General features: G+C 32.0%; 5 protein-coding genes, 1 long non-coding RNA gene and 1 pseudogene across 6 annotated transcripts in view; 3 read left to right on the plus strand and 4 right to left on the minus strand.

Moving 5' to 3' along the window:
• Nucleotides 1-2,287, plus strand: part of LOC18100187 (auxin response factor 18) — a 4,444-nt gene extending 2,157 nt beyond the window's left edge. Inside the window, exons 2-4 of the mRNA XM_006381386.3 lie at nt 1-43; nt 989-1,908; nt 2,025-2,287. The exon at nt 1-43 is cut by the window's left edge and continues 1,087 nt beyond it. Coding sequence (XP_006381448.3) covers nt 1-43; nt 989-1,908; nt 2,025-2,094 — 1,033 coding nt within the window. The 3' untranslated portion in view covers nt 2,095-2,287. The remainder of the gene's footprint in view (nt 44-988; nt 1,909-2,024) is intronic.
• A 21,202-nt stretch (nt 2,288-23,489) lies between these two features.
• Nucleotides 23,490-25,334, plus strand: LOC127905461 (uncharacterized). Its single transcript, XR_008059446.1, has 3 exons — nt 23,490-23,794; nt 24,292-24,348; nt 24,993-25,334. It is a non-coding gene; the product is annotated as an uncharacterized LOC127905461 (long non-coding RNA).
• Nucleotides 25,335-29,726: 4,392 nt separating this feature from the next.
• LOC18100190 (uncharacterized) lies at nt 29,727-33,562 on the minus strand. Its single transcript, XM_006381389.3, has 4 exons — nt 33,242-33,562; nt 32,388-32,499; nt 30,506-30,565; nt 29,727-30,070 (listed from the first exon to the last, which is right to left on the minus strand). The coding sequence occupies exons 1-4, from the start codon at nt 33,364-33,366 to the stop codon at nt 29,981-29,983; spliced, it is 387 nt and encodes a 128-aa protein (XP_006381451.2). The 5' UTR covers nt 33,367-33,562; the 3' UTR covers nt 29,727-29,980.
• A 2,956-nt stretch (nt 33,563-36,518) lies between these two features.
• On the minus strand, nt 36,519-37,855 carry LOC18100191 (uncharacterized). Its single transcript, XM_024603535.2, has 2 exons — nt 37,077-37,855; nt 36,519-36,905 (listed from the first exon to the last, which is right to left on the minus strand). Exon 1 carries the CDS (start codon nt 37,649-37,651, stop codon nt 37,127-37,129), a length of 525 nt encoding a protein of 174 aa, XP_024459303.2. The 5' UTR covers nt 37,652-37,855; the 3' UTR covers nt 36,519-36,905; nt 37,077-37,126.
• Nucleotides 37,856-41,125: 3,270 nt separating this feature from the next.
• On the minus strand, nt 41,126-42,611 carry LOC18100192 (probable aquaporin PIP2-2). The gene is made up of 4 exons (XM_006381391.3): nt 42,250-42,611; nt 41,823-42,118; nt 41,565-41,705; nt 41,126-41,464 (listed from the first exon to the last, which is right to left on the minus strand). The coding sequence occupies exons 1-4, from the start codon at nt 42,548-42,550 to the stop codon at nt 41,345-41,347; spliced, it is 858 nt and encodes a 285-aa protein (XP_006381453.1). The 5' UTR covers nt 42,551-42,611; the 3' UTR covers nt 41,126-41,344.
• A 4,519-nt stretch (nt 42,612-47,130) lies between these two features.
• On the minus strand, nt 47,131-48,687 carry LOC18100194 (aquaporin PIP2-1). The gene is made up of 4 exons (XM_006381393.3): nt 48,298-48,687; nt 47,865-48,160; nt 47,607-47,747; nt 47,131-47,506 (listed from the first exon to the last, which is right to left on the minus strand). The coding sequence occupies exons 1-4, from the start codon at nt 48,596-48,598 to the stop codon at nt 47,387-47,389; spliced, it is 858 nt and encodes a 285-aa protein (XP_006381455.1). The 5' UTR covers nt 48,599-48,687; the 3' UTR covers nt 47,131-47,386.
• Nucleotides 48,688-71,551: 22,864 nt separating this feature from the next.
• Nucleotides 71,552-72,089, plus strand: part of LOC112327884 (serine/threonine-protein kinase-like protein CCR1) — a 2,610-nt pseudogene continuing 2,072 nt past the window's right edge.

A 72,089-nucleotide genomic window follows, 5' to 3' on the forward strand; every position in this document is an offset into this window, starting at 1 on the left:
TGATTCTCTTTGGTGGCCGCATTCACCATGGAGACTTCTCCAGGTATTCTCATCTCTTAAGTAATTTTGATTGCTGAAAAGGAGTCTCGTTTATGCTAGTTTAAACTACTCTTTTTTATTACCTCTGTGGTTGATATCTTTGTCCATGTGGGTTTTCTCTTGTTCCATTTGTCTATTCTTCTGCCAATAAGACAATATCAAGTTTACAAAATAAAAGGGACTAATGGTTAGCATACTGATACTTGGATAAACCTTAAATGCTTGCATGCATACCTTTAATCTTTTGTCTCTGAGTATCTGGTATGTGTCATTATGCTCGAGTATTCTGCAATCTTTCACTATTTAGGAGAAGTATCATCCCACTTTCTGTTTGTTTCATTGCTATCAATTTAAAGTGTCAGCTACTAGTTTTATGCATCCCAACGTTATAAGATGCTAGGCTTGTTTGTGTTGTCATTTTTGAAAAAAAGGAAGCAGCAGATAAACAACAATTTGGCATACATAATTGCTGCTCGATGCTGTTGAAACAAGGGCAGAGTTCCTCTTGCAAAACAATCAGGGATAATAAATTGCTTGAGGTGAATTAAGGAAATAGTTTGTGTACATTTAGAAAACCTGTGTTAGTTTCTGATTAACTATCTTGTTTAGCTCTGTAAACCCCATATGTTGATTAGTTGGCTTAAATTAATGTTTTATGAAGTTAATATTTTTAGACTGCCGTGTTCTGGTTTGGTTTGTGTGACATTTTCAAGAATATCTCACTGAGGGTATATTAAGTCAACGTCACTGAATGGATGATTTTGATGTTATCATGCATAATTGAATTTCCATTTTGCAGATACTAATCAATAGGAACATATTTCTTGTTTTGATTTGATATGCTGGTTAAGAAAATGACTAAAAACATCATTTAGAGTATTTTTGCAGATGATTTCTGCTACTCCGATAATTTTTATTTTTCTTTGACACTTGAACTTGTATGTTGCAGGTTACATGGGATGAACCTGATTTGCTTCAAAATGTGAAACGTGTTAGCCCATGGCTAGTGGAATTGGCATCAAATATGGCTGCTATTCATTTTCCCCCCTTCTCATCACCAAGGAAGAAGTTGAGACTTCCACAACACCTGGATTTTCCCATTGACGGTCAATTTCCAATGCCGATATTTTCCGGCAACCTCCTTGGGCCAAGCAGTTCCTTTGATTTTCTACCCCACAACACTCCTGCTGGCATGCAGGGAGCCAGGCATGCTCATTATGGTCTACCACTATCAGATCCCCACCTCAATAAACTGCAAACAGGTCTGCTTCGGACTGGTTTTCCGCCACTGCTTGATCATACTGCTTCACTCACTAAAGCCTCAAATGTCCAAACCATTCCAAAGCCTAGCATGTGTGAAGATGTTTCTTGTGAGCTGACAATGGCACATTCTACCCAGACTTCAAAGAAAGCTGTTGATGTGAAGATACCTCAGCTTGTACTTTTTGGTCAACCAATACTTGCTGAGCAGCAGATATCTCTTAGCTGCCCTGGTAATGCTGCCTCACCAGTTCTTACTGGAAATAGTTCTTCTGAAGGAAATTTAGATAAGATGGCAAATTTTTCTGATGGCTCTGTGTCCACTCTTCATCGCCGAGGCCTACCAGAGTGCTCCTCGTGTGAAGAATTGCAATGGAACAAGGACAAGCACCAAAAGAGTGAGCCATCTTTAGAGACTGGTCACTGCAAAGTCTTCATGGACTCAGAAGATGTAGGTCGCACACTTGACCTTTCATTGCTTGGATCTTATGAAGAATTGTACAGAAAGCTGGCTAACATGTTTGGCCTAAGGAATTCCGAGAAATTTAGCAATGTGCTTTACCGTGACATTAATGGCATTACCAAACACATTGGTGAGGAACCATTCAGGTGTGACTCCTTTTCTTTTCAGCTTGCACTGGTTTATTTTGTTCTGAGGTTTTTTTACCGAGTGAACGCTATTGTGCTTAAGAGTGATTATTGCTGGTTCATTTCTTGCATTGCAGTGACTTCTTCAAAACAGCAAGGAGGCTGACAATTGTAACAGATTCAAGCAGTGGCAATGTAGGGATTTAGAGGAAGAAATAAGCTTTCTGGTTTCAAGTTGTACAGATGGTTTCTGTGCTGACCCTTTGCCCTCCTTCAAGTTCTGAGAGGAGCTGCTTAGCTCTGATCGAATTCTTAAGTCTTTTGATATAAAAATCCGCGACTGTTGTCCTCTTTACAGAATTCGTGACAGTTATGCAATGGATATAAAATGATTGTCATCTCTCGAGGAAACCGATAGGGTGTTGCTAAGCAGGAAAAAAAACAATAATAAAACATAGATCAAGTGTTCCGACTGTGCTCCTTGACCAGGAAGCGTATTTTGGTTGGAAATTTAGAATCACACTCCAATGCCATACCAGCAAGGAATTGAAAAAGAGGAGTTTCTTCCTCGAAGGAAATTATTTAATTCTAGAAGGGGATGGAATGGAACAAAAGCCATCTTAGAAAATCACTTGGTTGCGTGGATGAATTCAATGAAAACAGGTGGTTAAATGTCTAATCACAGCTTGATAACAAACACGAGTTGAGTTGACTTGGAGCATCCCTTGTAATCTCTCATGGGCTGTTAACATGTTATTAGTGGTTCAAATGTTTCCCACGACAACGAGATTCCCAAGAGATTATCAAAAGGATTCTCAACTAGTTACGTATTGCCACATGTTTGACAAAATTTACATATCAAACAAAAAAAAAAAACCTGAACGTGTTTGCTGCACGAGTCACTCTTTCACATGATAGTACGATCCTGATAGACCAGGCCAGCCTTCTTCCTTCCCTTGTGTGGGTTGTAAAGTGCTCTTTTTATTATATAAAAAAAAATTAATATTATTAATGTTGTCTATCTCTAGGATCACTGCATCTTTGTTGAATTTAAAATTAAAAAAAAAACCTAGTGTCATTTTATAAAGAACGGGTAGTTTATTTATAAAAAAAAGTTAAAAAGTTGTAAGGAAACAAACCAGCAGTTAAAGACTTGAGATTTATATTATATAATATTACATTTGAATTGAATGGGATTCGGAGACTGTTCGGTAATGTATAACTTTTGTTTTTTTATCAAAACATAAGAGAAGAAATTATTTGGTTAGGCAAATAGCTTTTACTTTTTGTATTAAGCTTCGCACATAATTGAGTTTCAAATCTTGATTTTGTAGAAGCTAAAATAACTTATTTTTCATTCATGAAGACTTGTTTGTTATTTACTTTGCATGTAAAACTCTATCTCGTGGTAATTTTACCATGAATATCCATTAAAGGTGCCCATTAGGTCAATTACAAGGTCAAGGATTAAGAAGATTAAAGAGGTGATTTGGGGCTTAGTTTTTATAATATACAATTTTACGCTAACAAACATAACTTTCAATCTGATTGTTGAATCTAGCTGAAATTTTACCACAAGATTTCATAGGCCTTGTTTTATATAAGGTTTAAATTTCATAGCAACTAGAGTTTGGGAAGGGTTGCGATAGAGATCAGAAGTCATTGTGCAGGTTTTGCATTGTTTTTCTAGTTGGCGTAGGATTATCTTTCTATTTAATTTATGGATTTCCTACCAGGCAGCTTCATTATTCTACATGGATACATTGGCAGCAGAATTAGAGAATTAATTGGCAAGGTATTCTTATTCTACAAGGGCAAGTATAGGTGGCAGGTTAGGTTTTTTTTATTTTGCAAGGAATCCTAATCATTCAAGGATTCCTAGTTAGCAGCCCAATAAACATAAAGTCGAAAGCTTTCTTAGGAGTTATGTTTTCCATTTTTTACAAGGGAAGTCAGCAGCAACCTTTCCAAGTCAGTAATATAACCATTTATACAAAGGTGGTGTATTTCAGCGCTCTTTTTAGAATATTCAACAACCTTTATTATACAAGATCTTGATAGCTTAGTAATTTTATTCGGACTTGAGTTTTGTTTTATTTATTTAACATGCTTTGGGTTATTTCTAATTGGGTTTTAATTTCAGTTCATTAGTCTATTATGGTTTATTTTATTTGTAAATTATAAATACTCTTTTTAGAGGGTTAGATAAAAGAGAAGACTTTGTTTATTTTAGAATAATATTATGTGTGTGCAAGGTTGCTTATATTTTAGGTTCTTCATTGAACTTTTCTTGGACTTATCAAAGATCAATTATGTTTGTAGCATTCTTTCTGTACTTTCAGTTCGTGATTCCTTATTATCATAGGGTTGGGGTCTTTTTCATTCAATAAATTTGGTTTATTGGTCATGTAATTATTGTGTTTTCTGTCAATTTAATTTATCTTTCTTGGATTGTCTTTATCTTATTTGCGGGTTTTGATATTTTAACCCTCTGGGTTTGCATTAGTTATTATAAAAGCAAAGCTCTAAAATCATGTTTTTATTTATCTATTTATCTTTAAATTTTTCGGGTTATGTGTTCATTGTTTTTCAGTCTTGATTTTTATGGAACTAATATAAAAAATGAAAAAACAAATGTTTTAAAAAGGCTACTACTGAATTAGTATAGTAGAGGAAAAAAAGAAAGTTGATATCGCAAGTTGTTTATTTTGTCACAAATTGGGTTTATAAAAAAAATGAATTTGAAACTTAAGAAAAGCACTTCAATTCATAACAAATTATGGTTATTTTTTTTTATATTGATTTTGGGTTATTTGAGCATACTTTAGGTTCAGGTTAATTGAGGAAATTATGAATTAGTGTCTATTGAATCAATGGGCATCATCAATAGATTTCATTTCTATATTGTTATTAATTTTGGATCAGTGTAATCTATTGTAGTTTTGTGTTATTAGAGTATTTCTTGCATCCTTTTTTTACTTTTATATTAGCTTTTGTGTTCGTTGGCATTCATTTTTGTTTTTGTTTTCGTTGTTGTTAATTTGTATTGATATCGTTTTTATTTTTCTTGATGGAGTCCTAAAATCTATGGTTGATCATTATGAGGCTATGATTTTTTTTATTGTTCATGATTAATTCCTTAAAGAATTGAAAATAAGAGCACGATAAGTAAAAAATAAAAAAAAAACATATTATCATGAAAAATTAGAATTGAGTGAAACGCGAGTGTAGTGATATCTTATTGATTGTAAACATGTGAGGGAGTGTGAGGATATATTTTGTTACTGCCAACATGAAATATTAGATTTTAACTATGTCTTTTAAAGACGAGTCATCACTAATGAATGAGAGGGAAAACTTGTTATTTATAATATGGGCTATGCAATAGCAACTTGAGAGGATGAATGTGAGGTTTGGTGAGGTTTTTGACAAAATAGAAAGGCAAGAGGTCGTTATTACTAGTTTACGAGAGGGGTCAGTTTGAGAGGTTCTTAATATTAGAATGCTAGAAAGACACCCCATCTTTAGATGAATTTGTTGATGAGAATGAAGATAAAAAAGTTAGAGATCTTGACCATACATCAAATGGCCAAGGTGATAGATTTCAACAACCTAGAAATCAAAGAGATGAGGGATTTTTGCAAGATAAAAACTTTAGCCATAATGGTGTAGAAAAAGATTTTGGGATATCGTGATGGCTTAAATAAAAACTTGAAAATTATTAAGATGAAAATCTCAGCATTTCAGGGGAAGAATGATCCAGAGTATATTTAGAGTGGGAGAAAAAGGCTGAGTTGATCTTCTATTATCACCACTATTCAAAGGAGAAAAAAGTAATGCTTGTTGTTATTGAATTTACCGATTATGCTATAATTTAGTGGGATCAACTTGTTTTGAGTAAGAAAAGAAACCATGAGAAGGTCATCGATATTTGGGATAAGATGAAAGCAATCATGAGGAAAATATTTATTCAATATACTATTACTAGGATTTAAATTAGAAGTTGGATAGTCTGACTTGGTGGTATAAGAGTGTAGAGGATTACCATAAATGGATGGAAGTCGCGATGATTCAGGTGAATGTAATGGAGGATAGAGAAGCTATTATGGCTAGATTTCTGAATGGGTGGAGCCGTGATATAGTAAACAAAGTGAAGTTACATCACTATATGGAGTTAAAAGACATTATGCATATGGCCATGAATGTAAAACAACAACTTAAGAGAAAGGAAAGTGTATGACAAGTTTAAAATTTCATTTTTTTTTTTATCATGTAGGCAATATTATAGGAAAGAGGGGTATGCCCAATCCAAACTGAATGTGAGTTTGAAGGTTGAACCATTTAAGACTAAAAAAGAAGTCTCTATTGATTCTAGAGGTAAATCTGATACTCAAACACGTCATAATCATAATATTAAATGTTTCTGATGTTTAGGAATAGTTCACATAGCTTCTTAATATCTAAACAAGAGAGCTATGATTTTATAAGATCATAGAGAGGTTCAAATCAAAAGTGACAACAATGATAATGAGATTTCGCCACTTGAGAATGCTAGAGATGGGGATGTAGTGTATTCGATTTAGGGAGAATCACTTATTATTCAGCATACATTGAATGTTCAGATTAAAAATGATGATTTGAAGCAATAAATAAAGAACATCTTCCATAAGAGGTGTCATATTTATAATAAGGTATGTAGTATGATTTTAAATGGAGGAAGTGCTAATGTTGTTAGTATTATACTTATTAAAAAGTTGAATCTGAATAATACAAAGCATCATAAACCTTATAGACTTTAGTGGTTGAATGAATGTGGAAAAATGAAGGATAATAAATAGGTTTTTGTTTCATTTTTTATTAAAAGATATAACGATAAATTTTTATATGATGTAATTCATATATATTCGGGTAATTTGTTATTGGGAAGGGCATGCCAGTTTAATAAGAAGGTTGTACATGATAGGTTTAGAAATTTATATTCTTTTGTAAAAGATAGAAAATCTCACTCTTACATTATTTTCACCAAAAACAAGTTTATAAGGACCAATTAAAATTGAAAAGGAAAAGCAAGGCCGAGGAGAGTGAAAATATTGTGAGCTTTTAGAAGAACAAAAATTAGATTTGGCCAAGAAAAAAAAATAACGATCTAGCTAAGAGTGGATAAAAAAATAAGGAGAGGAAAAAGGCATAGAAGAGAAGAGGGAGTGTTGAGGAAAAACAAAAAAGCATGAGAGCTTTTATGCAAGAAAAAAGTATTGTTAAAATGTTTTTCATATTAACAATCCTACGCAAATAGTATTGTTATTTCTTTATCACGGGATTACAAGGATGTATTGCCCATAGATGGTGTGCCTAGTGGTGATTGAGTTTAGGTGTATGTGAGGAAGAAAAGATTTTCAGCATAAGAGATTTAAGTCACAACCTAGGGGAGATGGTTCATTCCAAGTTCTCGAATGAATCAACAACAATGCATATAAAGTTTTTAGGTGAATATGGTGTTAGTGTTATTTTTAATGTTTCTAATCCTTTTATATTTTATGTAGGCGACGATTCTAGGTTGAATCCTTTTAAGAATAGGGGGATTGATGAGAACCAACAATCATCACGAAAGGATTCATTAGAGGTGTTGATTGGGTCAATTACAAGGAGATGATCAGTATGGCTTTACGGTAACAAGAATAACTTTCAATTCGACTGTTGGATAGGGCTAAAGTTTCACTAAAAGATTCTCAAGGCCTTATTTTATAAAGAATTAAGATTTCATAGCAATCAGAGTTTGATAAAGGCTTGCAATAAAGACTGAAAGTTATTGTACGAGAATTATATTATTTTCTTAATTGACATAGGATTATCTTCCTTTTGATTAATGAATTTCTTACAAGGAATCTTTCTTATTATACAAGGACACCCTAGTAGTGGAATTGGAGAATTAATTGGCAAGGTGTCCTTGTTTTACAAGAAAAAGTATAAGTGGCAGCAGCTTGTGTTTCTTTATTTTGTCATAAATCTTAATCATTCAAGGATTCTTAGTTGGTAACCCAATAAACATAAAGTTGATAACTTACTTGGGAGTTATTTTTCCATGTTTTTCAAGGAAAGTCAGAAGCTACCTTGCCAAGTCGGTAATATAACTATTTATACAAAACTGGTTTATTTCAACACTTTTTTAAGAATATCTGATAGCCTTTATTCTACAATATCTCAACAACATAGTAGTTTTATTTAAATATGGGTTTTGTTTTGTTTATTTTACATACTTTGAGTTATTTCTGATTGAGTTTTAATGTCAGTCAAATAATATTTAAAGGTTTATTTTATTTGTAAACAATGAATACTCTTTTTGAAGGGTTAGACAGAAGAGAAGACTTGATTTATTTCATAATAATATTGTGTGTGTACACAAGATTACTTACACTTTAGGTTTTTCATTGAACTTTTCTTGGACTTATCAAAGATCAACTGTCTTTATAGCGTTCTTCATATACTTCAAGTTCATGATTCTTTATAATCATATGGTTAAGTCTTTTTCATCCAATAACTTTTGTTGAGGTAATCATTAGGTCAGTTTTTCTATAAATCTGATTTTAGCTTTCTTGAGTTGTTTTTATTCTATTTGTAGATTCTAAGGCTTTTACTCTTCAGCATCGCATCAAGTTTTAACAAACACATATGTTTTAAAACTTAGTTTTTTTAAATCGCAATTAAAATGCTCTATTTTTTAGAAAACAATAAATATAAAAGTGATCACAATGACAAACATACACTTAAAAAGAGAGAACGAGAAGCCTTTTTTTTTTTTTCCTCAAGTTGAATCTCCTATTTTAAAAAATAAAGAAAAAAGAAGAATAAAATAAAAAAAGTAAATAAATGCCGTCCCAACCTGATGCCATTAATGGCGCCGTGAGGTTGAGATAAGCTTAAAATATTAAATAAAGCTGTTAAATATTTAAATATATCACCATAAGTTTAGAATTGGGTTTGTAGAACGAACATACACAAATGTCACAAAACATAGTCAATAAAAGTGTGTGTTTAGGAAAAGAAATAGCTGGAAAGGGGCCACACGAGAGGGGAAAAAAGGCTTTCCCTACAAGTCTATAACCTAATCTTCCGCACGTGTGAGTGCTAGGGACCACACGAGAAGGTCGCTGTTATTGTAATAATTATTGAAAAGGTTAATTAATACTCCCATGGATCCACATGTGGCCCACGTCAGCAAAGCAAGAGCATTGCATGCGTTCCCGCTTGATACTTTTTTCCGCTGGGTTTAAATTATTTTTCGATCAGCCATATTTAATTGCTCATGCATTTTATTAAATATATTAAAAAAATTATTTTTAATATCAAAACGTTTTAAAAATACCAAAAACAATTCTATAATTTAAAGCTAAGAAAAATCTTAAAATTTTTTAAATACAAGGTTATACCACGATACCAAATAAAGTTTTAATATTGTTGTGTTTTTTAAATTTTAGTCATTTTAGTTACTTTTAATCTAAAAATATTTTTTTAATTAGTACTTATTTTATTTATTTTGTTTCAAAAATAAAATTGATGTTAATGTTTTGATAAAAAACTGTTTTGCTTCTGAAATAAAGTAAAGTATCTTTAACTAAAAACACATTTATTTATTGTGAGATCAATATTTTTTAATTAAATTAAAAAAATTATTTATTTTTTAAAATTAGATATATCAAAGATATATACTAGTGTTTTACTTAACTTTATTTTAACATGTTTTTATTAATTTTATTTAAATGATGTGTTTATATATATATATATACTGTAACTAAACACTTTTCTTTTTTACTATTACGGTGCACAATTCAAATTTCATTTCATTATTCTGTAAATTTTCTACTCAGACACAATATTAAATAGTATTTCTGTTACTTACTCTCTCTTTTTTTCTTTTTTTTTTCTCCTGCTGATGCGCTCGTGTCAAATACAATTTCGTGGGGGTAGGTAACAAGCCATGAATATTGTCATGGCAGCACTCGTGCAGTATTCCACAGCCTAAAAGTCAAAAAAACGATCCATAATTTAACATAGCTTGAATAATGGTGGTACGTAGGTAAGCATGGTGCATTATAATAATTAATTTAAATAAGGAGGTGAAAACCCTAGCAAGAATTCACTAATTGTCACCTACAAACAACAAAATCGGGAACACAAGCCACTCCTGGTGACGCGATTCTTAGTTGGGATCATCGTGTGAATTTTCGATTCCGTCTCATCAACGTTTCTCTTTTGTTTCTTTCGTTGTACGTATTTTTCTTTATTTTATTTTATTTTATTTTTTCTAGGTGTTTGTTTGCACCAACATCATTTATTTTATTTTATTTTATTACTATCAGCCTAGCTCGTGTCTGCTTTCGTGAGTTAGCTTGGATGATATCTCATTATTCTCTCAGGCAATATTTTTCTGCCTTTCTCTAATTCTTCCTTGTAGGAAGTGATATTTGAGAGTAAGCTATAAAGACCGAAACGTAAATCTTGTAGACGAAGGTAAGAATTATAGCTCAGCCTTCACTTTTGCACGAGAACTTGCTCTGGTTTTCTATAATTTTAGAAGGTGTTGCTGATTTTGGTCGTATTTTCTCCTACATTATTATTCTTCTTCACAAGTTGGCGGGTACCATGTATTACCGGCCCCTGGTTTAGTCAAGCAAGATAAATGGTCAAAGCACGAAGGAAACAAAACCTTTCCCAAAGCGTTGTTTCATCAAAGCTTTAATTTCCATTGTTATCAGCACCCACTTTCCACCACATATCATGGCATGGTTTCTACCAAGAAGATGACCGAACCCCGAAGGTGTTCAAAAAGGCGTGGGGGCAGCAGCGCGCAGTATTTCTCCGAAAGCCCTACTTGGCTTTAGAACTACGTCAACAAACTGTTAGCTGTACGAAACATACAAAAATAGTTTAGGAGGTAGGTTTTGAAGGATCCAAGTCAAGGCAAATACCATTAACATTGAATGAATGTTGTGAGAGTTTCCGCACCATTTTTTCTGTTTATTTACTCTTTTTCTTCTTCAACATCACTATCATCACTCTCTCAATCTTGTGATTCCTCCACTCCTGATCGAGCACACTGTTTTGTGACAGTTTTCCTAGTTTGGTTGTGGCCTCGAAGAGAAACCACATGGTTTGATTAAAACGCATTAATCGCCCAACACAAGCAGATGTGTAGATCAATTGCATTGGTCGCTTGTATCCTCTCTTTTTCCGCCTAACAAGATTTCGCACGCTGTTTTGTGACAGTCCATCCAGACCTGAATTGATGGATTCACAGGAAAATATTCCTGTCATCTTATTTAATATGTTTTGGATGATAGCGTAGGTACCATCCAAAGCATGTTCACTTATCATCTCAGACTAAATCTCCGTAGGATTTCACTATTAATTACCCCATGAACCACGATATTACGTGTAAATTGCAAGTGTGTGTGTATATATAAAGTATAAAAAAATAACTTGTGGAGTTTGTGGCTCATAGATAGATGCTAGAGCGGAGCGCACTAATTGAAACACAGCGGAACGATGATGTTTACCTTTTTGCGATTTATTTCATGTTTTATTGTGAGGGATCGATGATTAATTAGAGACAGGCCATTTTCCCTATAAAAAAATATATTGCTATATCAAATTATGATTCTGTTTCAATGTAATTATCACTAAGATTTTAAAAACTATGCTTCTTAGATTGATTAATAATTGATTACCAAACTATTGTTATTATGGAAAAAACTGTTATATAATCATTATTTTTTACAATAATAATTTCTTATACTAATTTATTTTAAACAGAAAAATTCAAAATTGTAAAAATTAATGATTATGTTTTAAGAGGTTCTATGAAAAATAAAAAAAATTTATTGAATAAAAATTGTCACTAAGAAAATAATAAATAATGAAAAAGAAACTAAAAAAAGGCCATTTCCCTATAAATTGAGAGATAAAAAATTATTAACCATTAATTAAATACTTATTATTTAGAGCCATTTTGTTTTTAGATGTTAATCTAAGGTTAGTAGTGCTACATTTTTTAATGAAAAAAATAGTGTTATATCAATTCTATTTCAATGTTATTATCACTAGAATTTTGAAAATTTTATATCTTAGATTGATTAATCATCAATTACCAAACCCATATTATTGTAAATCTTTTTTTTATAATTAATCATTATTTTTTACATATTGATTATTTTTATACTGTTTTTCAAAAACAATTAAAATTATGGAAATATTTTTTTTGATGGTATATGAAAATTAAAAAATAATTAATTATTGAAAAAAATTGTCAGAGAAAAAACAATAAAATTGAAAAAAATAACTAGATAAAAAAAAAAGAAGAAGAAGGAAAGAAAGCTGGGCCTGTAGGCAACCAGGCCTGGGCGCCTGGGCGGACACGAGGAGGTCATGAAAGAGGAAAAAAATGCCGCGAGGATTGATGGGAGAAAAGAAGAAGGGACTTCAGATTGTTATAAGATCATTTGTCGTTAAAAAAGGTCCCCTCCAAAAAAACAACAGAGATTCTGGTTGACGTGGCAAGCTGCCATGCAACGTGTGGGTGGTTGCCATAACCCATACTTGAAAGCAGCCATGCTTGGATGACGTCACTCTTGCTTTTTATATAATTATTAAGTCTTCTGAACCTGATGCCGTAACCCATACTTGAAAGTGTCAGATGGGCCTCGTAAGTCATCACAGGCCTTTTAGCGGCCATAACTTTTAAAGTGTCCATTCTGCCCTGCAATTAAAATTTAATCCAAATCCAATCCAATCTAAATCGATGTTATATATATATATAATTTTATTTTATATTGAATAATAAATAATAATTAGATAATGAGTATTTATAATGATACTTGAAACCGATGAATATAAATATTAAATATTTTTATCCAATAAAAAAAATTACTTGTGAATATTCATTGTTATTCTTAATCCATTCTCTAAATTGAATTTAATCCCTTATTCCAGCTATATCTTTTCTTTATTATTAATTTTTTTCTTTTTATAAATCTTCTAAACTAATTATCTTTTTCAACAAAATTAGTATAGACCATATAAAATATTTTCCTCTTGTATAAATAATAAAAATAATGGTGTTTGTTTATTAATTCAATTTCTTATTAGATCACAAAATTATGTCATGGGTAAGTGTCGTTTTTTCCCCAAATGTAACAAAAAAATGTCATCCCTCTCCCTTCAAGCACTTGATTTACCTCAATAATTGACCCTCAAAACCAGTCCATGTAATCTTATGACCCTTATCATCAACGGACCATATGCAACCTTGAACCTCAAAACCACAGTTGAACATGAGTATGTTTGATATTGTGGTTGTGGTTTGAGAAAAGTGATTTTTAAAAAATTATTTTTTTTGGATGGTTGCTTTATCTAAATTATGTGTTTAGTTCAAATTGTGGTTCAAATTGATTCTTCATCAAAAGCATGTCATTAGTATTTGGTTAAAATTGTGGTTAGATATGAAATGACCAAATAGAACATTAAGTTTTTCAATACATGACATTGAACAATTAATACATATTTATGATTAAATACTTGTAAAATTAAAAATCCTATAGTTCTCTTATCAACTTTGAAGCAATTCCTTCTCAAACACAATCCATATGCAAAGTCATATCTAAAGTCATGTTGCCTCCATATGTTTGTGATCGTGGAACAATATCATGTAAAAAATCCTAAGGTATGAAATCAGGATGACGTTCAAACTCATTAAAAGCAACATCTTGTACAGATTTCCTTCTTATTTAGTTATGAAGAGTCATTGATGCAACAACAATCTGCACATGTGTCTTATACACAAACATTGACATGTTCTGCAAAATTCTCTATCTTTTTTTCCACACCCCAAAAGTTTGCTCAATTACATATTAAACTAAGGAATGAACCCGATAGAATAACTCCTCCCGACATCTCTGCTTGCCTCGATGATGAAATTCTGGAAGATGATATCTTTCACCTTTATATGGACCCAGAAATCCATATTCACTTGGATAATCGGAGTCAACAACATAATACTTTCTTGTATTCACCCAAGACATTTAACACAAAAAAATATTTTGTACTACACGACCAAAATTAAATAAATGAAATTTTTTTTAGAAGCCTTATTGTTCAAATCCAAAATACCTTATGGTAGCTTTGGAAATTTGATATTTGGATTATAGATGGTCTCATGAAAAATTCTTGTGTCATGTGCGTTACCTTCCCATTCAGCCCAAACAAAAGTAAATTGCATGTCAAAACTACATGCTGTCATAATGTTCTGTGTTGGTACTCCTTTCCATCTAATAAATGATATTTGATTTTCCCGAGACACATATGTGTTCCATCGATTGCTCTTACACAATTCTAAAAACAAAATATAAAAAAACATTAGTTGTAAATGAATTACCAAATGGATTATATAATGAAACTGGAAAGAAAAATATATTCAATCACTAATAATCTTATATGTTACCTTAAAATGTAGTATATATCTCGAGTTTATAGTGATTTCTCGTGTTGTTGAAAATTCTGGATCAACTGGTTTTATTATTTCAACTGATAACAAACTCACAGCTTTTAAAACCTTGTTGAAATACTTACTCATTATTTCACCACAATGTTAGAATCTTTCATGAGCCTCTCTATTAGAAGCAACCAACTCTAAAGTATAAAAAAACATGTCAACTTTCTATATAACATTGATTTTCCTTGATGGTTTTGATCCATCCAGTGTTTTTAAATCAAAATAAAAACTCTAAAACATCGTTATATCTATTATAAACATATTTACATAATGTATTCAATGTTCATTTAAAATTTTATTCAACCACTTCGTTCTTGTGTTATACCAAATCATATAGAGTTGCTTATAAATATAATTATTATAATACAATATGCATTTTGTGCACAATACTAATTTACAAATATCAAATTCTCTATATCAAATTCTCTATGCTAAAATGAATCGCCCACGTCATGGTCAATGAGACTACAGAAGTAAGCACTGAAATAACAGAGGTATGCCAGGAAAGTGGTGATCGGACAATTCAACAGGGGTTCCGAGCAGAGGTTACTGAGCAGTATGGTGACTGGATGGTTGCGAGGAGGACGAGTCATAAGTTTGGTAAGAGAGGGGATTCCAAGGAGGTGAATCAGGCGCAAAATCAGAAGCTGACATCACGAAATAATGGTAACATGACAAATACTCAGGAGAAGACCAAGGGAGACAGTCTGGGAATGGGATCTCGTTCAACGTCTCACAGGATTCAAGAATCTTGGAACCATGACTGACATGAGGATGGAAAGCTGAAACAAAGGAAAGGACATTGAAGTTGGAGACATGACAACTAAACAAGGAAGTTATAAAAAGGGTTAGGGTGTCGAACCAAAGGATACTGGGATTGGACCGCAGGCCCAAAGGAATAGGCAGGAGGGTCTAAAGGCAAAATTGTGGGCCGAGCTCGAGAGGAACTGTTAGCTTCAGTAAAAAAACAAAGGTGCAAGCTCACATTAGGGGTTATCTAGCAGGCCCAAGCACTTCTTCAGAGTGTGAGGTTATACCAGATTTAAATGGTGAGGCAATTACAAGTCACAGTGAGGAACTAGGGAACGAGCGAGTTGGGTTATTCAGTAACAAAAAAATTCCCAAGAGATGCCGAGACCACCAGAGTCTACGGGAGGGGAGGGGGAGGATTTCACAATGAACGAGTTGGACTTGGACAAGAGGTTAAGTGTCCAAGATTGTGAAGATACAATAATCGACAGAGAAAGGGGAAGGCACAAATGATGCGATGGCGTCAGATTGAGTTTGGGTTCTAATCCTTTATATCTTAATTATGATGGAGATGAATGCTTGCTTTTGGAATTGTAGAGGTGCAGGAAGCAACCCGTTTTGCTCTATTTTAGAGATAACCGAAGAGGACCGAATATATCGCATCATCTTTTTGTTTGCAGACGGCATGCTTCTCTTTGCAGAAGCTACAATGGAACAGATGGATACAATTTTGGAGTGTCTAAATTATTTTTGTGCCATATTAGGTCAGAAAGTTAGTGCAGCTAAAACGAAGTTGTATTTCTCTGAAGGTGTTTCTCCCACGTTAGCGAAGTCTATTAGTCACCACAGTGGTTTCTCTATCACAACAGATTTTGGGAAGTATCTAGGAGTTCCGGTAATTCATCAGCGGATAACAAAATAGTCTTATATTTATATTATTGAGAACATGCGCCGAGAATTGGCTAACTAGAAAGCCAAAAAACCTGTTACTTGCAGGTAGAATCACGGTATGAAAGTCCGTACTTACTATTATACCTTTGTATCCCATGCAATCCACCTCACTCCCCAAATCTGTTTGCTGTGAAATAGAAAAAATTTGTAGGGGTTTTATATGGACAGATTGTGAGGGGAGTCAACGACGACTTCACCTTGTCAAATGGAAAAGCCTTTATCAGACGAAATGTGAGGGTGGTCTACGATTGTGGAGTACGCAAAGCATGAACAAGGTGTTTTTAATGAAGTTAGGGTGGGGTATTTTGAACGATAAGTGTAGCTCAAGGGAATGGCTTCTGACAGGTAGAAGATCAGCAGCTGCATTCTAGGAACACGTACGGATTCCTCGGTTTGGAAGGAAATTTGCAAAGTGTGGCCTCAAGTCATTGCAGGTACGTACGTACAGGCTGGTCCATATATAGGGAATGGAAAGAAAATCATGTTTTGGAAAGATGTTTGGCTTGAAGGTTTCGGTCAATTGTTACAGCATGTGGCACATGAATCTTCTGTGAAGGAAAGCAATGTGTTAATGGAGGATATGGTCACGGTTGATAATCAATGGAGACAGGAGGAACTTGCTCACCTATTAATGGCAATTGCGAGCCATCATGCCCTTGTAAAGAAATGGAGGATGATACTTTTTCTGGAGCAATTCGGTAAGTGGAGAATTCATAATCAAGTCTGCTCACAGAGCTCAAGAACACCAGTCTTTAATTAAAGATTTCGAGAATTCACAATCAAGAACAACATGGATACATGGATAAAGATAAAGGGGTTATTATACTTTTATAAGAACTTTTATAAATAAGTTATAAATAAGTTATAGCAGAGCAATGGATTATTATACTTTTATAAGAACTTAGAATATTTCATCTTATTATAAATTCAGACTCTTCTGATAATAATAAATACGAGATTTTATAAATAAGCTAAAGTAGAGCTATAGGCTATTATCACTGGTCTTGAACTTACATGAGAGTTTAAAATACACCATTTTATTATGGATTTAGACTCTTCTGGTAATAATAAATATGAGATTTTGTAAATAAGTTACAACAGAGTTATATGCTATTATCATCGGTTTTGAACTTACATGAAAGCTTAGAATATATCTTTTTATTATGGATTTAGACTCTTCTGATAATAAATTTTCTTACAAAACATGCTGAGAAAATATATAATAACTATACTTTAATTGTTAGAACATATATAATTTTTACTAAAAATTTGGAGATTAAAGTTTAACATACTTTTTGAATGACCAACCTTAATTACAATAAATTAATTGACAAACTTTGATTTATCTCACAACCCACTTGATAAGAAAGATTGGATTGTTAATGTTTTTATGTGAATTTATATATTATTTTGTATTATGATCTAATTAGATCTGTTCTATCTATTTAATTTAGTTTTATTTATGAATTATTATCACCGATCTTAAACTTGTATGAGAATTTAAAATATATCATTTTATTATAAATTTAGACTCTTCTAATAATAAATTTTCTCATAAAACATGCTGAGAAAATATATAGTAACTATACTTTAACTATTAGAACATGTATATTTTTTACTAAAATTTTGATGATCAAAGGTTTAACATATTTTTTGAGAGACCAACTTTACAGCAGATTTGCCGAGAAACTTTGATTTATCTTACAATCCACTTGATAAAAAAAGATTAGATTGTTAGTGTTTTCTTGTGGATTTATATACTATTTTGCTCATTTAATTTAATTTTAACCGGGTATTTAATATTTGAAGAAAAAAAAAACTCTCACTCTCTTTTACTTATCAATAAAATTCTCTCTGTTTTTTTTCCCTCCACAAACCCAAGAAGTCAAAATCTTCTTTCGTCAAACAATCGAATCTTTTTTTTGGTTTTGAAGTTATGGTCTAGATAAAGAAATGATCGACTAATTAATTAGTAGTAGTAAATTAATACGAGTAGTGTGAGTAGGCCAACAGTACTGCACCAAGTGGAGGCCCCAACGTGACAGATGGCCCAGAAAATGAAGGACGTTCAAGGGATGCCTGGAATCTGTGGCAGCTTGACTAGAGTGTTTGACAGTGTGGTAGCAGTTATTTTTTAAATAATTTTTTATATTAAAATACATGTCAATGATTTTTTTTATTTTTTAAAATCATTTTTAACATCAGCACATCAAAACAATCCAAAACATACAAATCATATTAAATTTTAATAAAAAAAAATTGAATTTTTTTAAGGGTCTTGTTTCTGGCTATGTCATGGCCACCAACTCTGACTTTCGCTATGTCACTGCCAAGGGCAGATGGCTCAGGCTGGTTACAGCCACGTCAAAATTTTATTAATATTTTTTATATTAAAAATTTATTTGTTTAGTAAAAAATAAATTTTTAAAAAAATATTTTATTAGAAAAATTGATTAATAAAAAATATTTTTCAATTAAAGGAAATTTTGACTTGATTTTTATAAAAGTGTTTTCCTTTCATTTTAGGCCCTGTTTATTTATTGGAAAGTAGTTTCCTTTTGGAAAGTGAATTCCGGGAAAGTGAATTATTTTTCAATGTTTGGTAATGTGATGGAAAATAAGTTGGAAAACATTTTCCAGTGTTTGGTTATGTCATGGAAAATAAGCTGAAAAAAAACTTATTAATGTTTTATTTTCTCAAGTTTATTAAAATAATGAGAAACAAATCTTACAAATTAAAAAGTTGAATGAGGATGGAATTGAAAAAAAATATAATTTCATAAATTATCTCAAATAAAATAAATAATAATCAAAATAATAGAAATAAAATCTAAAAAATAAAATAAAAATGAAAGATGAAGAAATTAAAATAATAATAATTAACATTTCATAAATTATTTCAAATAAAATAAGTAACAATCAAAAAAACGAGGACCAAATTTGATAGATAAAAAATTTCAATAAGAAAATGATAAAGGAAAAGCAAATAACAATTATAAAAATGAGAATCAAAATTAATATAAAAATATATATAGCAATCAAAAGTTTGAGGATCAAATTTGATATAATCAGCAAATAATATGACATTTCTAAATTTTTCACAACTTCCGGAAAGTGTTTTCCGCCCAAATGTTTCAGGAAAACACTTTCCTGGAAACCAAACCAAATTTTCCTTTGACTGGAAAGTGTTTTCCGTTGACCAACTTTTCTAATGGCAAACAAACACAGGAAAGTTTGGAAAGTGGTTTTCCGGAAACCACTTTCCGGGAAACAAACATAGCCTTAGAGGGAAAACACTTTCCAAAAGTGAAAAATTTAAAAATATCATATTATTTGCTGATTATAACAAATTTGGTCCTCAAACTTTTGATTGCTATATATTTTGTTTTCAATCTTTTTTTTCAATTTCACTCCTTAGAATTTGATTTAATTTGATTTTTATATTAACTTTGATCCTCATTTTTATTATTGATATTTGCTTTTCTCTTATTATTTTTTTAATTGAAATTTTTTATCTATCAAATTTGGTCCTCATTCTTTTGATTGTTATTTATTTTATTTAAAATAATTTATGAAATTGTAATTATTATTATTTTAATTTCATCATCTTTCAATTTTTTTATATGTTAGATGTGATCTTCATTATTTTGATTGTTATTTATTTTATTTGAGATAATTTATGAAATTAGATTTTTTTCAATTTTATTCTCATTCAACTTTTTAATTTGTAAGATTTGTTCCTCACTATTTTAATAAACTTAAAAACAAAATATTAATAAGTTATTTTCCAATTCATTTTCCACTGGAAAAGTGTTTTTCAACTTATTTCTATGGCACTACCAAACATCGAAAAACAATTCACTTTTCAGGAATTCACTTTTCAAAAAAAAACTACTTTCTAAAAAAAAACTATTTTCCAGTGAACAAACGGGACTTAATATTAAATCAGTCAAAGTTATATTTAACTAAATTAGCTATATACATATATATATTATCCATCAAATCACCCATCGTTTTCTAATTAAAATATATATTTTTTTTAGTCAAGAGAGTCAAAGTTAAAAATCATATCCCCCCTCGTGCTAAATTAATTCTTGTTTCCCTATATATTCAACTCATAAAATTTAACAAAAGCAACACACCTTTTCTTCTTTCATTTATTGTATGGCACTATCCATCACATAAATTCAAATTAATTTTGTCGCAACTACTAAAACATTGCTTTAAATTTTAAAAGATGTTGAATTTGATTTTCTCCTTGCACATATACAATTTACTTTCACACAATATGAGATTAACATACCACATATAAATGTTTTATATGAAATTGACATTTCACATAATGTATTTAAATTAAGACGTTATTGTTAACTTCATAAATTCAGAGTTAATAATTAATTTTTTTAAAAAAAAAATCTATATATTTGCCTAATAGCCTAGGATAAAAAAAAATTCTGGCTCTGCTCCCTTGATCACTGCCTTTTGGTTATCTTTTTTGTCCCCGTAAAAATACCCTTTTATGCTTTCTTCAGTTTGTATAGAATCATGGGCAGAATTGGATTTCCATGTGTTAAAGTTTTCAGCTTTTGTGTGAAATTACTTGAAATAAGTGAAATGTGGAGTTAATTTGACATGAATCTTTGCTGCATCAGTTACCTTGTTTTTTTTTTTTGGTAGAAAAAAAATTGGGGTTAAATTGTTTCCACATTTCCGGGCCGGGTCGCGCAAGGAGAAGCCCTCCCCAAGGTGGTGGCTCCAGTAGAACTAGAACGCTGGTTTGCCTCTCTGGGGGACACAAGCCGCTTACCACTTGGCACAACCCTTAATGCTGTCAGTGTTCAAATCTTATGGAGTCTTTCCGTGGCTGTTGTTGATATTTATACCCTTTTGGTGAGACGGAGCTTGCGAAAACTGATCATTTTGCGTCTCTTTACCATTGGAGCTGTTCTGATTTAGTTACTCGCATCTGGTTGCTTGCATCACTCACTCCAAGAAAATGGGTTTCCTTCAAGTGCAGATGACATACACCCTTGCATTTGCTGCTGCATGTGCATCTGCTGGCATCGAGAATGATCTTAGTAGATGCTCTGTGAACCCCTGTGCTAGACTTGAAACTGCTACTGCTATGGCTTATATCAGCCGTTTTGCTATTCTCTTGAACTTCTGATGACAATGGGAGAATCCCAGGTCAGGTAGATCAGGTACAGAGTTGGAATTATTTGATAAAGAAGACTAATATAACAAGATATAATTCTTTTAATAAAAAAAAATTGCTTTACATGAATTGTAAAATTATATATAAAAAAATACATGATTTAGTTTTATTCAAAGTATTTACTACAAATATATGATGATCTTTGTATAAGGTAAGATGTTTAAAGCAATACTAAATTGAGTCAAAACTATAAAGTTAATTTCATCTTCATAATGTATTCATTACTTTTATACCTATCAAATATAAACATACAAAATATATAAGAAACATTAGCTAAACCAATGCATTATTTATGTTTGATAAAACTTTGAAATAAAGTAAAAAATAATAAAGAATGATTCTTATATATTTATTTCAATTGTGCTCGTCATTCTTTCATAGAGTAGAAATCATCGATTATCATATCAATTGTGAATTTTTCAGCAATTTTTTTTCTATATAGACAATCAAATAATTTGCAAGAAAATCATCCTCTATCCGATTGCGAAGTCTTGTTTTAACAATCTTCATTGCTGAAAAAGCTCGTTCAGTAGTTGCTGTCAAAACAGGAAGAGTCAAAATAAGTCGAATCAACATGTCAATGAGTTGATAAATTTTTAATTTTTCTGTTTTAACCAATCCTTGACATAAATAAGTAATCGATGACATATTCTTTTAACTTTAGATGATTGGGTATATCAAGCTTGTAATGATGCAACTGAAATCTAAAATGAGTTTTTTCTTGATCAGAAAAGTCTTCAAGATAAAACTTGTTAACAAATAAGAATATATCTTTAATACTGAGTAATTTATAATTATTTTTAGGATATAAAAATTATGCTCAATTAGCTTAATCGTTTATTTAAATTTATTATTTAACTCTTATAATTGTTAATCCACCGTACATCGGGTGTTTAAATTTACCGGGCATTCCACGTGAATCTCAGGGAGGATTAATTGAGGCAACATGTGTAACATGATCAAGTGCGGAAGAGGCCAATTCCAAGCAGCACCTTTTATTTCACTTGTCGGGAGTAATCGCGCTTCACGATTTGTTTGTGCCACTGGCAACCTCCTTGCAGCATGGTTTTTTCTTCAACCTGGTTCTTTTAGTCACTTTAGGCATTGCCGCTTTTTATTTTTTATTATTTCTTTTAGATCTAATTAATGCTTGTTGTGAAAATTAATTGGAAATTTAAGGAGTATTTGTTTTGCACAAAAAGATTTACATGAAAATGTTTTCCTAATTTTCTTGTTTTTAATTCCCATAAAAGTATAAAACTACAGAGATAAAAAGAGCACAATTTTATTGCCCACCTTTCATTCAAAATCACAAGCACCTGCTCTCCTCTTGCTCATACCTAGACAGATGGGTTTGGGTTTGTTAGATTTATCACTTGCCCTCCTCCACATTTAGAATTTCAAGATTTCGAATATAATAGAATAAGATGTTAATAGTGTAAATATATTTTAAAATATTATGATTTTTTTAAATCCAGAAACACAAATATGTTATTTAATTACATTGCGAGTAGAATTTTAAATCAATTTTAAAATAATAAAAGAATATATATGTTAATGATACAATTTTAATATATGGATAATCGATAAACAATAAAAAAATTATTAGTGCTAATTAAATATTGAAATAAAAAACTAATCTTTCTCCTTAAAACAAAAGATAGTTAAATATTGAAATATAATTTTTTCAACTTGTGTTCAAATACTTTCCTTTGTAAATGGAAAAGAAAAAGGGAGATAAATTTTGTCTATAACATAATAAGCCAGTACTATACATACTCATAATCAATGCATTGTTGATCCATGATTATGCATGCCACTGGGCAAGTGGAACTATATATAGTCAAACAAGGCCCTGGATTGAACTATAAAAAGGTATCGTCTCTTTTTCTTGGGCGGCCGATAAATCCATGAAATATTCAACTATATATATATATATATATATATATATATATATATATATATATATATATATATATATAAAGTCCCACGAATTCTAAACTTGTAAGAAAGGATTAAAAGACTCCTCCAATTCCGTTGATGCTTTACAAACATGGCAGATGGTGTTTTCTTCTTCTTTTTCATTACTTGTTCCTTTGTGCTAGGTTTCCTTTCTATATGCAAGAGAAAGTTTGACCTAATTTCGTATCACAAGAATAGTGTTTTGTGTGCGTAAGAAAGAAGGAATGGCAGCCCATAACGGTCTTTCTCTTCTCTTTATTGCCAGTGCATACAAGGGCGGGTGGTAACGGCCAATATCTTGAGATTTCTGAAACCCAAGCCATTGTCACTTCCCATGCTGATCATGTATCGCCTATATATATTAAGCTTTCATGTGACCTCGAGCACTTCATGAAAAGAAAGAGAGAGACGGCATGGCAACGCCTAAGGAAGATGAAAGAAGGCTTTATCAATGTGCAAGAAAGTATGAAAAAATTGTAAAACAGGTAAGTTGATGTCCGTTACCAAATGTTCTATAGTTTTTATTACATTGCCCCACTAGTAATTAAGAATATTATTCTTCTTTTTTGCTGTACACCTAACCCTTTTTTCCCCCTAACATCAACTCTATTATTATTATTATTATTATTCTGTACACATCGAGAGAGGGAACGGGCCTTGAATCACACAAAAAAAAAAAAAAAAGGGGGGTGGCATTCCCCCTACCTAAGTCCCACCCTACCTGTACCAGGAGGTCAAACCGATCGAGACCTCCAAGTAGAAAGCTCGAGGAGCAAGTTTGAATTCCTCCCTGAACTACCAAGTTATCAAAAAAATATAAATTTCCATTTTTTTCCTCGTTTCATATGTATTGCAGCATAGCACAGAAGCACAATATGGAGTACTGTTTTAAAAACTAAGAGATTAATTAGTAATCTTTTACTCTCTGGTGAAATGAAAATTGATTTGAGTTGATATTTTTTTTATTTCTCGGTTTGATGAGCTGAGTGAGATGATGAACACCAGAACCAGACTGCCAAAGCGACGACGAGTATCCTCAGTAAGATTCTTTTTATTAACATTAGTCGGAATCTATTTTACGTGTATATATCATCATTATATTATAGTTTTTGATGAGGATAAACATTAGCGAAACGTGAGAAGAAAAGAAAATTTTGAACTCAAAATATTCTTAGCTAGGAGGCAGAGGGATGCATGTGAGCATGAACCTGAGCATTGGAACTCTAAGGACCTCAAAATCTCAAAGTAATTAGTGTGTTACAATTGAGCTTCTCTTCAAGTTAATCTTATGAAGTAAAGGAGTATATGAATGATCAGTAGCTGATATGATTGTCTAATACTCTAATCTCAGATCTCCATAGTTCTGATACGCGCATCTTATGTACATGCTCTTGCATGTCAAGCACAAAAATAGTAAGAATGGAACCGATGTCTCAGTCTCCATTGTTAATGCTGAGTAGCCGACATTTCTCTTCTAAGCAAAATAGGCTAATATGAAAGACTGGCCAAGATCAAATGAGAGAATAGCTTGCATTCAAACGTAATTCTTGGCCAGCTAATTATAGCTTCACAGTATATAGTCGTATTATTTTCATAGAGTTCTAGGAGTAGCAGCAATGGCATCACTACTTGTCCACCATCCTCAAGTACTCAACCTGACGACAATGAAGTCTTTGTGTGCAGACTATAACAAAATTTCTCAACGAAATGCGGGCTAACCCTTCAACAGATACTGATGGCTCTGCAAGTACAAGAGAAAGAGATCCAGAATAGTTTCGTTTCTTATAGGAATAACTCATGTCGTTTTCAACAGTCTAGGAAAAGATGCCATACAGATAGTTTCTACTAGATTGCCTGAAGGGAAGTGACAGGGATAATGGAAATGAATGACAGTGCTATATGCCTACGTTAGCATGTCTATATGTAACTATGTTCAAGTTCTAAGAGAAAGAAAGATAATTTCTTTCTACAAACTTTTTAAAGGGAATTGTCCGGTATAAGAAAGTTCCTTTTAATTTCTTTGTATCTTCAGTCCTCCAAATAAAACGAAGTATAAATATGGCAGTATGAGAAAAAATTGTTGGCAGAAGAATGATTTATACACACAACTGATCAGGACACCTCATTAATCAAGAGCTTTCCTTGCCATTTTTTGCTGTAGAATTGTGCCTTCTCTCATCGAAAAGTTCTGTTTCATGGAGAAGAGAGGAGGAAAAGAACAGAAAATCTTCATCAAATAAAAAAGAAAAGGAAAAAGAACAGCAGAAATTGGAAGCATTTTTCTTCTTCTGCCATATCTTTCTCCAAGAAAAGAATGGACTTCTGTTGATCTGTCAAATAATTTTCTGATCAGTTGTTGTATCAATTAATTGTTTCAACCTTTCAAGGAGGAAAAACTACACAATAGGAACTTAATATCAGAGAGAAGATAACTAGCAACGAAGATGGAATATCAAGATTTCAAATCCTTAAAAAAGATATATGTCCCGATTAATACCACACAAGAAAAAGAATAGGAAGAGAAAAGGGAGAATTGCAGCAATTCAAAGGTACTGGAAAAATAATGAATGCTGTAAATAAAGTTGTAAAGAAAAGCAAGTAAATAAAGATGAATTAAAGAACTGAAATTGCATATGAATTAAGCTATTTTTTTCATTAATTGGATGACATTTTTATAATAATATAATATTAAAGTTTGAGTTTCGTATACATATCTAATTCTAATCTTATATAAATTGTTTTTATTAAATAAAGAATTTATATATTAAATTTTAATATAATCCAAACTGCTATGTATCTTTATATTGATAACCATGTGAATCCTAATTAATCTACAACATTAATAAATTCTAATATATTGAGGATTTCCATTTTTAAATAGGATTGAACCTTTTACTTGACTATGTGAACTTTTGTTTTTGTGGTTGATCGCTTTCTTTAGCTGATCATGACTCCTAAACAACTGATTGATCATCACTTCTTGTCGATCAAGTAATTATTTCCTCTGGTGGCTTGGACTAATGAGCAATGTTTAACAAAATGTTGACCATACTTTTACATATTTGGCATGTCAACGAATTAATTTATTTTAAATGAAGCGTGTTTAGGTTTTTGGACATGATATTTGGAATTATGCTAACTTTAATGTTAGGTTGTTAGTCTTGTATTAATTCTTTAATTAATATATATTTTATCATCTTCTCCCCGTAATCCTCAATCCTTCAAGAATAAATTACTTAAGAATAATACATTTTATTTGTTTTAAGTGTTATGAAAAAAAATTCCCCTTTAATAAGATTACAAAAATTTCTTCTTCAATAAGATTATATAAATATCAATATATAGAGCATATCCATCTCAACTTTGCCTGATATTGTTATTACAAACCATACCAACTAATTGAATAAAATGTTGCAACACTTTTGCGAAGAACACAATATTATATTACGAGATTCATTACCATGAATTTTGTACTATTTTGCTCATCATTATACCCCTATTTCATATTAACAATAGCTAATTGATTGAGAATCCTCACAGGGATGATGTCACGATGATCAATGTCATCTTATATCATAATTCATGTTGAGTAAAATCATTATCTTATATATTATTTCCTCTTAGTAAAAAAATTAAAACATAAAGACTTTTTATATATAAGGTTTTTGATCATTACGTGTTATTGTGTTAGGGTATCTTTTTATCCATCATCACTTGTGTGTCTTGTCATTGCATTATTCTAAACTAGGTTTTCGTTAGCCAACCTTGTTAATATCTTCTTTCAAGTTCTTAAAAGATATTGGTGATTGTTAAGCTAATTTATCATTCTTATCATTAAGTTTAAATGACTTCTATTATAGCTAATGTTTATGTCATTTTTTGTCAAAGGCTTTTTAGGCCTAGAAAGCACATTTCATCGTGTGCCAATTTGTTTTGTTTTTACTCCTAAGTTTTCTCCCTTAGGTAGAATTAGGAGACAAATGGGGCACATATATACTCCATAAAAAAAATATTTATTTGTCTCTTCTAAACTAATTCATCGGTTTTACCACAATTAATAAATCTTCTATATGTAACAATGTTAGCGACCAACTCTATCCTTTATCATAATTGATCATATCTAGTTTACTATATTCATTTTTTTAACCAAGAATTAAGTGTTTCTAATTCATGAGTATTCTCTATGGTTGTTACATTAGGAAAAGGGCATAAATGTCCTTTATTTTTATAAATCATTTTGAAAAGGCCTAATTGTCCTAATAGGCATGCTAATATTTTAATCTATCAAATAATCCTCTAATCGGTTATGCTATCAATTATTTTTTTCTACCTTTCAAGGAGGAGAAACAACATAATAAGAATTTAATTATAAAATAAAGCAATTAGCAACCTCGTAAATTCAAGTGAAATATAAAATACCAAGATTTTGAACATTTAGAAAAGGTAATTTATCTCAATTAATACCACACAAGAAAAAGAACATGAAGAGAAAAAGATAGAGGAAGATGAACTATAGGAATTAAAAAATATTGGAAATTAATGAAAATGGAAAAGAGATCATGAAATACTAAAAGAAAAAAAGATAAATTTGTATAAAAATTGCGTATACAAGGTTAAACATCTTTAACTATAACTAGATGGACTATTTATAATGGTAAAGTGCTTGATTTTCATGTAAACATCCAATTTTAATACTACAAATTATATCTAATAGTGAAGCGATTATATAATAATCCTTATATACAAGTTTAATTATCTTATTAATAACCATATAAATCCTAACTAATTTATAATTATGATAAGTTTAATATATTAAGAACTCATGTTCTGAATATGAATAAACCTTCTGGATACTTGCACACACTCAAACTATTATGTTTGATTGCTTTTCTTTAATCAATCATGATTTCTGATCGCCTAATCAACTGCTTCTTTAAACCTCTTAGTTGATTAAGACTATTCCAACGTGATTGATTCCATCATACTAGATTGATTCTAGCTTCATTCTCTTGTTTTATTATGACCAATCATTATTTTTATTTTAATGACATGTGAATGTTTATTTTTAGTGTAAAAAATGCTTCTTGTATTTATTTATTCTTAAATAAATAAAGGAAGATACTTTGTCAATTGAAATTGATTGAACAATCAACCATATATGATGTTATTAATGAATATTGTTACCTAAAAACATCAACCATGTCTAACATATCAACCAATCAAATATTTTAACTAAAGCATGTTGTAGCTTTTCTTGAATAACTTTTTGCAACGTGAACTTCTTGATTATTTGTATTTAATAAACAACTCATTTATTTTATTTTATTAGAATCAACAATAAAAAGTTTAAGTTCAATATTAGTAATAGCATTACTATCACACTTAAAACACAAGCAATATACATATGAAACAACTTTATTCCTGTGATCTCTAAGTCAATCTCTTAGTTTCCTTATCAACCTTATCTTTCATTGTATCTTGTATATAAAAATCAGTTTAATCTTATCTTTACAACTTAGTGTATTTTTTACCATTGAGACTATACTATTTTGTGCATCATTACATCCAGGTTGGATATCAGCAATATCTAATTATCGACACATGGATGATACCATAATGATTGAAGATCATTTTGTATCCTAATTTTATTGAACTAAGTTATTGGCTTCTGTATTATTTTTACTTATTAAAAAAAATTAAACTAAATAACTTTTTTGACAATGTTTGTAACCACTATATAATTGATATTTGACCTGTTATTTTTTATTACTCAAATACCTTTATGAAATTGTCTATATGTTATACCCAATATATGTCTATTTGTTACCCTTGAATAACACGTGTAGTTAAAGATCAAAGCATAACTCCCTATATAAGATAATTTGGTGATCTCAAGTTTAAAAATCACTTACACAACTATCACGAGAACCTTTCCATAGGCATAGATGATCTTTCTATATGAAATTCTTTTGTGGGTCAGTTCAGTGTAAATGTCATCTGACAAGCACCTACATATTAGTTTCATGTATCTCTTATACATTAGTTTAAGAGAGCAATTGTTTCCTTTTATAAAAGAATGAATATAATATATATCAATCTCAACAACTCTAATTAATGTTCAGTCTTAATAAAACATTGACCAAGAACATTTTGAAACAATACTTTGATGCAATAAAAATCTCATAATTATAACTTTATAATTTCCTATGTAAAACATTTTTGTTTCACTGAATTTATTTTTAGTCTAGATTCATTAATCAAATATAATTAAATATTAAAAATAAAAAGTCTTTGTTAATAATAAATATATTTTATACAAATAAAACTAGTGCTACATATAACCAACCAATTGACTACAAGATATATTCTCTAACTATAAATCCCTTATTCACGGATAAAGTCCAAAGAAAAGGGAGAGGAGAGCAAAAGAAAATTTATTATGACTAGTACAACAGCATTATAATTCATTCAACATTCTCTTAACTAAAAAGCAGATACCTTTTATGTAATGTACATAGCTATGGATAAGAGACACTGAATCGCATTCAAAAACCATTTCCCTTTGTTGGACTCATCAGAAACTGCAATCTAACAGCATTTGAGATCTTCTGTAAACAAGTAAATTATAGGCACTTAGATACACGTAAGGGCAAGTAAGAATTCTGTTCAAGTCACCGATCTAGTTTTGAGCGACACTTTAACTTGGTAGCCTCCAGCTTGTTTTTCAAGACTTCCATCCTTCCAACTAGGGCCATGTTTTCCTGGTAATGTGAGAAAGTGTCAGAAAAAAACACATAAATTCAAACTGCAAATAGATTCCAAATTGTAAAGAAAATAATAGAATTACAGGTCCTCCTTGATCATTAGGGTCCAGACTCCAGAAAAAGATTATAAATATGAAGGTGGTTTTTTTGTTACGCTAAAGATCCTACTCAAGCAACATTATCAATTCTGGAAGTTTTCAGTAGTAGACAAAAGGCATTAGCACAGTTTCACTTGATGATGAATTTTCAAACAAACTATGTTTGGCAAAAAAACATGACCAAGCTACTTGATTCTAGAGTTCCTTTATTGTTGAAAGAAAAATTCCAGAAAATGTATCAAATAGATCTCAACCATAAAAATTCAATATCAGAAGGAAGAAACAAAAGAACTTGCGACAGTAAGCAATTAGATGTTTGATGTTGGAGAGTCACCTTTTGTAGCATTACCAATTGCTGGTTAACGGAGGCAGCATCCCCCACTTTCTGCTTTATCTGTGCCACAACATACAAGAAAAATTTAGTCAGATGCAAAAGGCTGAGATTTTAGGTCCTATATACTTTTAAGAGAAATTGACAAACGGAAATCACAATCCCATTTGAAATATCACTTCCAGTTTGTCCTTTTACCATTTTACCTCTATATTTTGTTCTTTTTTCCTTTTTAGTTTTCATTTCGACATTTATTTCTAAAAAAGCAATCAGCAGTGCCAATAGCTATCCCTGACAGATGGTAGTCGATTGCAATCAGTGGAGTTCATTGCCAACTAATTGGTGGTGGTTGACAGTGACTGCTAATTGCAAGTGATTGGCAGAGATCATGCAACCAACAGTTGTCAATTGGTGATTGCAGATCATCACTGACCGGCACTCACCAGTGGTAATGGTAATCAAGAGAACAGGGTAATAGATAATAAGTTATGCCAATAATATGTGAAATTAGGGAAAAAAAACTAACTTGTGAAAATATTTGAAAACCATTTCTACTGGTTTCCAAAATTGTGGTAACTGTTTACTGGTTTTCATTTTTTAGTGGGACAACACAAATAGTTAAGTTTTCACAGTTTGTTCACAGACATTTCAACACAAAAACTGAAAACCAAAAGCAAACATGATATAAAACAACAAAAAAGCTTCTAAGTTCCCAACATGAATATTATTGCTCCAAACCCACCAGCATTATAAGATATCATTGATATCATATGAAACAGAAATGTGCAAGTTTTGACTATTCCATGAGCTGAAAATGGAGGTGCCTATCCACATATGATGGTTCAGAAAGCACTTTTCTCTTACACATGCACACCACATACATAGAAATGTCAAAACCGCCCATTTGCCAGCAGAAATATTAATAATATCCCAAGATAATGGAACATTTCCCTCAGAATTATTCTTAAGTTATGCTCCAATATTTGCAAAAAGCACAAGAGCAATTCAATAATTATTCTGGCTAAATCATCTAGTTAGAAAAACGCATTGTCTACATCGAGTATAGATATGTTCACCCAAATATAGTATTCAAACCCAGATGTACAGCTGTTACACAAACGACCTTCCAAGAGCAGCAAAATTAATGCCCAGAACAACCAATGTAACAACATTTTCATAGCAGTTTCACTACATGACTTCATTTTTATAATCTGATATTCATGTAAGGTAACTCTTTCAATCTCATGGAAGCTATACATATAAAGTTTTTAATTGCTTTGTGTCTATATTAGCACTGCCATATAACATACTTCCGTTCAAATCACATTGGACTCCTTATTCTTCATTCGTAATATTATCAACTTTGATTTCCACTTGAAAATCCAGGGCATTGCAAAAGTAGTAACTAGAAGACATAACAATGCTCATGGAGCTTGCCAACTCAAAACATAGACCTTTTGACATCAGAAAACCCAATGGAAGGTACAGTTCAAAAATCAATAATTGACTAAATTCAAGGCAAGAATGATGAAGATAAGTCTGGTTAAAGTCGCTGAACCAAAAGGATTCCAACTATAAGCAAATTCAATAATCAGAAGACATAATTAACTTATTACTAGCTCCAAAATGCATTTACAAGATTCATTCAAATAGGAAGTTTCAGTTTTTGTTTCCTTCCCAAAGTCAAAGGCAGGAAGATGGTGAGTGAGTATCAGTACGAAAGGACTTATGGACTTGAATTATTTGAGTAGAGTCGTAAAGATAAAAAAGACAGACCCCTTATAACAGTAAAACTGATATTCCCAACTAAGCAAAGTTAAAAACTTAAAGTGTGCAGTACCACCAAGAATAACAAACGGATCAGGAGAAATAGAAGTAAGCACACCTCTACCAGTTGCTTATCACACTTTGCAGCTCTCTCTACCTCCTCATCATATTTCATCCTCCACTCAGCAGATTCATCCAATGCTTCCCTGTTGGCAAGATCGAACTGTCTTCTACAAAATTCCAAAGCACAGAAACACCGTGGAGCTAAGAAGTAGGATGAAGGTAAAACAATTGCATTTGCGCCTTAATTACTAAAATGGACAACACCAGTTATAAGAATTACTGCAATCAACATTGTAAAACAATTAAAATATGGAAAGTATTCTACTGCTGCACTGGGAACAAAAAATATACAAAGTTATTCAGCTTGCTTTCAGAATCGATGACAGCTTTGATTTTTACTAGAAAAGAAGCAAACATTGTAAAAATAGCATATAAGCTGGTGAACCAACCCAAAGCCCTTTTCATTTTAAGGACAGAATTCAGCTCTGTTGCAAATTGGTTCATTATTTAACTCCAGTTGTACATAATTAATTAGGGTCTGCGATGGAATGTGGACTAACAAAATCATAATTAGTAGTAACAGCCAACAGGCTAGTGTAACTCTACATGCATAATCATACAATCAATCCACTTAAGTGACTCTCTAATTCAAGCATAATCACGTTAATACGAGTGAAATTTGTAAAGCCAACTGAAAAGCTCTTTGCGAATCAAGAAATAAATAACTAAAAGGTAAAAATTGAGGGCATTTTTTAGCTCCAGGCTTGTGTAATATAACATCATTGAATTCTCAAAAACATTGTACATTTTACGAAATGGAAGAAAACCCCCTAATTTTCTTACCAAAATCATACCTACCAACAATAAAAGCATGTATTTTGGTGATTAGATCAAAAGAAAGAAAGAAACCTTATCAATTCGGTGTCATCAGAGGAGATAGCATAGTCAATTGTCCAAAGCCTGAAATAGACTGCAAATCCCAAAATCATTGCCACCATTAGACCCACCAGTATCTTCTTCCTTTCACCTCCCATTTTCTGTCACTACTCAGTACAAAGTTTACGAAAGGAGCAGGGGTGGGGTTTTTTTTTGCATTTTTCTGTAAATTGCTTCTCTCACTGTTACCAACGGCAATTGCAAAACACCGCAAACGTTGCCTTCTTCCCTTGCCAACGTGGCCTTCCTTCACTGCTTTTCAGCTGGGCGGGTTCGGATTCTCTCACGATGCGTCTACTTTTTTACACGTCCATTTTAACTGCGTTACATTCAGTGTTTTATAAAAAAATTAATTTTTTTTTAAAAATATTTTTTAATTAATGAGGATGTCCGGATCAGTTTGCGTGTATCTCGATTAATTTCACGAATTCTAAAATTAATTATCATATAAATTTCCAATAACTATCATATTAACAACTATAAAACTCAAACTGAAACCACGAGAAAGCAAGATTTTTTAAATTATTGTGATATTGCACTCCCAAACATTAATTTATTTTTGCATTTTCCAATCCTGTTAATGACACAATTGTCCATGTGCTCTTAATTTTCTACGGATTTGCCCTAACACAAACTTTCTTTTTATGGATTATTCCCTTTTATTCTAGGTTCTCTCCTGGATTTTCCCTTAATTTTATTTATTTATAAAAAAAATCGCCGTTCGCCCCTCTGATTGTAATGGAAAAGCATTCATGAAGGAATGGTGTTTGCCGATTTTTATTTTTTTAACTTATTATTAAAAGTTAAAAGTCTTATCAACTTATTATTCTTTTTATGGAATATATAACTTTTAAGTCAATATTGAAATAAATATAATAAAAAATTGTATAAAAAGAAAAGGAAAGTCTTGAATTCAAATCTTAAAGAGGGGTATTATTATTGATACAAGCACCAAATTGAATGCTTAACCTTGTTCTTTTTCAAAACTTGTAATCTAATAACTATTCTATTTTTTAAAAAGAAAAATTTCCTGTTTAAGGTGAAAATTAAATGATTAAAAAATTAAATTAATTAAAAACAATTATATGAATAAACCTAATTGATTGGAGTAAATTAATTTTTACTTGTTTTTTTATTTTTTTCTCGTTTCTTTGTTTACATGATTTTAAGAAAAGAAAGAGTTATTTTAATGAAAATATATCATACAAATGTATGAACTAAAATTCTATGATGCTCACCGATCAACTAGTAATATTTTATTAGTTATTTTTTGAGATCCATCTTAAAGAAAAAAAACCAAACACAAAGATGATAGATAATATAAAATTCATAACACACCAAAAATTATAGGAATATTTACATCTAGAATTTCTACCTTCTAGTTATATCTTTTTATTTTTTTAGAGACTTGAAAAATAACTAATAGTATCATATTAGTTATTTTTTCGGCATCATAAAATTACTCAAATTAGTTATAAATTAGATAAATAGCCTTCGCGTCATTGCGGGCCGATTATTAAACAATATAAATGATTATTGCAATGACAATGGAAAGTGTTAGATTCACGTTATTATGGACTTTGATAACAGTTAAGTTTAGATATTTTGAATCTGATAACCATGCCAGATTCACATTACTTGAATCTGAAAAACATATTAAACCCGCGTCAGAGCGCCTGAATCCAGCAACAACACCAGAACCACGCCTGGACTTTGCAACTATTCCAGACAAACTCAAGTGCAAGATCCAAAATGTCTGGATCTGATAATAACACCATACCCGTGCATCCGGTCTGGCAATCATTTTTCAAGTCTTAAATTAATTTTGAGTAAGAATCTATTAATCTTGATTCACACATAAGCTGCTTGCTTCAATGGAAATTAATTTCAGTAGCTTTGATGGGAATTAATTGCGGTGCAAGCTGCTTAAAAAAAACATGGTTATCGATCAACTAAAAAGAACAGCACACTTGCATCGAATCTTCAACCTCGAGAACTTGGATAATAATTACTTAGCATCCTCGATCAAATTTTATTTTTATATATTTTACATAATTAAAACGTGATGTTGTCTTGTGTTGAAGATTAGAAGAAAATTCCAATTTAATCGCATTCGCTCAAGCAATCGATATCCCATTGAATAAGAGGCCAGCTGGCTCGTTTTAATTGGAGTCACGTGATATGAGTTTGGACTCCAGTTCGAGCAACCATGCTAAAATCTTCTTCTTCTTCTTCCTTTGATGCACGGGTTTAAAAGGTCACAACTATTAAATTTAGACCACTCTTGAGTCTTGACTTAGCAAAAGAAAAGAAAAAAAGCATAATTTATAGGAAGGTGGCTTGAAGAACACAGCCACCTTTGCTTTCCCCTCCGGAAAATAACCTATATATTTTTCATAATTTCAGGTTAGCAGTTAGCACCGACAATGAGAAAGAACGTGAGAAATTGTGGTGGTCCAAGACAACTAACATTACGAGTATGAAGTTATTGTTTTTTAAAGTATTTTTTTTTTGAAAATGTATTAAAATAATATTTTTTTAATTTTAAAATATTTATTTTTAACACCAGCCCATCAAAACAATTTTAAAAACATTAAAAAATTATTTATAAAAAAAATTTAAATTTTAAAAACAGCATTTTGTAAAAAAAAGAAAACGAGAGAGAAGTTTGATAATAATTTTCCTTACGCAACCAAATTTCATCCTAGAAGGCAACAAGCAAAAACAAATGAGACAGGGCACACAAATCAAGCAGCGCCGCTTGTTTAATGATTTTATATCAAAACATTGGAAGATCAGAGCAAAATGTATTTGATTAACTATTATTATTATTATTTATTAATATATGTGTCCGCATCAGCTTGTGGACAACTCAACTAATCCTACATGCCCTGAAGTTAACGATTATTTAAGCTTCTAATGGTCATCATATTAACAACTACAGGGTTCGAATTTAAGATTACAGGGGAAGTAAACCCTTTAATCTCAAGTTTTTACCATTGAGCTATCTACTAGATGATTATTTAATTAACTATTATTATTATTATTATTATTATTATTATTATTGAAAATAGTAATAATTAATCAACGATACCCGCTATTCTCTTGTCCTATGCAATTCAATTATATGGGATTTGATGATCCAACGCCCACTTTGTCAAATTATATGGGGGTTTGGGTACGGTGCCCTCACCTACACATCTTCACGCTATCTCCATGGAAGCCAAACATGCCACGCAGGACCATAAGATAAGAGTACAAGTGTCACCTTTGCAATTCATGTACAATTTTACACATAAGGCAAAATCCACTCATCTATACATTTTAGGAAATGCGAAACAAATAAATAAATAATAGCAGCAAGAGCCAGAGAAAGGCAGCAGAGGAATATGGAGCGAGAGGAATCAAAGGGTAAAAAAGAAATGAATGCTGGATCTCTAATCAAAGATGACCATCGAAGACAGCAATATGTGCCTTTCCTGCCTGCCACCCGCCACAGGATCAGTCCATATCACCTGTACTTTCCAGCACACCGTTATTATCCAAAAACCAGTAAGAAGACAGACGTTGAGGATCTAAAAGCAAAACAATCAGTGAGTTCCTGAGTCTTTCTTCTACGTTCTTAACTCTTGTATATCTGAGAAATTACAGGCAAAAGGTCTCCCTCTGATTACATTCAAAACACCGATAACCAGAGGACAATATTTCATTTTAACAAAAAAGAAGACGAAAAGGACACTTGAATTAATTAGCCCATCAAAGAAAACGCGTGACAAAAAACAAAACAAAAAAGTCTTCAGCTACGTACCCCATCTCATATCTAAATTCCCAGCTAACTAAATCCCTCTAGCTTCTTCGCTAATCTTCAAATCCAACTCTCTTCCAAATCGCATTTCTCACCTGGCGCAAGTCCCTCCCTTTCAAGGTCCTTCCTATCCCTTCATGAACAGAGAAAGAAGCCCCTCTCCTCCTCGCTAAATATTCATGTGGAGGCACTCTACCGTCTTGATCGTCGTCGTCGTCGTCACCATCATTATCATAGTCAGTATCATCATCAACCGGATGAACACTGCCCTCAATATCCTCCTTCTTTTGATGATCGTTATAAATCTTGGACCAGTCTGGTATGTTGACCGGCAATGATGCACATGTCACCGGGGTCCCGTCCTTGGCCATGTGATCAAACTTCCTAAGAGCTCTCTTTGAACAACGTGAGCTTGGTATCGTTTTCTTGCTCTCCAACAATGGAGCAACGTTAGAATCCCAAACATCAGCCTCGTCGAGCTCAAAAACGTCGTCATGACCAGTGATTGGATTATTACCACTCCCTGGAGTAGGGTAGTTGTTGTTAGCTCTTGCATTGAAAAGGTTCCTTGATGCCATTGATAGAGCACTAACAAAGACTAAAAAAAAGGGACTTGTAAGTGAGGGGTTGGTGAAGCTCTTGAAAAGGGGGTTGTAAACTGAAATGATATATAGCTTGGATTGGAGAAGAAGATGATGATGTCAACACTGCTTTGCCTTGGCTTCCAGTTGTTGTTGAACTGTGTTGTATTTTTATAGTGGTGTCATGGATAAGCTCTCCCTTTGTGTAATAAGAGGCCATGTGAGAAACACTAGCATGAGGACATCCTCTCGTGGTTACCATGAGCTACTCGTTTTTTGTGCATCTGGCGGCTATAACAATAGCTTGTTTGAAAGTGTAAAAGTATAGTTGTTGGAGAAATATTAAAAAAATATTTTTTTTTATTTTTTTAAAATTATTTTTTATATTATAGGATCAAAATAATCAAAAAATATAAAAAATATATTAATTTAAAAAAATTATTTTTTAAAAAAAATACTTTTAAAAAACAAATACAGAAACAAATTTGACATGAAAACAATAAATGCAGTTGGGGAAATGTGAGCTTAGAGTGATTGGATTTGTTGCCCACAGATTATAATTGCTCAAAAATTAAAAATCTATTATACACAGCAGAATGACACGATTGGGCAATTTTATTAATAAATTAAATGTTTATTATTGCGAGAAATTATTAGGTATACCATGAACATATTAAAATAAAAATCCATTATATACAACAATGTTATAGGTGCTTTTGGAATGGTGACAGTATATTAAAAAAATACGTTACATTTTTAAAAAATGAATTAATATTTTTTTTTATTTTTTTAATGATTGTGATACATGAAACATATAAAAAAATCTAAAAATATTTTACATGATGATATCAAACAAACACATAATGAATAATTTTATTAATAAATTAAATGTTTATTATTACAAAAAATTATTAGGAATATCATGAAAGATTAGAGTTGCTCAAAAAACAAAAAAAAAAAAAAACCCATACAGTAGAACGATATGATTGGACAATTTTATTAAAAAAATAAATGTTTATTGTTACGAGAAATTATTAGGTGTATCATTAATTATATTTTATCCTCTTATATAATTTAAAATTCATTATAAAAATAATTTATGAACCCCACATTTTAATTCCTCTATTTCTTATGCATGAATGACACGTACGACAATATTTTATGGATTTAATTGCATTAGACAACATAATTGCTGCTAGAATTTATCCATTCAATAGAAACGTGGGCCAATGAGATGACACTGTCTGTTGCTCTATATTCATTGGTGGTTACAGACAGACTCTGTGATGCTAAGTCAAGTTGTGGGGTCTACCCATCACAGAATGTCCATATCTTGACACGTCATGTGCGGTATTTTTTTCTTTGGTTTTTTCGGTTGGCGTTGTAAGAATATGACAAGTCAATGCCAAAGAAGGGCTTAAGTTCGAGTAACACACGTTTGCTCCACGTGGCCACCGGCGTTTTAAATTGTGACTAGGCATTTAACCTACGCTGTCTCGCGGATTGTAATTTTTTAAAAAAATATACTGGAGAAGCAGATTATTTCATATGTTTTTATATTAAAAAAAATAAAATTAAAATTAAAATTAAACAATATTATGTAATTAAATAAATTAATATATATATATATATAATAGTTAACAATAACAAAAAAAATTAAAAATGAATGTAGATCAAGATATTCAATCATACAAAATAAAACATTTACCTGATTTTTTTTAATAAACTTATTTATTTAAATTAATAAAAGATAAATTAGTATTTTAAAAAACTTATGGCTTAAAAGATAAACATAAATAAAACTTGTTGAATAAACTAACGCTTTATATTGCACAAGGCCTGACACATCAATAATATTATTTAAAAATTAATATTTTTTTATTTTGATAAATAGAGTTCACCTGCATAAAACTAAAATAAATTATAGGCGGATTAGAATAATATCTTGAAAAATCAAACACAAACAAAACAATTCTAAAAAAACTTATATTAAAAATAACATACAAAACTCGTGATTTAGGTAATGAGATATGGATAAACTCATAGAAAAAAAATTTAAGATGATTACAAAACCAATATTTTTTTAAAAAATAATATAATATAAAATAATAAAATCATATGAAACTGAATTCCTGATAAATCAAATGTCAAAAGATGAAATCAGAAATAAAATTACACAAAAAAAATCTAAAAAAATAAGAGTGAAAAAAATAACATTAATTAGAGAACTAATAACAATTTCCGATTGAAAAGTTAAATTGAACTAAGAAATAGTTTTAACAAAAAAAAAATTAAAAGAATGAGGGTTAAACTAGAAAAATATAAAACAACAAAAGCTTTAATTAAAAAAAATGATACCTATAAAAGAAAAAAAAATAAGGATGAAACTATAAACTAAATAAAAATAAAATAATAAATTAAAAAAATAAGATACAAGAAATTGTAATAGAAGGATTGAATAAGAACACAGAATAGCTTGTGAGAATTTCTAAGAGATAGACTCATTTTGGTTTTTGGAACTTTCTTTTATTTCTACTATTTTTAAAAAGAGAATTTATATTTTCCCGATATAGTTTATGAACTTTATGGTATGGTGCCCTTTGTTGCAATATACAATACACTGTTCAAAGGCATGCAAATTGGGCCACGGACCCACAGTAGAAATGTTAATTATTGACCTAAACTTCGAGCTGTCCAACTTTTGAGACGTAGGACAAATTCTAGATACCAACCAGTGATTTGTCAAACGGTCCAATGTGAAAGGTTTTTGGGTGTGTGTATTGAATAAGAGCACACCCCCCCCTACCATATATTCCCTGAAGATCGATTTTGTTATCGTTATTAGGAGCACAAAGCTCTTAAAAGCTGAAACTAGGACAACTTTTATAGTAGCTTATTGTCTCTCCAAGCTTTTGTTCTCGAGTAATCCAAAATCATAGGCAGAAAAACATTGTTCTGTCCTACCTTGTAAAAACATATCTAAAAGAGAAATCCTAACTTTTCTAGAGTTGATTGGGTTTGATTTTAACCCAATGTAAACACTAAAATTTATTAATTTTTACAATATAATTTGAGCAAATAAAACTTAATTTTGATGATTTAATGTTTGATTTTGCAAATTCTAATTGAGAAAAAATTGGTTGGTTATAGATTTGTGGTGCGTGCTATCCATCAATGGGAATTTCTAATTGATTTTATTAATATAAAATTTTGTAGGTTTTCATCAAATAAAATGGAGTCATGCTCACTAATTCGTTCTGCTCTCTTTGTATATCTTGCTGCAAAATCATGATTCAATTATAATCTGGAATTTGGCTTATGATCATCAATTTTGCTCCAACACTAATGGGTATACTCCACTCATGTCTTTTTAATTAATTTTTTAAAAAAAACTTTCTCCAAAACACACAGGTGGAATCACACCTCTTATCTTTTTAACCCGAAATGGTATCATTCCCCATAATGTACAAAGAAGCAGCACTACCTGAGACAAATTAAAAGACAGATAAGATGAAAACGTTTGAGCACAAACAAAACAAGTGCCCAATACGCGTACAAACGTGACCACGACACCATAATGTACACATTCCCCAGTTCCAAGCCCTTTTGGACTACTTGAATCTTTGCGTTACACCATTCAATAACTTGATGGAAGTATTTCAGTGACCATATATTATACGGTCTTTAAAATTAAATGTTGGAAGAGCTCCTGAAGGACCCAAGGGCTTTAACAGCAGCTGCTCTCAGGACGTATTGGTGATACAATGCAGCAATTGCGGCCCCAATGAAAGGCCCGACCCAGAAGATCCACTGAGAAAACAAAAGCAAGGAAATAAATATATTTACATGAGCATAAATATACTTGTGAAAGATGTGAAGCTAACAAGGAGGAATGTTAAAGGGCACATACATGGTCATCCCATGCCTTGTCTTCGTTGTATATCACAGCAGCTCCAAAGCTCCTAGCTGGGTTGATACCAGTTCCAGTGATTGGAATAGTGGCCAGGTGAACCATGAAGACAGCAAATCCGATGGGAAGTGGTGCCAACACCTACACGCACAGAATCAGTACCGGTTAATTTTAATATTGGATTTATTGTGGAAAATTATAACTCGTTAGGATAATTAATTGAGGATTGAAGAGGGATCGTGTAGACAGAGCACATACAGGAACATGGGAGTCCCTTGCGTTCCTCTTTGGGTCAGTAGCAGAGAAGACAGTGTAGACGAGAACAAAGGTACCGATGATCTCAGCACCTAATCCAGTGCCCTTGCTGAATCCTGTAGCAAGTTCATTGACTCCACCACCGTACTTTGTGTAATACGACTTTTGGAAAGCTTTCACGAGTCCACATCCACATATGGCCCCCAAGCACTGAGCCACCATGTATAGAACGGCACGCACCAGGGACACCTTCCTAGCCAAGAACAAACCGAAAGTCACAGCCGGGTTAATGTGTCCACCTGCATAATTTTTAGCAAGATTAATTAATTACTTGCTTAGTCCCATATTCATAAAAGAAGAAGAAGAAGAAGAAAGGGTTGTAAGATCTCCGTTATGCATATATATGATCATTTTTATTTGATTTACTGACCTGAGATACCAGCAGTGCAGTAGACAAGAACAAAGATCATGCCACCAAAGGCCCAAGCGATGCCAAGAATGCCAACCCCACCACATGCATCGCTGTTCTTGGTCGTGTCAGTCTGGCTCTTGTAACCTATCACAGTCAACACAGTGATGTAGAGAAACAAGAGCGTGGCAATGAACTCGGCAATGATAGCCCTATACAAAGACCACTGGGTGAGCTCCTCGGCATCAATCAATGGTGCTGGTGGAGGGTCATGATAGTCCTTGGCACTGAATTCGCCTCCAACTTCAATGTCCTTGCCCATATCTTTTGATGAGACTTGAGTGACAAAGCTAAAGAGGTTTGCTTGCTATTATTGACGAATGAAAGCCAAGGTGGTGTGGTATTTATGGGAATAAAGATATGGTGATGACTGAGGAGTGGGTGCTAAATTAACTTATCTTTGCCGCCCCCACTCATAATTGTTGTTTCTTAAACTTTCTGTGTCCCCATCTCATACTTGTGCTTATCTGGCCTTGTGTGGTTCGGCTGCTTTAAAGACAGTTCTTGTAAGTTCTTCTAAATTGTCGCCCAGTTCTTCAATGTCTACTTCACGGTTTTCACTGTGTGGCCAGTTTACATTTATCAATATGGAATTGCCGAGGGATGATCACAATTGAAATACATTCACTGACAATGTAGTCCAGTTAACTGGACGTGTTAATTATGATATTCTAGTGAACCCTAATTAATGTAGTCCAGTTTTTTTCTATGAAATAGTATAGTTAATAATTAACTTTATGATTCGATAACTTTGATATATATAGTTGTATTATTTTTAGATTTTAATATTATTGATTTTTTAAAAAACTTTAAAGCATTTTTAGAGTTTTTATAGATATAATAAAGTGATAATAACATACTATATAGATTAGGAGTGGTTTAAGAAGCTTAGTTTATGTTATTTCAGATTTTATATGGTTAATAAATAAGAAAATAATGAAAAAATGGGATAGATTTATTTTTTAGAATTCAACAATTTATGTCTAAGAGTTTTTTAATGTAGATTTTTTCCTTATTTAATGTAATTTTTTAATATAATATTATAATATTAGTATTATATTATATTATATTAAAAACATAATCATCAATTTTTTTTTAATTGTGTTTTTGTATATAGCTATAGATGGAGACAAACCAACTTTGTTTCAGTTAAATAGAGCATGTTTGTTTTTGTAGTTAAAAAAATGTTTTTATAAAATTTTAATTTCTTTTTTTAAATTTTTTTAAATGATTTTAATATGTTAATATTAAAAAAAAAATAAAGAAGGTGAAGGCAGCTTATTGTGAATCATGATGACGAAAGTCCAAACCGACCAAATACAATAACAAATCATTCAGCTACTCTGTCCAGCATGTTATCATCTTTCATTCTCATAACCACTCACTCCATGCCACGTTATCTTGACCCCACAGAGCAACCCAATCCTCGCTCGAGAATTCTTGTGTTGTGCTTATCACTGATACGTCACTCTCCTAACAAAAAAAAAAAAGCATTTTTAAGGGAAAAACGAAATCAGCAAATAGAAACATTCTGGTTGTTATTTCGCCACGTGTCACGCATCGGCAAATCATGGAAAATTGTCCTATATAATATATTTGGTCGGCTGTCCACTAGTGGAGAAGGCATCGCGAGCTTCAACCGCAGAGGTTGACATGAGATTATAGCATGTCATGCAATAATTACTGTCGAATTTTGTCTGCATTTTTCAATTTGATGCTAGTCGGCTCTGCAATTGTAAAATCCGAGTTGTTAGGTGGTCACCTTTTATTTTTCTATTTAGAATTATTTTTAGATGTATTTTAAAAATATATTTAGTTTAAAAAGATTTTAAATTAATAGATATTAACAAATAATGATTATCATAAAATACTATATGAGAAAACTTTGTCTTAAAAAAATCTTCTGGGGAATATTAGGAATCCCCATGTCCTATACAAAATTTCTTCTCACAATTAGCTCGATGATTAAGCTTTATAATTATTTTAATTTATTTTTTATTTAGTTATTTCAATTAAATAATTCAAGTCGCTGGTTTAACAAGTTAATTTAGCTTGATTTTAATTATTTTTTTGGATTTTTTAATTGATTTTTTTTTCAATTTTACTATTTAATATTAATTTATTGAAAGCTAAGTTTTATAATTTATTTTGATTTGCTTTCTATAGGGTTATCATGGTCGCATGACTCGACATGCAAATTGACAGGTTAACCCGAGTTGACCTGAATCAATTTAATATGTTGTCATTTTGATATTTATAAAAAGATCTCATCTTGAAAATTTATTTTGAGTAAACCATGTTTTCATTGGTTATCTGGGTTGTTTTTGAACTCATTAAGTCAACCGGGTTATATTGAGTCAATCTCCACACGGTTTTAAAAAACATTTTTTACTAGCAAAAAAATGAGTAATGCCTAATTTTTTTTTATGTTAATTTTTTTTAATTCAACCGGCAGTATAGTTCGAGCCAATAATTTAGTCAATAAATATATTAAAAGAAAAAGAAAAATTACTCTGATTATTTTGTAGTTTAGCTTCTTCTTTTTTCATTTTTTTTTCTATTCTTTTAAAAATTACAATTTATATCTAATGATTTATAATTTGATAACAATTTATATGTACATAAAAAAATAACAAAAAGATCAAATTATTTGTAAGAATGCTATTATATTTCAAGTAATGACTAAATGGCCCTTATATTGAAAGAATTATCATACAATAAGAAAATACTTTTTTTTTTATTATTTTTAGTGTTCAAATTACAAAGCTGCCATAATTATAAGATTCTTTTTATTTTGGATTTTTATAAAACACTCTCTGTTCAAACATGAGCCCTCTGCTTTCTTACGAGCTTCCCATTCTTGCATAGTTGTTTGCATCAGTTGTGATTTGCCTCTCCAGCTTACAATTATGAAGATTAAGGATGAGATGGAGAAGACACTGCAGTTAAATTGCCTCTCCAACTAAGAAATTTAGCTTTGGCAGTAAACATTTCAATCCTCATAAACATATTTCCTTTCCTCATTCCTGCCATTAAATTGCCTTGGGGCAGAGAAGGTAGCACACAAACATTTCGAGTCAATGAGCAGGGATTACGGGATCACTCCCGCAGTATAGCATTATGAAGCTAAAGTTGATCTTCTTAGAGATCAGGAAAGATAGCGGAGGCAAAGGAGTTTGTTGCAAATATGCCAATTGATCCAAACACCAGAGTTTGGGAGACTCTAAAGAAGTACTCGAAAGCCAGAACACAAGGTTTGTGCTTCATGATCTTGACCAAGAGGCAAAGGAGAAGGCATTGTTCTCCCATAGTGAAAGGATAGCCATTGTTAATGGGCCTACTAATACTCCTCCCGGGACAACATTAAGGATAGTGAGAAATCTAAGGATTTGTGGGGACTTTTATAATCTTATTGAAGGGGATACAAAAATTAAAAGAAATATTCTGGAAAGAATTATTTTTTGAGATCCTTGTACATCATTCACAGTATATTCTACGACTTTCATTTCAAGACTGCAATGACTTCTTTTTTACTGGATTTCTTCAGGGGGATGTGAATCTCTTCTTGAATAAATACCTGCACAAAGTTCCTTAGAGACTCCTTAGGTGTTGATGGGGGATCCTCCAAAGATTAAGTCAGTACGAGGTATTTTTATGTGGCAAAAGACATTAATGAAAGTATTAATGAGCTTTTATGAAGATAGAGATGAATAAGAAGAATAAGACGTAGAAGTTAGAGAAGAAGAAGCAGGATTGTGTTTATGTCTAGAGTATAAGGTTTCCAACATTTTTTTTGTATACCCATGCTTTTTATATTACATGACTTAACTTGCTTCATACAACGTAAGAGGGGTGGAGATGTAATCTCATAATAATAAAATATTATTATTCTACTGCTCGTGCCATTGCATCTAATTAATATAAATATGGACCACTTGTTCGTATTTAATGGGATGTGATGGGTATCATAATTACTAGTATAGGCCCGGAGTATGGGAGATTTAGTGTTGAGTTACCTTTTAGCTATACACTGAACCTGAAAGGAGTTTGGTTCAACTTATACGCTGAACCCAAAAAGAATCGGGTTAGCGTTTGACTACACCCAAGAATGGTCAGGGATGGGCACACAATAGCCCGACGTGGAGTTCTTTGTGAACGTGTCCCTGACCTAACATAGGGTTGGGCGCGGACGCACCGCCCAATATGGAGTTGGGCATAGACGCGTTCCTGACCCAACATGGGGTTGGGCGCGGACGCGTCACGACCCAACTTGGAGTTGAGCAGGGACGCACCCTTACCTGAATTAGGGTTGGGCGCATCCTTACCTAATCTAGGGTTGGGAGTAGACGTGCCCTTGTGTAATTTAGAGTTGGGCGCAAGCATGCCATGACCCAATGTGAAGTTGAGCGTCGAAAAGACATAATTTTATTTTGAATTATGATTTTCATGTAGTAACCTTTAAATAAGGAAGGTTTTTAGAAAACCATGACCCATCACTCATCATCACTCATCAAGATCCTCTCTAAAATTGAGAAACGAGAGATTATTGTGAGAGACAATAAGATTTTTCATCATTTCAAGATTGTAAACTGCCCCCAAATCTTCACACTTTTTGCTTCAACGACCAGGGATTAAGAAGGGTTGGTGTGAATTTGATTGAAATTAGTACTCGAAAGACGACAGCAGCAAGGAAGTGATGAGATGTAACACAGCACATATTTCGTATCACTCTTGTTATCTTTTTATCCCGAAATCACTCGTGTTAAAGATTGGTTCCCACTCGTCTCTATTTTCCTTTTATTTTACAAGATGTAGTAACAAAGAGAAGGTAAAGAGATTGGCTAAGACAAGCAAGATGCAGCACTAGTTGATTATGAGATAGGGAGAAATTAAAAGACAGACAAGATGAAAACGTTCGAGCACAAACAAAACAAGTGCCCAATACGCACACGACCGTGACCAATATAGACATCTTGACCACGACTGTGTACACATTCCCCAGTTCCAAGCCCTTTTGGACTACTTGAATCTTTGCGTTACACCATTCAATAACTTGATGGAAGTATTTCAGTGACCATATATTATACGGTCTTTAAAATTAAATGTTGGAAGAGCTCCTGAAGGACCCAAGGGCTTTAACAGCAGCTGCTCTCAGGACGTATTGGTGATACAATGCAGCAATTGCGGCCCCAATGAAAGGCCCGACCCAGAAGATCCACTGAGAAAACAAAAGCAAGGAAATCAAAATATTTACATGAGCATGAATATACTTGTGAAAGATGTGAAGCTAACAAGGAGAAATGTTAAAGGGCACATACATGGTCATCCCATGCCTTGTCTTTGTTGTATATCACAGCAGCTCCAAAGCTCCTAGCTGGGTTGATACCAGTTCCAGTGATTGGAATAGTGGCCAAGTGAACCATGAAGACAGCAAATCCGATGGGAAGTGGTGCCAACACCTAGACGCACAGAATCAGTACGGGTTAATTTTAATATTGGATTTATTGTGGAAAATGATAACTCGTTAGGATAATTAATTGAGGATTGAAGAGGGATCGTGGAGACAGAGCACATACGGGAACATGGGAGTCCCTTGCGTTCCTCTTTGGGTCAGTAGCAGAGAAGACAGTGTAGACGAGAACAAAGGTACCGATGATCTCAGCACCTAATCCAGTGCCCTTGCTGAATCCAGTAGCAAGTTCATTGGCTCCACCACCGTACTTTGTGTAATACGACTTTTGGAAAGCTTTCACGAGTCCACATCCACATATGGCCCCCAGGCACTGAGCCACCATGTATAGAACGGCACGCACCAGGGACACCTTCCTAGCCAAGAACAAACCGAAAGTCACAGCCGGGTTAATGTGTCCACCTGCATAATTTTTAGCAAGATTAATTAATTACTTGCTTAGTCCCATATTCATAAAAGAAGAAGAAGAAGAAGAAGAAGAAAGGGTTGTAAGATCTCCGTTATGCATATATATGATCATTTTTATTTGATTTACTGACCTGAGATACCAGCAGTGCAGTAGACAAGAACAAAGATCATGCCACCAAAGGCCCAAGCGATGCCAAGAATGCCAACCCCACCACATGCATCGCTGTTCTTGGTCGTGTCAGTCTGGCTCTTGTAACCTATCACAGTCAACACAGTGATGTAGAGAAACAAGAGCGTGGCAATGAACTCGGCAATGATAGCCCTATACAAAGACCACTGGGTGAGCTCCTCGGCATCAATCAATGGTGCTGGTGGAGGGTCATGATAGTCCTTGGCAATGAATTCGCCTCTAACTTCAACGTCCTTGCCCATAGCTGCGGCTCCTTTATGAGAGAGTTTGGCGAGAGACAAAGCTAAAGAGTTTTGGTTGGTAAGTGTTATGGTGGAAGCGAGGAGAAATGTGGTGGTATTTATGGGAAGCAGAGGGAGGAGAGTGAGGTTGAAATTAACTTCGCTTTGCCGCCCCAACTCATGACTTTGCTTTCTTTAACTTCCAGACCCCACCTTACACTTCATGTGTGATGATTGATTGATGTTTGTGCTTTTCTGCGTTTTATAATTTGAATACTTTAAACATATTTCGAGTAAGTTCTAAATACTCCATCTGTTTCTTTTCTTTTTTATTGTGAGCTTTGCAAGTTTTTATAAGTCATGCGCGTCATGTCCAGTAAGTATGTTAATTAATAGATTAATAGGTCCATAATTTAAAAAAAAATTGGACAAATCAAACAAGTTTGATGATGAAAATAATTATAAGTTTTAATTTAATTATTACATCAAGTTAGGATTTTATGAGCGCATTCAAGAGACCCTGTTTTTTAAAGGGTTAGCTAGTTATAATAAGCTAAGGTTTTTGTAAACCTAAATTAAATTTGAAGTTGTTGTTTTAGGATTTTTTTTCTAAGTAAGGTTTTGAATTTTATTTAATTCAAGTTTTATTAGATATATTGGTTTAAACAATTTTATATGTTATTGATATAAAAAAATTATTAAAATTTAGAGTTATTAAATTAGATTTTTCTCTATAGTTTTGTTGTATTTTTAAGATATGTAAAAACTACTTTTATGTTGTGCACTATATTATTAAAGTTTGGTTATTTTTGTTGCGGGGATATCCGGGCAATTTAAGGAGTAAAATTAAAAATATAAAATTATCATTTAATTTTATAATAACTAGAAAACTTGATTGATTTATTTTTTTAAATGAGATGTTGGTTATATATACTAAATAAAAATATTAAAATGACTAAATTTTTTTTTTATGATAAAGATTGTTATTATTATTATTATGTACACTGGAATGACCGAATAGTTTTTTGCTTTATATAAGGAATAAGTGTGGAAAGTAAATAATAGATTTAATAATTGTGGCCAAAACAAACGATAATTATTGATTAATTATTAAGAGAGATAATGTAAATAAATATTGTTTCAACCAATCACCATCTTTTTAATTTCAATAATGAGTGGTTGAGCCTCCAATCCAATCCAATCCATGTGTCCAGATTTTAATTGATATCTTTTCCACCTCTTCCGACGTAATTGCAGCTCATCACTTCGCCTTTTCCCGAAGCAACCCCGCACACCTGTCATCTTTCTTTTAGACCGTGTACTGAGATAGTGCGACGTCGTTGTAGTCGAGTGGAAATATTAGTTGCTAACATTAATACTACGTCAGTGTTTTTATTTTTGTCTTTAAAATGTGTTTTTAAAATATTTTAATTTTTAATAAAATTTTAAATCCTTTTAATATTTTAATATTAAAAATAAATTATGTGGTGGGTTACATCACTTGCAAAAGCCGTAACAGGTAAAAATCACAGCCTATCCTATTGTGTATAGTGACGTTGGTGGTAGGCATTGACCAACCGCCCAAATACCATCGTTCCTTTCACCACCACCGTCCATCAAACTCAGGCCTCACCAAACAATCTTATCACCGCTGATTCTCCTAACCACTCAGTTCATGCCACGTTAATACCCCCACAAAGCCGCCACCAATAAAATACCCGTGTTTGTCACTAAACGATCACTTCCGCCTATTAAAAAAACATTAAGAATTTTATAGCTTACGTGGTAATTAATTTTATATTTATAAAATTAATTGAGTTGGTTAGAACACTTATATTAATAATAAAAAATATTAAGAAGTAGAGAAAAATATTATGTGTTATCATTTAATGGTTTAAAAGTACAATAAAAATTATTTTTTAAAATATGTTTTGTTTAGAAATATATTAAAATAATATATTTTTTTATTTTTAAAAAATTATTTTTAATCTTAACACATCAAAATAATTTAAAAACACAATAAAATATTAATTAAAAAAAATAAAAATATTAATTTTTAAAAAAATATTTTTAAAAAAATATTTTTAAAATACAGAAACTTGTTTATTTTGGGCGGTTGTCCACAAGTGTAGAGAGCACATCCTTAATTCTTTGTGAGCTTCTTCTACATTTTGATAAGGTTACGGGGATGGAATATGTCTTTCATGGTAGAGCAATGCTTCCTGTCAGTTTCCCATACCATTTATTTCTCTTGGAAAATATTTCTGCATGGTGTTTCATATGGATAGAAAAAACAACTTCCGGTTATAGCCATTGTTTCAATAATTATACTATACATTAAAATGCATAGGTGTTGGAAAAATACTATGCAAGCACTGTGTAAATAAATTCATTACAATGTAAACCACACTGTACATATAGAGTATATACATCGTAAACGATATTGTAATATCATGGGTGTTGTCTTTTATGTTTTTAATTTCAAAAGTTGCTGGGTCATGCTTGGTAGCCGGACCCAATTAACCCAGTGCTATTGGATCTAGCTGCCAACCATGACCCAGCAGCTTTTGCAAGAAAAGACAACGCTCCCATGATGTTACAATGTCATCCACAATGCAAATATTTTATGTCTATAGTATAGTCCACAGTACAATGAGTCTTTTTACACATCATTTGCACAATGTTTTTTATTGGGCAACCAAATCCAAATTTTCTTCCAAAAGTTGTTGGGTCTGGCTTTCAGAGTTGACTTTTACGAATAAACTTCGGTGACAGTTACTTTCTTTACTTAACCTAACCGACCAAAAGATTCCTTTATCGATAGACGACTAGAGATCTTAGGGTTGATGATTAGTTAGTTCTTTTTTCTCAGTCTGGTAATAGAATTTCTTTATCGATAGAGCAATCCAAAATCATGTTTTTACTTTAAGAGAAGGTTGTACTATTTAATTTAGTAGGAGGGGGAAGTGGATCTCATTTCAAAACTAATCGAACCAGGAAGTGATCTTTACTATAAAGAAGGAGAGCGAAATCAAGTTTTTTTCTTTTATTATTTAGTATTAATATTAGTTCTAAAAATTATATTAATTTGTTAAAACTATTTATTTGTTGTCTCCATCAGTCAAATAAAATAGATCATTTATGTGGGATTGAAGAATTTCATGAATTTCATTATATCCCCAGCCAGACCCAACGCTATTGAATTTGACTAGGTAGCCGGACCCAAGTTTTCTTACAAAAACTTTTGGGTCTGGCTAGGTAGCCGAATCCAATGCTATTGGGTCTAGCTAGGCAGCCGAGCCTAAGTTATCTTCCAATTAGTCTGGCTCGACAGTTACATTAGACCCAATGTCATTGGGTCCTGACGCTATTTGGTCTGGAATTGCCGTCAGACCCAATGCTTTTGGATTTGGTTTGGCTGCTAGACCTAAGGCAATTAAAATATTATTTATATTATTTATATTTTTTTGATATTTTTTAAAATTTTTATTAACCTGCTATAAAGCGCGTGCGAATATGTTATTAATATTTATTTGAAAGATATGCAACATAGAGATAATAATAACATAATAACCTTTTTTTCTAAGCTGTTGTCTCTGCTTTTAGGGCTGAAAAGCAGGTTGAGAAACATCATTTTACATGTTTTTCAACTCAAAAGACAGAAGTAGAAGCTTAAATAAATGGGGAACCTAACAGGTCTATGTGTTCTGAGAATCTTTATAATGAAATGTGTCAGCATTTATATTTTTCTTAATAGATAGACTTCACAATTAAACTAAAAGAAAAATTTGAAGATGGGATACGTAAGACTTGAAATTTTTATTTAAATATCATTTTAGTGCTAAGTTTGACATATATATAACATGAATTTATGGAACGAAACGACAAATGATTGATAACGTGCCACTACTGATGTTCCCTGAAACCTTTTTTCGACCTAATATAAAAAACAATCAAAATATTAAATAACCTAAATCTCAGTATTTATGGACCACAACCAAGGAAAATTGCAAAACGAAATCGATGATGGGAGGTCGAAAATGGCTGTGAAATCATCAGGAAGGTAACCGTTGCTTTGCCTTCCTCTCCACAATATATATAAACATGGAGGTCATAGGGTACCAAAGTTTTTTGGAAGAGAGATGACCTAAGCAATATATAGGTTTGTGTAATAACACAGTCGGACTCAGAATTTGGTTTGGATAATTAATTACAGAATAATTTTTTGGTACATGATTTGTTTTTTCCAGCATATATTATTTATTTTTCTAGATTCATCAAATATTAATGTCTTGTCCAATTAGTTTCCTTCTAATTAATTCCTAAACAGTTTTTTTTTTAAAAAAATTAAATTATGTTTTAAATTTTTTTAAACTTATAAATTAATTTTGCAACCCTCTTTATCCCTAGCCTCTTGCGTAAGTAAGGGTGGGGGCTCCTGTCTTTAGATAAGATAAATCATTTGCTATCTCTTCTCTACCTTTAAGTTTTGTCTTTGTAGAGAAAAAGTTTTAAGAAAGTTTTCTAGATGGTAAGTGATCTTGATTAGAATTGTATCATTTCAAGGTGTTATTGTTGGAGTTTTTAAATGCTACTTACACTAATTAAAATTATTTGTACCAATTGACAATCAATGCATTTTTATCAATTTTTAAGGATAAAGGATACAATCCATGATCATATATATATATATATATATATATATATATTGTGTTAATTGGTAAACCTAAACATTAATAACAATATTATGATTGAATCTTTTTATCTTAGTTTTTTAGTTTAATTATATATTTCATTTCCTATATCATTGCTAACATAATATTTTAATATAACATTTGTTTTTACATTTTTATGCTATTGTGGTAAAGAATAAAAAACACTATTTAAGAGAATGCTACTTTTGCAAACATTATTTCTGCAGGGAGGATTTCACCATTACCTTTTATGGTGCACGATAAGAAACTTCAGAAGTTCAACAATGTAAGCAAGTTGAGAATAATTGGGAGGCTTAACCTAATGGTTAGCCAACCCTTTCTATATATATAGGTAGGGCAATATACAATAGTAATGGTGGAGGTTACCACACAAGAGTATGTCTATAATATTTCCTATATACAATATTTCCTATATAAGTACATTCTATAATATGCCCCCTCAAGCTGAGGGTGGAGGATCAACCCGAAGCTTGAAACGAAAAGCAGTAAACGAAGAAGTAGGAAGTGGCTTAGTGAAGACATCGGCAAGTTGATCCTGGGAGGAAATAAAACGAATATGAATCTCCTTCTTTGCAACTCTATCTCGGACAAAATGATAATCGACCTCAACATGTTTTGTGCGAGCATGAAAAACAGGATTCGCAGACAAATAAGTGGCACCAAGGTTGTCACACCAGATAATAGGAGCAGAAGTAGACGGAATCTAGAGATCTGTTAATAAATATTGAAGCCAGATAACCTCAGCAGTGCCATCAGCTAAGGCTTTGTACTCAGCCTCAGTAGAAGAGCGAGCAACTGTGCGTTGCTTATCGGATTTTCACGAAATCGCCGTCTGACTAAAAAACACAAAGTAACCACCTGTAGATTTTCTGTCCTCAACACTGCCTGCCCAATCTGCATCTGTAAAACCATGTAAGGCAAAAGAAGAACTGCGAGTAATATGTAAGCCATGTGATGCCGTACCCCGAAGATAACGCAGGATGCGTTTCACGGCAGCCCAATGAGAATCTGTAGGAGCATGCATAAACTGACAGACTCTGTTAACAGCAAAGCAAATATCTGGGCGCGTAAAAGTGAGATACTGAAGAGCACCCACAATTTGACGAAAGCGGGTAGCATCAGAAAACAATGGATCGGGCAGAATGGTAGCTTTGGATGTAGAGATAGGGGTATCAACAGGTTTGCAAGATAACATACCAGCCCGAGTGAGGATGTCAAGTATATATTTATGCTGGCGGAGCATAAGACCCATACTAGTAGACTGAACCTCAATACCCAAAAAGTAATGAACAGAACCCAAGTCGCGAAGCTTAAATTCTGAGCTCAGTAGCTGAATGAGGCGTTGGAGCAGAAGAGAGTTACTACCCGTAAGCAGAATATCATCAACATAGACAAGAAGATAACAAATATTAGCACCAACAGAGAAGATAAATAATGAGGTATCCACCTTAGAGGCACGGAAACCAATAGATAACAGGAAATCATTCAGACGAGTGTACCAAGCCCGCGAAGCCTATTTCAAACCATATAGAGATTTATGCAATCGGCACACATGAGAGGGGAGAGCAGAATCAACAAAACCTGGAGGTTGTTTCATGTAGACCTCCTCATCAAGAACACCATTGAGGAAGGCATTATGGATGTCAAGCTGATGAATTTTCCAACCACACGAAACTGCAATGGAGAAGACTAATCTGACGGTCGCCTGTTTGATGACCGGACTAAAGGTTTCAGAGTAATCAATACCTTCTTGCTGAGTGAAACCTCTAGCAACCAGACGCGTCTTATACCTCTCGATGCTGCCATCAGATCTGCGTTTAATCTTGTATACCCACCGACTACCAACAACATTCATAGAGGGATGAAACGGCACTAAGGTCCAAGTTCTGTTTGCACGTAAGGCCTGAATTTCCTCACGCATAGCACTATGCCACGCCTCATATCTGTTAACATCATTAAAAACAAGTGGCTCATGAGAGGGAGGAGAAACTACCCGGCTGAAGGAGACAGTAGAGGCTGCGGCAGTGGCTATGGACAACGCTGTCTTGGGCTGCCTCGGACGAAGAACCATGGGATGTTGACGAGCAGCTGGGCATGGATAAGTGTGACCTGTACCTGGAAGAGGCTGAAGAGGATATGAGGAGAGGTCTACACAGAGCTGCAGACCAGCTGGAGAAACAGTGGAGGGACTGATCGGCACTGCAGACACTGGTGAGGCTGCTGCAGAACTGGGATGAGCTGATGCAGAACCGGGTTACTCTGTTGCAGCAGACCTGAGAATATGCACATCCGGTGATGGAGAACCTGTACCTGCACAATGATCATTGGAAAGACAAGCATATGGTGACAGTATGGTAGTGTGGGATGGTGATGAAGGGGTGGTAGAATCAATGGGCAAAGGGGTAGTCTGGTGGGGTGCGGCAGAGGGCAGAATTGGGTTGTGGTTGGGGCCGGTTTGGTAAGTAGTAGGCTAAAAGGATGGAGGAGGGTGCAAGGATGGAAGATAGGTAGGTGGGGTGGGAGGTACCAGTGAGGATGTTACCTGTTCAGACTTCGTAAAAGGAAAGACATTTTCATGAAAACGAACATGACGGGAGACATAAATACGATCAGACTCTAAGTCAAGACAACGATAACCAAGATGAGATGAGCTATAACCTAAAAACACACAAGGAGAAGACTGAAAATCTAATTTATGAGCATGATATGGACGCAAAAAGGGAAAACAAAGACACCCAAAAGTACGTAGGAAGTTATAATCAGGAGTGAGTCGAAACAGACACTCAAATGGAGATGCATTTTGGAGAACAAGAGTAGGCATGCGATTAATAAGGTAGATCGATGATTCAAAAGCATAGTTCCAAAATCGCAATGGGGCACTACACTGGCCTAAAAGGGTTAGGCCAGTTTCGACAATATGTGATGACGACGTTCAACAGTGCCATTTTGTTCATGAGTATGAGGACAAATTAACCGATGATGAATACCAATGGTTTGAAAAAATTTATTTAATTTACGATATTCACCGCCCCAATCAGTTTGAACAGATTTAATTTTAAGAGAAAACTGACGCTTAACAAGTGTTTGAAAATGTTGAAAAGTGGAAAAAACATCAGATTTCGCAACAAGCGGATAATACCATATATGTTTGGTATGCGTATCGACAAAAATAACAAAATAGCGGAAGCCATCAGAAGAAAACATAGGGGCAGGACCCCAAACATCATTAAAAATTAATTCAAATGGGGCAGAAGTTTTGTGACCCGTAGGTCGTAATGACAAACAGGACGACTTTCCTAAATGACAAGCTTGACACTGAGTAAGAGAACATCTAGAAGTACATACGATTTTATTACCGGAAACTAACAAATTGAAAATGCGAGGGGTTGGATGACCCAAACGACGATGCCACAGGTCGGCAGTCGCGGAGATGCAAGGAGACCAAAAAGCTTGAGGAACTGACGTGGCAGAAGACTCGGAGAGGACATAAAGGCCATCATGACTCTGACCGGAAAGGAGAACTTCCTTGGTGACGAGATCCTTCACATAAAACATAGAAGCGTGAAATTCAAAATAAACATGATTATCACGACAGAATTTTTGAACAGATAACAACGGTTTGGTAATGTGAGGCACATGAAGAACATTAGATAATGTAAACATGCGTTTTGGGGAATGTAATTTAGTATGTCCAATATGGGATATGTTAAGGCCCTTACCGCCACCAACATGCAAATAATCATTACCAAGATAGGGTCCAGAATTGGTCAGAGTTCCAAGATCAGGTGTGACGTGTTGATTTGCGCCGGTGTCGGGGAACCAAGTCGCAGCAGAGATATTCCCAACAGCAAGATGAGCAGAAGGCTGCGGAAAGCTGCTACGAAACTGGGAACAATAGGGAGCTGTGTGCCCAAAACCGGAGCATAATTGGCAGCGTACATGCTGCTGTCCAGACCACTGCCCAGCACTGGAATTGCGCCTGGTTTGCTGCCAGTGGTTTGGTCGCCAATCTCCAGCAGATTGGCCCCTGTTTTGGGGAGTGAAACGGTTGTTGTGGGGACGCCAATTACCTCTAGAGTGACCCTTGTTGCGGCTGAAGTTGGGGCTGTGATGAGACATAGCATGGTGTGCAGAAAACTGTGGTGTTGGCAGCAGAGGTGGCTGCTACGGCAGAGAAGAAGAAGACAGCAGAGAAGGAGCGGCAACCATGGAATGGAAAGAGTTCTTGTGCAGAAATTCATGGGTAAGAAGGTGGCTGTGAAGATCAGCATAGGATAGCGGTTCTGCCTTGGTTATGAGACTCGTTACCAAGTCTTTGAACTCACCACGAAGGCCATGAAACACATAAAGATTGAAATCTTCAAGAGACATGGGGCGACCAGCAGCAGCCAATTCGTCAAATAACGATTTGGCTTGCTGCATGTATAGACTAACCGATGACTCACCTTGCCGAAGGTCTTGAAAGGAGCCATGGAGTTGCATGATGAGAGAATTAGACGGAGAGGCAAGCGCTTTCTCAAGAGTGCGCCAAACACAATGCGAAGTAGAACAATCTACCACGAGATGCAACACATCCACGGAGAGAGAGGAGAGCAAAGCACTCAAAATAAGTTGATCATGTTGCTTCCAACGAAGAAAAGAAGGGCTGATGATGGAGGAAGAACCAGCAGAGCTGTCAAAAATATGAGATGGAGGACACGGCACGGAACCGTCAACAAAGTGAAAAACACCTTGACCAAGAAGATATGGCTTCATCTGCATTCTCCAATAGAGATAATTTGTGTTCGTAAGTTTTAGCGAAACAACTTGGTGAGTGTTCGCTAAAGGAACAATAATTGTAGCGTGAGTTCCCATGAGAGGTAAAGGAACGGCAGGGACTTGGGAGGAAGAATCAGAGACAAGCTCTGCAGGTGGAGGCTGCTGTGGGGAAGAAAGGGCGTCAGCGGCAGCAGCTTGGGGAGGGCTGGCCGGCTGTGCTGCACTACCTGTGGAGAGGGAGAAGTCGGCGGCAGCAGTAGAATCCATGTAGAGAAAGTAAAGAGAGGGCCGACTGCAAAGAGAGGAAGGGAGAAAAGAGTTCTGACGGCAGAAGGCTCTGATACCAAGTTGAGAATAATTGGGAGGCTTAACCTAATGGTTAGCCAACCCTTTCTATATATATAGGTAGGGCAATATACAATAGTAATGGTGGAGGTTACCACACAAGAGTATGTCTACAATATTTTCTATATACAATATTTCCTATATAAGTACATTCTATAATAAGCATACGAAGGTCTTTTGTCTTACCACCTTGAACTTGGAAAAAATCTTGACACATAAAATGTATTATAGGTGTAAGGCAAAGAGTCGCATCTCACTATGTAGCAATTGTTGATGCATGGAAGCACAATAATTTCATGCATAAGAATTAAATCTTGAATGAGTTGGACAATATATTATGGTATGAGTATGACTTGAAACAACGAGCATCACCAAATGATCTATTAGAGATACTAATTAGGCCTATTACAAGATTTGAAACTAAGAGGATCTAAGATGAATTGATTGTACTGATTCTGGATATTTGGGTTAACAGGTTGTAAATCTATTAGGCTAGATCTTTGTGTACTGTTTGGGACATATCTAAAGCTACAAGAAAATTCTTATTACAATTCTAGTTGAGCTGGAAACTAGATATCTAAAGATTTTTATCCATATATGATAGGCCTAGCAATTTATCCAGACGAGAGAGAACTACGTGTTTGAAGTCAGGCTAGAAGTTGTTGTGTATGAATTGCATTAGTTTCCTAATTGATTTAAGATTATTTTTTCATGTTTTATTTAGAACTTTTTTATTATTTTTCTAGCATTATTTTAGTTTTTACCTGTTATAAATAAGGTTATTTAACTTGTATTTAAGTTTTTTTTAGGGATATAATTTGATTTCAGAATAATCTATTGTGTGATTATGAATTGTTTAGAAAGTTTTTACCTGTTATAAGTAGGTTATTTAATTTGTATTTAAGTTTTTTTTAGGGATAAACTTTGATTTTAGAATAATCTATTGTGTGATTATGAATTGTTTGGAAAGTTTTTACCTGTTATAAATAGGGTTATTTAATTTGTATTTAAGATTTTCTTAGAGATAGACTTTGATTTCAGAATAATCTATTATGTGATTATGAAATGATTCTTTTATTTTGGTTTTTCATTAAAATATTCTGACTTATCAAATAATTAACCAAATTTCGTAGCATCTTCTATAATTCTCATTCATTGTTTTTATAGGTGTTAGGTAGGGGTTTGATTTCTATAGTCTTCATGTCTCGGTACAGGTTATCGTTGTGTCAAGTTCATTCATAAGCCCGAATTTAGCTTTTTTGGAAATGATCAATTTGATTGTGGGTTTATAGATTTTTATATCCACGAGGTTTGTATTGGTTGGTATTAGAGTAAGACTCTAAAATCAGGTTATATCCCTTTATCTTTTAGTTTTTAAGTTATTTCATCATTATTGTAATTCCATCTAGACTTACAACATAATATAAAAAAAGGTAGATTATTTGCATTCTGTAGTTTACAATTTAAAAAAAAAAAGAAAAAGATCAAAATTATAAAATCAGGTTAATATATCTTTTGAAAACGAGTCAACATCCAAGTACGTTGATGATTCGAGGACCAATTATTTTGAAGAGAAGAGGAATGATGTGAATCAACGAGCATTACCAAAAGATCCATTAGAGGCACTAATTGGACCTATTATAAGGTTTGAGATTAAGAGGATCCAAGAGGAATTGATTATATTGATTCTAGATATTTAGGTTAACAAGTCGCAAATTTATCAAACTAGACCTTTATATGCTATTTGAGACATTTGAATCTATAAGAAACATTTTGCTACAATTCTAGTTAGTAGGGAAATTAGACTTCTCAAGCTTTCCATCCATATATGGTAAGCTCATTAATTCATCTAGATAAAAGAGAACGATGTGTTTGAATTCAGGCCATAAGTTGTTGTGCAGGAATTGCATTAATTTCTTAGTTGCTTCGTGATTCTTTTTTCTATTTTATTTAGAAATTTTTATTATTATTTTTTCAGCATTGTTTAGGGTTATTTAGCTTGTATTTATTTTTTTTTTGTTTTGCTACATACTTTGATTTTAGAATAATATATTTTGTGGTTAGTAGAGGATTATCTTATTTTGGTTCTTCATTGAACTACTTTAACTTATTGAATAATTAACCAAGTTTTATGACATTTTCTATACTTTTTATTCACATCTCTTTTTAGGTTTTGGATGGGAGTTCTGTTACTATAGTTTTGATTTTTCGGTACAGGTTATCGTTATGTTAAGTTCAACCACAAGCCTGCATTTAGGTTTCTTGGAAATAGTCGATTTGGCTGTGAATTTTTGAATCTTTATATCTACGGGATTTACATTAATATAACTATATAAATAGTTCTAAAGATTTATAAGAATCCTTGGATCAAAAGTCTGGGCTGATGATGTTATTTAAAAAAAAAATTAATAGTCAATAAATTTCTTCATTTTAGGATGATAAATTCAAAAATAATGATGAGTCAAGTTCAAAAGATTCATGTTATTATATTCTTGCTGAGAGAATAGTTATAAGTGAAATGGCCATTATTATTGAAAAATTACAATTATATTAGAAAGATTTCAAGAAGTAATTTAAACATAAATGAAATGAGATTAGAGTTGAAAATCTCATTTTTAAGGGTAGAATAAGGTAGTAAGTTGCTCAAAAGTAGATGAAGATCATCCTCAATATCCAAGGGAAAAAGTGGCAATATATATATATATATATATATATATATATATATATATATATATTGGCTATTAAAAGAACATACATAATCTATTTTTGTAACAATAATTTGTTGGACTTAACGTACATTAATCCCTTTGTGAAATCATGTTTGCTTTAGAGTTTAGAGTCCAAAATTATTTTACTGAAGTTCTACGTGATAAGAAAACCTTCCAGGTTTGATTTGGAAATTGCAGATGAACATTATTCGTGATTGGAGAAATTCGGACTGGAAATTGGGAAAACAAAGAACACGAAAGAAAATTAAACGCGATGTGATTTGTCTCAATAAAAATACGGACAACTAGTTAGGTTCACCAACAAAATTAAGTTATATGATATGATCGGCTGACTCAATTCAACACTATACTACATAGATTGAGAGAGAGACACACTGAATCTTATACTAATCATCATCTTCCCCACCCTCAGCCTCCTCCTCGGTAATAGTCTCCAGAGCAGGAGAACTGGAAGTCTTACGCAGAGAAATGAACAGTGCTGGCGTGACCTCAATCCAAGAACTCAAATCTTTGATCTCCTTTTCCATTGTAGAAGACAAGTCCTTCCTGCAAGGCTTAAAGCAGTAAATGGTCACTTGGAAACAAGAAACCTGTTAAAATGGAATTAGCTAGGAATTCAAGCTAAGATCTTAATGGAGATGCTACTTCTTGTTTGCCTCAGCAAGAAGGGTTTGCTTTGTTACTTTGAGATTGCTGAGGGCTTTAGCTGAGGGAAGAACTTGGGCGGTGGCTAAGATTGGTTTGAGAATTGAGAGCTGAGTGGTGGAGTTAGAGGTGGAGGAGCTGCCACTTTATACTATCAAGCATCAACAATAATGAAATGAAAAGAATTCTAGGTTAGGTAACGCGTAAACATTCAACAAGTTCTGTTACGCACTCACTCGCCACTTACTTACCTCCACGTGAGAAACATGTAAGAGAAAATATAAAATACGAAGCACATGCGACAAAAAAGTCCGTGTCTACCAAGTAATGCTATGTTTATTTTTATATTTTAAAAATATTTTTAAATCAAAATATTAGATTTTAAATTGATTCTGTAACCTAGATTAATTAAATTAAATGAACTAAAATATTACTTTAACCGCACCAAATCCCAATTACAATTTTAGATTTGGTTAGCTAAAATCGAACCAATTGTCATTTACATAAACATATAAATTTTTATTTTTTTATTTTTTTATTTCCTTTGTAAACCTCTCACTGCTCAATAACGATGTTAGAGCTAAACATATTTTTATATTTATTTCAATTCCGGTTAATAAACTTACTACATCATCAATTACTAGTTAATTTAGAATATAAAATAAATATTAAATCTCCAAGAGTCATTGAATGAATTATTGTAAACTAACTATTGACCTTCAATTAAGCCAATTTTACAAATATAAAGTGTCATTGAATGAATTATTATTGATACTATAAAAATTTAAATAATTGAGACAAATACAGAGACAAAATAATAGGCCAAGACCCATAATTTGCTCTCAACAATAATAATAAGTGGATTCAATATATATGTATAACGCGCGTGTGTAAGTTATTAAATAACAAGAGTTTCTCTTTTGTTTAAGTAAAAAAAATCTTAAAATATATTTAAAAAAATATATTAGTTTAAACTAGAAATTTAAAATCTAATAAACTCCTTGTGAGTATGTCATGCAGCCAAAGCTCGTCTTCCTATGTTTCTCATTACTTTCTTCCGTTATCATCTCTAATTAGCGAGAATTTAAAGGCATTTGAGGATAAATGACAAGGAGTAAGAGTTAGATGATCATATAAATTTTTAATTTTCTTGAAATTTATAAAATTCAAACTAATAATTTATAAAAATAAATTTAAAATATAATCAAACAGATATATAATTATTACGTTTTAACTGGATTATTCTATTTTATTTCTTAGAGAGAAAAGAATTTAAATCAAAATACTTAATATCATGGTGATATATTCATACAAACTTCTACTCCATAAACCATAAACAGTCAAATAAAATTCAATACACGAAATAAATTGACTACGAGCAACCGCTATTATGATTTTGTAGCGATATCTTTAGATATAAGAGAGTGAGAGAAAAAAGTAACGCGTAAACATTGTTTATTTAAGAAGTTCCGACCACTCACAGATACTAAGCTACTATGATGATTTGTTTAATGGAAAATAATCACGTGGAAACAAAAAAAAAAAAAAAAAAAACGTTTCTCATGGCATTGGTTGTGGAGCCCGGTGTCGCTGGGAATGATTTGCTTAATGGAAAAAAGATCTCCTTAATCCAAGGCCACGAAAGAGTGGCATCACTGTAGGCCTATTGATAAATAAAATAAAATAAAAATGTTTTGAGTTCCACATCCTCGATAAAATAAGTATTTTAGTTGAATAAAAAAACAAAGTAATTGAGTTAATTATAACTTAATCTTAGAACGTTTATTTATTGGAAAGTTTTTTTTTTAAAAAATGAATTCTGGAAAAGTGAATTCCGGAAAAGTGAATTATTTTCTGGTGTTTGGTAGTATAATGAAAACTAAATTGAAAAGCACTTTCCAGTGTTTGGTTATGTCATGAAAAATAAACTGAAAAATAACTTATTAATGTTTTATTTTTCTCAAGTTTATTAAAATAATGAGGAACAAATCTTAAAAATTAAAAATTTGAATGAGAATGAAATTGAAAAAATATATAATTTCATAAATTATCTCAAATAAAATAAATAATAATCAAAATAATAGAAATCAAATCTAAAAAATTAAAAAAATAAAAGATGAAGAAATTAAAATAATAATAATTAACATTTCATAAATTATTTCAAATAAAATATGTAACAATCAAAAGAACGAGGACCAAATTTGATACATAAAAAATTTCAATAAAAAATAATAAGGGAAAAGCAAATAATAATTATAAAAATAAAGACAAAAAAAAAAATAATTTAATATTTTATCTTTAAAATATATTTAATCAATTCTTATATTTTCATATCGTCTTTTTTAGTGGGTGAAATGTTGAGTTACACCAAGTTTTTCTTTAATTTTTTTCCTAACTTGATTATAAAAAATGGTCAAAAATATTAAATATTTTTTAAATTAGAGACACTAAATTATTTGTTTCATAAAAAAACAAGGGCTGGGCTATAATAAACTTGATATTATTGGATGAGTAGGCTCATCATTAGTTTACTACCATAAGAATTATGTGAAATCTGTAATAAGATTGGGGTTATAATATATCAACTATTTTGTCATGTTTTAGAATAATAATATGTAGTAAAAGTTATATTTTTGAAGTACGACATTGTCAAATTAGGTTATTTCATCAAATATTTTTTATCATATATCAATTCAACAATTTTTTTAATTTACTATGCTAATTGCCCAATTTATCCGTAATTTCTGCCATCAGTGTTCTTTGTTTTTTTCAATTATTATTAAAGAAAAGCTAGAAAAACATTGTTGCAGTCTATAATGTTTTAGAAGTGGAGGGAAAGTGTTTTTTCAATACTTTAGTTTTTTACTAGATAAGTGGCATGTACCATGGACACAATTTTTCCTAATGTAAAAAAAAAAATTAGTTAATGTCAGTGTTTTTAAAAAAGTAAAAAAAAGATGAGATCAAGATTATTTACTTAATAGGGTTCAATAAACCTAATTAATTTAATAATATGATTTTAAAAAAGACATCATAAATAACATTAACAAAAAAAGGCAATAATTAATTATACTCAGCAGGAAAATAAAGAAAAGTCCATCAAAGTCCTTCGTTGCTTTGTCGTGGACACTGCTCAACCACTAGAAATAGCTTAACGAGACGGTTTAAACACAATTGCGAAAAACTTCATGTCAATATTAAAAAAGGTTGCACGCGCTGTTAGAAAGAAAACAAATCAAGATATCATGAGAGGAGTATCTCATCCTTAATATTTAATAAATTAATTTAATTTAATTTTTGAAAAATAAATAAAAAGGCTAAAGTTAGTCAAGAAAGATAAATAAAAAAAATCTAAGATAACTTAGGTCATTATCAATATTAATGAAAAACTTTGTAGAAAACAAATAAAAAAATAACGGCGTTCAATCTTTAATTAAATAATTTTGAGGGATGAAACTAAAAAATCATGAGCTTAAAAATAGAGAGAAAAAATACAAGCAACCTCGGGTGAATTTTCAAAACCTGTGTTAATCTTCTAAACTCGCAACTCGTAAAATCTTAGGCTCGGATTCAATCAAGAAGCTCAATTTCCAATAAATTAAATATTGGAGCATGAAACCTGGAAAAAAAGGATCAATCTCGAATAATAAGAATCAAATTAGTAGAAAAAAACTTAAAAGGGATGAAATAGTAAAAAAAAAATAAACTTTTTAAAAAATCATCTCAAATAAAATAAATATCAATTAAAAGAATAAGGATTAAATATGAATGATAAAAAAAAATTGAAGGAGGATGATATTGAAAACAAATTCAATTTCATAAATCATATCTAATAAATCAAATAGTAATAAAAAGAACATAAAATAAATATAAAGAAATAACAAAGTGAATGGTTGCTTTTATTGCAAGGTCAATGCAGAAATCGAGAAGGAGAGAGGAAAAGAAGAAAAAAAATAAAGGATCGGAAGCGCTAGACCAGACATCCGTTTGTAACATGCATCACACCTAGACGGAATGAAAGCCAAGATGAATCTAAAGCCACCATATGACCACCACATAGAGTCCCATGTTTTGCTCAAAGGGTGATAGGACATTTCATACTTTGACGCTTACGCGCCACGCACATGCTAGTTTTTTTTTTAAAAAAATAATATTCATGCTAGGTCAATTACCAAACAACTCCTTTAATAACCACTTTATTACCACAAAAAAAAAAAAACTCAATGTAAAAAGACGCAAAGGCTCTTAAACCTAAGCTATAAAAATTTTGACTTTAATGGTAAATGCATAATTTAGTTGTTTTAAAAAAATAAAAACATGATAAAGCCTCTAGATTTAGGTTTATGAAAATTTTCTTTTAAGAGTGATTTAGTAATTTTATTTTGTTGAATAAATGTGTAACAACCTTATTGTCCCTGTCTTATCATAATTTTTTTTTTGATCAATTGGAAAAGACTATTCTACCTCCATGCAAGGTTTGATAATATTGAAGTGAAGGACAAAATCATCACTTTACTATTATATTATAATATATAGTAAATTAATATATAGTAAATTCACTATTAGTTCATAATGTTTGGGCTAAGCACTTAAAGGGTTTTTTTTTAATAATTATTCTTGTATTGATTAAGTTTGTTTGTTTTTTACTTTTGTGAAATAGTTTAGATTTCAAACTCTTGAGTCATTTTGGGTTAGATTTTAACTCAAAGCAACATTCTTAATAAAATTCAAGAAAAAAAATGAAATCTTGGCGTGAGATACAAATATGAAGATTATTCCATGGAGTATTGAGGATAAAAAAGAAAATCACCTAAAAGAGAAAAGAAATAATTGTAAATGGGTAGATGAACAAAACATTAAAGGTGTGATTAAATCATTGTAGCCACACCCACAAAATACTTTTCACTAGAATATTGTTTTGTGTTTTTTTTTAATTTCATTCTTTAACAGTCCAATTTTTTTTTCAATTTCATCATTTAATATTAAGTTATTTTGGACATTGTGTTCCATAATTTTTTTATTTTTCTTTATGTTAGGTTATATAACAATCTGATGGATTTAGTTTTTTTTCCCTCAATTTCATTTTTCAACATTAGATTTGTTGGAAGTGGGGCTTTGTAATTTTTTTAATTTGTTTTCTATTAATTTATCTTGATCTCATGACTCATGTCACTAGTTTAACAAGTAAACTTGAATTGACTCGGGTCATTTTGTTTTACTTTTTTTAATTGATTTTTTTATTTTATTTTTCAACACTAGATTGGTAAAAAAATTAGGCTTCATTTTGTTTTTTGCTTTTTTATAGGATTATCCCGATCTCATGATCCAGATTGTAGGTTTGATAATTTAACCTAGGTTGATTAGATTCTTTTTTTTTTGTCCTTTTCTAATTATTATTTTTTTAATTTCACTCTTCAACAGCTTAATCTTCTTTTTTTATTTAGTTATTTTTTTTAATTTAATCCTTAAATATTATGTTGTTTGGGAATTGAACTTCGTAATTTTTTTCAACGTGCTTTTGGAAAAGTTTTATTGGTTTTCAATTTAATCTTTCAATCCAAATTGATGATATTATATTTTTCGATTTGGTCCTCATTGTTTTGATTTCTAATTTTTTTCTTCTTGGTCATTTTGTAAAAGTTATTATTATTTTCAATTTCACCCTTCAATCAAAATTTTATTTTTATTATTTATGCCAATTTTGATCCTCATTCTTTTTATTTTTTTGGTCCTTCTACTAAATTGATTTTTCTTTTTAATTTCACCATTCAATCAAATATAAAACTTAATCCTTTTGTATAATTGAAATTCTTTTTTTTTTCCATCCTTCAATATTTGATTATTTGAGAATTAAACTTTATAATTTTTTCAGATAAGGTGATTTGGGTCTGATGATCTTGGTTACAAGTTTGAAAAGTTAAAATGATTTTTTTTTAAAGGAAGGACTTATAATGCTATTTAATATTTTTTTTATCGGGCTATTCTAATCTCATGACCGAGATCGCGAGTTAGCAGGATAGCCGGGTTGGCTCGACCTTGATTACTAGGGTTATATATTTATCATGTTAACTCGAGTTGATAAAATTCAAATTTTTTATGTTTTTTTACTATATTTTATTCTTATGTATATAATGGGCTATGAATTAAAATATATAGCTTGTTTTTTTTTGAAAAAATATTTTTTTCTTTCTTCTTAAATTGGATCTATTTATAATTATTTTTTTATTTAATTAAAATAAAACTAATTATAACTATCTCATATATATTTTTTCAAAACTTTTTTTGAGCGTCATTTTGTTTTTTGTTTTATTAAAATAGTGTGGCCTTGAAGGAAAGCTCGGGCACCGAGGTTGGTGTTCTTCTAATTGGCTACATAGACGACCTATCGTCTACAATATAAATTAAATAACACATTGCAGAACGTAGTTTTAGATCCTCGCCACTCTTTTGTAACTTATTTCTGCTGCCTCTCTTCTTCTCCCTGGTTCCTTTTTTGTTTTAATTAACTAGATCCAGATGCGCGGCAAAAATGAGTTAATTTTAATCCACCAACAAGACACCAAATAAAATATAAACGTATAGATATTAAATAAGAAAAATATATAATTAAATAATCTAAATTAAATAGAAAAGACTAATCTGCAAGATTTACACCATGTTGGCTGCATATCTAGGCGTTGGTGCATTTATGAACTCATTGGGCAGCTGGATTAATTAACATGGCCTTTCAGCTAAAGTCAGAGTAGTGCTGCAATGGAACTTCAACATGGCAATGCAGAGGTAGTGATCAGTTGAATCCCCAAAGAACCAAAAAAGAAATAAGGATCCAAATGGGGAGGATTACTGGAAGGCTTGTGAATCTTCATCATGTTCCTCGTGGCCCTCTTCGGCTATCGGCTCCAAACGGGGAGCATTTGAAGGCTTCCGGGGATAAATGATTGGAGCTGGAGCCACCTCAATCCAAGAACGTGAACCGCTAACCTCCTTAGCCATTGAATTTTGAAGCAAAGTAGCAGTAGTCGTTTGTATTCAGGCAAAATTGCTGGCAATATTTGTCCCTCTTTACCAATCAACGGAGGAAGAGAGACAAATCTTAGAGCTGAAAAGGAGAATCTTTTTACCAAGAGGGTTTTTGCTTTTCCTGAATTGAGATGCTGAGGTCCTTTTATAATGTGGCAAACAATCAAACAGTTGGTGGTGGTGTGCGAGCCCATGTGGACAATGTCCACAACAAATGCCTAAAAACCTGGGAAGTTAGCGAAATATAAGCGCATCTCACAACGAACATTCCAGAATTTGTGGAGTGAGGGAATGCGCCACGTAACACCACTTCCAAGAAAACAAACCTGCCACCAATTCGATGGAGGCAGTGCTGTTGGAAAATTTGTTTTGAAAATACGGTTATTAAAGGAATTATACTAACAATAAAAAAGTTTAGAGTCAGCTTATATAAACATTATGTTAATTTAATATTCTAATCATTTAGCAATACCTTCGCTTGGTAGGCGAGTTGGTGAGGCCTAAGATCATGGGTTCGAATGCTGCCAGATGATTTTGTCCTTTATTTTTTATTTTTTTATAATTCATTCCTTTTTTGTTGCTGGTAAATTTTATGTTTAGACTATTATGTTACCATACTAAATTTTATAATTTCAGAAAATATTCTTTAGAACTTCTTTCTCTTGGACTTTTTTTATTTTATCTAATTTTATTATTTAATATTGATTTTTGTTGAGTTTATTTTATTTTATTTTATTTTTGTTTTTCAATATTTGATTGATTTTAAATTGATCTTCATATTTTTTTTTATTATATAATTAAATTAAAAAAATATTATTGAACTAAGTGGAATGCATGACTCGTGTCACAGATTTGATAGATTGACCTGAATATATTTTCGTTCAAGTTATCTTTAGATCCAAACACGTGAGCTCTTTTTTTCTTTTGAAATAACAAAAAAAAAAATTGTTATCAATTAAATTATTAATGAAACTCCATTTGTGATGCCCTAATCAACAAATATCTAAACATTACGAGGGGGGACGTCGTGTAAGAAAACATTCTTCACGTCTCTCACTTATTGTTCAAAAATAATTTTATTTAGTTTTCAAACTCTTTTTTTTTTTCATGATTACATCTTTTTAGAACCAATTTAAAGAATAATTTATTCAAATTTATTGATCAAGAACAAAATTAAAAGAAAGAATATCAGTGCGGAGAAGGCGCTGAAAATAGATGGTGGTTTCAAAGTTATCATGAAAAGTTCAATTTAGTCCTCAAACTTTTCAAATTATACCCATTCAGTTCCTTTATTTTTTTACAATTCAAATTTGATACTAGAGTTCATTTTTATTATTTTTAGTCTCTGACTTGAGAAAGGAAAGAGAGAAAACACTAAATTTTGATTATAGATAGAGAAAATAGAGGTTGACATCGATTTCGAACACCAAAATGATCGATATTGGTGTCAATTTGATAAGGAGTGTTCCACTTTGTAATAAAACACTAGTAATGCCTCATCCTTACCATTGAGTTTTTTTTTTTAATCTATTTTTATTTAGTTATATGTCAATTAAAATAGATATTTATAACAAAGATAATGATTGGTTAAAATAGATACAATGTCCACCCTAATTGTTTTTCTAAAATAAAATAGATGTCTAGACAAACAACATGTTCAAATTTCAACCACCTATGATTATCATAAAGCTAGGGCCAAGTTTTTTAACCTTTAAATCCCAAGTATTAACTTAAAAATACACTATAAATATTTATACATCCATTTCTAAATTTAAAACACTTTTTAATCAGTTTAAAAATCATAAATAAATCAAACCAAAATAAATTTTATATGCTTCAATCTACTTTTTCCTATATGTTTAAAAGATAAAAATCATTTCCGTTAAATTCTTTTATTTAAAAAGAACTTATTGACATTAGAATCGAGATTTTGTGGTTAAAATATAACAAACTGAACATACTATCTCATTAATCTCTTATAATAACTTTTTCTTTTTTCTTTGAACATATAGGGACTGAGACGTTACATAAAAGATATTTAGGATTGAAATATAAAAAACTAAAATAACATGGATCAAAGAGAAGTTTTTTGAGCTTTTTGAACAGTGAAGATGAAAAGATGTTTTTTTTTTGTTAAATTTAATTTTTATTCTTTTAAATTTTTAACTATAACATAAAATTTTATTTCATGACATTGATTTTTAATTTAATATTAAAATATTTTTTGACACTTTGCAAGCATGGAAATTGAGAGAGAGAAAAAATCTTGATACATAAAATTACGGTAATATAAGAGCGAGGATGAAATTGTAAATAAATAAAGTGTGATAACCGAAAATAAAAGACAACAGAAATAAACATCGCAGTGCAGAGTGATTTCTCTGTTGGTGAACAGTGGTGGGTGTATTGAGTATAATAAAAATACCAATTTATTAGGAATTATAAATAGTAGTTAGTAATTTACTTCAATAAACAAGGTTGCGTGTAAAATTGTGAATTTAAAGAAATTTAATTTAACACTTAGTTTATTACTGTAGCACTGGTTTTTTTTACTTGAAAATATAATTAAATAAAATTTTTTATTTTTTAAAATTTATTTTTAATATTAATATATCAAAATAATCTATAAAAAATTTTAAATAGATTTTTATAAAATCATTTTCTAACGGAAAAAACAAATTGTTCTAATTCCAACAAGTGAGACTGAGAGTACATTTTTCAAGTTCTAATGGTCTGATCTACCAACAAACAGAACCATAAAAATGGCGACGACACCCGCGTTTCTTTTCTTTTCGCTCTCTAGTTAACAACAACTTTACTACTACATCATCATCATCAACAACAACAACAGAATCACAGCTTAAACTCCCAGCAGCAGCTAAAATCCCAATTAGCAAGCAACCTCCAAACACAGCTCTAGTCCATGAAACTCCTGCACCTCCAAACCCGCCGCTTCACTTTCTTCAAACCATGCAATTACAATCTTTTTTCATCATCCTCTTTCTCCTCCTCCTCTCTTGTATCTCTGTATTTGAGTATGGATCCATGGCCCCTTCTCCGCCGCATTTGGCGACAATGCCTTCTTCTGCGCCATCGACGCGAGTGGCAAGCAAGATGTTATTTGTTGGATAAAGGATACAACTTTGACATCATCATCCTCCGCTTCAACATCTGCTTATTTTAGTAACTTTGGCCCCATAACAGCTTTATCCGGTGGCGAAGGACTTCTTTGTGGAGTCCTAGCTAATAATTCCCAGGTGTTCTGTTGGAGCTCAGTTTATTCAGGTCTGGATCTCGTTC

The sequence above is a fragment of the Populus trichocarpa genome, chromosome 6, assembly GCF_000002775.5.
Source record: "Populus trichocarpa isolate Nisqually-1 chromosome 6, P.trichocarpa_v4.1, whole genome shotgun sequence".
NCBI lineage: Eukaryota > Viridiplantae > Streptophyta > Magnoliopsida > Malpighiales > Salicaceae > Populus > Populus trichocarpa.

What these genes read in the sequence shown, in the direction of transcription:
- LOC18100190 (XM_006381389.3), bottom strand. Translation starts at nt 33,366, where the DNA reads ATGGGAGGTGAAAGGAAGAAGATACTGGTGGGTCTAATGGTGGCAATG. An exon ending in GATGACACCGAATTGATAAG is followed by an intron (nt 32,500 to 33,241) that starts GTTTCTTTCTTT and finishes GGAATTTTGTAG; the next exon opens with AAGACAGTTCGATCTTGCCA. An exon ending in AATTGGTAATGCTACAAAAG is followed by an intron (nt 30,071 to 30,505) that starts GTGACTCTCCAA and finishes TCACATTACCAG; the next exon opens with GAAAACATGGCCCTAGTTGG.
- LOC18100191 (XM_024603535.2), bottom strand. Translation starts at nt 37,651, where the DNA reads ATGGCATCAAGGAACCTTTTCAATGCAAGAGCTAACAACAACTACCCT.
- LOC18100192 (XM_006381391.3), bottom strand. Translation starts at nt 42,550, where the DNA reads ATGGGCAAGGACATTGAAGTTGGAGGCGAATTCAGTGCCAAGGACTAT. An exon ending in CTGCACTGCTGGTATCTCAG is followed by an intron (nt 42,119 to 42,249) that starts GTCAGTAAATCA and finishes AAAATTATGCAG; the next exon opens with GTGGACACATTAACCCGGCT. An exon ending in ACAAGGCATGGGATGACCAT is followed by an intron (nt 41,465 to 41,564) that starts GTATGTGCCCTT and finishes TTGTTTTCTCAG; the next exon opens with TGGATCTTCTGGGTCGGGCC.
- LOC18100194 (XM_006381393.3), bottom strand. Translation starts at nt 48,598, where the DNA reads ATGGGCAAGGACGTTGAAGTTAGAGGCGAATTCATTGCCAAGGACTAT. An exon ending in CAAGGGACTCCCATGTTCCC is followed by an intron (nt 47,748 to 47,864) that starts GTATGTGCTCTG and finishes CTGTGCGTCTAG; the next exon opens with GTGTTGGCACCACTTCCCAT. An exon ending in ACAAGGCATGGGATGACCAT is followed by an intron (nt 47,507 to 47,606) that starts GTATGTGCCCTT and finishes TTGTTTTCTCAG; the next exon opens with TGGATCTTCTGGGTCGGGCC.